Source organism: Simochromis diagramma, unplaced genomic scaffold, assembly GCF_900408965.1.
Source record: "Simochromis diagramma unplaced genomic scaffold, fSimDia1.1 OVJJ01000107.1, whole genome shotgun sequence".
Lineage (NCBI taxonomy): Eukaryota > Metazoa > Chordata > Actinopteri > Cichliformes > Cichlidae > Simochromis > Simochromis diagramma.
In genome coordinates, this window is record NW_024387209.1 from 3213209 (window position 1) to 3285297 (window position 72089).

Below are 72089 nucleotides of genomic sequence, written 5' to 3' on the forward strand. Positions count from 1 at the left end.
CCTATTGCGTACTTACCTATTACTTACTTAGCTACTGCTGGCATATTATTTACCTACGTATTACTTACCTAGTACTTTCTTATCTAGTATTTACTTACCTATTATTGGCCTAGAACAGTCTTACCTATTATTTACCTGTTCCTTACTTACCTATTATTTTCCCATGTATTCGAATAATAATGTTTTGCTGTATAACTATTATTTATTTATTATTCAAGTGCCCCCTGGGGTGATTGTATCCATTTCCGGGATGGCCTCTTACATAAAGAACTGCCTCTGTATACAGACTGAAGCACATAGCACATCAGTGATCCCATATTTGTCTCTATAAATGTAGAATTTATCCAGAGTTTGTGTTTTTTTTAATAATTCCATGGGGAGGAATTTAAGTAACTGACCTTGGTGGGGATCACTTTGCACACAGGGGCAGATACTGTGGCGTGTTAGGCCTATAAGCTGGTGACCATCCCAGACACATTACCGGCTTTCTCCCCACTGCTTTTCCATCCATGGTTTTTGTAAAATGACATATGAGGTTCTATGTGCAAACAGCCTTTTGGGCATCCCCCTAACTCACACCCCCGAGATATAAAGCAGCTTCAAATGTGCCCTTTCTCCCTCCCCATACCTCCAAGGTGAGCCAGGGATGCCGATCTTGAATGGGGCTAAATAGCATGAAATCAGTGGGTACCCACAAAACAAAATAATCTGCATTTATATCTGTGGAGTAAGGTTACACATGCCGTTTCTATTTCTGGGCCCTTGGATAAACACCTATTAGTCTGGTGCACTGGACGGGGTTAATATGGCGCTTGTTTAGCGGGCGAGCGCGACACCTCAAGGCTTGGCCTTGCCAATCAATAGGAAACACTGCTGTGTAACACACACAGTAGCATCACTGTACACAGGTATATAGGCTGGTAGCAGCTGGCAAATTTTAATTGAGTGTCAATTGACATGTCAGCCACTGTGGGGATGTCTTTCCATGTAAGGAATACTCTGCACATAGTCCTTTTGTTTGTTTGTTTGTTTATACATTCTTGGGAGTTGAGGGGAGAAGGTGCTGATTGAAACAAACAGGCTAATGTAAAGTAGTCTTTGAATATGCAAGCTGTCTTTTTTTCTCTCTTTTTTGAGCTCAACTTCAAGCCTCACATCGCTTTTGGTAAAAAACAAACAAACATGTTTTTCATTTGTGAATAGTTTGCCAGTAATCGCCTATAGGAGGTTAATTTTGCCTTGATACGGCCATAAAAAAGGTCTGATGTAACTGGTTCAGCTGGGGAGCAGCAGTGCAGGTCATTTAAAGATAATGATGATGATTTGATCTTTCCAATAAAACACGCCATCGAGAAATATAATGAGAAAGTGTCACAACTGCTCTTCCCCGTGAAGGAAATCCCACAATCTTCCTATTTCCCTCCTAATGAACACAAGTTTTCTTTGGCCCCGAGAGCAAACCTGGGAATGTGTAGGACCCAGCAGACCTCCCAGCCCCCCGGCTTCACCTGTTCGCGTGCACATTTCTGCTCCTTCTCTCCCCCCCACACACCCCCCACACTTGTGATTGCCTTCCACTGCCCCATGATAATTCCCCCAAACCTCATGCCTGTAACGATGCTGTTGTACGCGGGCTGCAGCTTGCTGATCCTCTCCGTGTCTCTGGCCGGTGCCTCTCTGGCCGAGATGGTGTTCCGCTGCCCGGGCTGTACCGCGGAGCGCCAGGCGCTGTGCCCAAAGCTCACCGAGACATGCGCAGAGATAGTGCGCGAACCGGGCTGCGGGTGCTGCCCCGTGTGCGCCCGGCAAGAGGGCGAGCTGTGCGGCGTGTACACCCCGAGGTGCTCCACCGGTCTGCGATGCTACCCGACGCCCGACTCGGAGCTTCCCCTGGAGCAACTGGTGCAGGGCCAGGGGCAATGTCGGCGCAAAGTGGACACCGAGGCAAGCGCCCACAGACAGGAGCAGCGGGAGCAAACCAGCGGTCAGTCAGTTTACCGGAAACCTGCTTTTCTTCTATCAATTTTTAATGACACTGTCTAGACTGCAGGCTGAGAAACAGTGCAGAAATATTGCATTGTCATGAAGGCTAAGCCCTAATCTGGCTGAAAAGGGGACTCAGCAGGGAAGTTGTCCATATTCCTCTTCACTGCATATTTATGATACTAAACCATGTTTCCCCTCTTTTAAACACCTTTAAATAAACTGCTAGTTTGTATTTCACGCAGATTTCAGCATCTCATAGTTGCTAGATTGCTACATTCATACATGGCCTTTGCATTGCCACGCATTTGAGGGGTGTTATTTTATAATTTGTGCTACAGCAAATGACTAGTTTTTAAAGCATTTTGCAAGGCAGGGGATGTAATGTGCATTGGGTCATTCTAGTGTGCACGCAGAGAAATAAACACAAGAGATAAAGGAACAGCCACTCTGCACAGCTCATCTCAGCTGTGCACCACACAGCTGGCCCTCCTGAAAAAGCTGCCTTTAAAACACTGCAGCAGAGTTAGTCACCTGCAAAAGCCCCAGAAGTTGTACTCAGTGGGATGGACACAGAAAACAGTGTAGTATTGATGTTGACATTTCCCCCAGGGGAGTGGAGAGAAAGAAATATATAAGTAGAGAGGGAGAACACTGAAGGAATGCCGCATTGATTGGAAAAGTGGACTTTAGGCTTTGACTAGACCTAACTATAGACTGGCTTTGACACTGACTCCATTAACTGTAGGCCGTCTACCTGGATGTATACGCTGGAGGATCACAATGAAGCCTGGAGCCAGCGAGGCTTATGTGGTTTGTGTTTGAACAAGGGCAGGTCACAGTGAGGAAGAAAAGCAAACAGCCTCATTAACTGGCTGAATTTGAGGCCGCAAAACACAGTCAATGAATGTAGAGTGGAGCCAACCGGGGTTTGATTTTTACTCATTTCCAAAATCCATGCTTTGTCAGAGTTTACCTTCAGACTGACACATGTTTACTTTGGGCACTGGAGTCCTGGAACATAGAGAAACTACCAAAAACAGGACTCGTGTGTAACCCCCACTCCCTGAGCACAAGAGGTCAAAAAAAGCTTTGTGATGCATTTTATGATTTAATCATCAGCCTCAATAATTGCTTGGTTATGCTCACGTGAATAGTGCATGTAAAGGAATGAACTGAGAGTTACACAAGAGCAAAACCAGAGAGCAGACTACATGGGCACATCGTGTAAAGGCTTGTTAGACATCACTATTTCTTTGCGTTCTCTGAGGTTTTCGGCGCCTGGTTCCACGGGTTGAAGGTTTCAAGATTTAGTTCGACGTGTCCAAAAAACTGGTAAAAGCTTAGAAATAAGCTCTAAAAGCTGAACCTGGAGATGTTGTGGATAAAAGCTTTGGTGCTAATGCTGCTGCAGATGGAAGAGTGAAGTCTGAAACTCATGCAGCATTACAGTGAGTGGTCTAAGTGACATGCAGAGCTTTCTTGGGGTCAGAAGATAAAAGAAAGTTAGATTTGTTTGTTTTTTGTTTTTTTACCGAAGTGAGGCTGGAAACACTTTTCTGAGGCTAATTTCAAGAGTCACAAAAGAATAAATTGCTGCTCATCCCATCATTTTTTAAAAGATACTACACTAATAGGTGCTAGGTTGATTTGTTGTGGAGTCTGAGCTTTTGCGATACATAAGTCATCTGCAAAAAGCAAAAACACAAAGCAGCTCACAGAGGTCTCTGGATGATGAAGAGCAGCCTTTAAATGTTCTGGTTAATATCCATTGCATTCACTTTATTCCAGGAATTAATCTGGGGAAAAAAAAGATTAATATAATAATTAAGTAGTTTTATTTATTTGATCCCTGAGGAGGTGATTCTTGAGCTGATTTGGCATCTGGGCAAGGAATCAAATGACGAAATAGTACAGCTGCTTTATTTGGATGTTTATATAAATACACATCATCCTGACATCATCTTCTTCTTTGTCCATTTAGCATGTCAGCTTTTAAAAAGGAACAAAGACAAGGAACAGCAAGCTGTGTCTACTTAGAGGTGGCATTTTTACAGTTTTTTTTCTTCAAAAGAATTTATCTGATCATAGGTATACAAGAGTGCACTGAGAGCAGCTGCAGAGTCCCTATAATCTCTCTAATCAACACTACAAGTGACCCGCAGCAAAGCGGCCAAAGGTCAGAGCACCTATTTCTTTGATCCAAGAATAATCATGTAGGGAAAAAAGGAAAGAAAAGAAAAGAAGAAAAAAAAGTAATGCACAGCTTTTTGTTAAAAGTTAGAATAGGAAGATATAGGAGATTGGGTGATATTAAATTATTGTTTGCAATCAAAACCAAAAGTCTGATTAGGCTTATGACAAGAGACGAATGAAAAATATCAGTGAAAATACTCAAAACAAGATAGCAAATAGGAAAGGAACACATTACTGTGAGATAAAGACTGCAGTGATGCTTTCGGCATATGTGTCTGTGGTTGAGGTTACAGTGCTTTGTTCAGACCAAAGCACCTATTTAATAGCATAACTTGGTAACAGATATTGCTTCATCACTGAAAATTCCTTTCAGTGTCATGTTAGATTCGTATTAAAACTCTTTGTACAAATAATGAAGGTTTTTGACTGAGAGTGAAAGAAAACTGACTCATTTATAATTAGGTGTGTAAAGAATACGTTTGTCTACAGCCTGATCGAGATAGGATTTTTAAGATTAAGCTCATGCATGTTGGTCAGATCTACTGCACAAACTACACAATTCAGCTCTGTTCTCGGGATTATTGAGTTCCTGGTTTAAATGATAGTTGTCTGCATCAGTGTATTATTATAACCATCTCATGATAAGTAAAGTATAATACACTGAAAGTGTATGTGCTAATTGTACATTCAAAGACATATAGTTTTTGCTTTAACACCCCCCCCCCCCCCCCCCCAAAAAAAAAAAAAAAGAAATCGTCTAGCATATGCTAGTAAAAAGGCTCCCCTTTATGAGATGAAATACATAAAGGAAATACAAATTTTCAAGTTCTTGAGTTGCGTTAGTCAGACCACTTGAAGTCAAAATCTGATTTAAAATCTGCTATATGTATGCTATATATATATGACAGTGTGGATATGCTTTTAGACAATATTTAGCTCTCAGACTTTATACTGAAACCATTCAGATCAACATGTTGGTGCATCTTTCCCACTCTGGTTTTCATATAAGAAATTTATACACTGTAATGACATTTCTTTGAAGCCTACTTTGATAAACCTAATATCCAACTGTTTTTGTGGAGTCTTGAATATCCTGGATTGGATTCAACAGGATCAAAATGTGAGGATAGAGATCCTGAGATGATTGCTGGCACTTGACACAGACCGTGAAGATTAACAGATCTGAAATGTCAAAGTGGTCACTGTAATATAGTGAAAAGGGAGAAAGAAATGGGATACTCCCTTGCAAAATAATGTTCCATAAATGAACCCGTGACCTGGTTAGAAAATTGGATTCTAAGAATATAATGATATAAAATATCAGAGCGTACGTTTTTTCAGACACAACAAAATGGCAACAAAGTTATCCTATTTACTTGATTTTGAGCTGAAATGTCTTCCTATTTAAAATTAACACCCACATTTTTCCCACTACCCTGTGTTTATGCACAGTATCACTTGATATTCCATTCCCACAGAAACCTGGATCCAAATAAAGGTTCCTTTAAACAGATTGGATGGGCGTTTAATTGTTTTGACTGGAATCATACATATACAACCTCGAAAGAGAACATGTTGATAAAAAAAAGCTCCAAATAGAGCCAGTTCCTGCACACAAGATTTCAAAAGAGTGAAGCAAATGCTGTTGTCCCCTTAACAACACCTCACTAAACGTACTGTTAATCAACCAACCACTCAAAACAACCGTCTTCCAGTGTTACTTTTGCTGTTATGGAGATGGGAAATGAGGTGGAAAGAACGGGGGGGACTCCTGTGACATCTGGTTGCTGAAATAACACTGTTAGCTGACAGGGGGCATTCCTGTGTACCTGCAGGGGCATTCAGACGGAGCCTGCAGGACTGAAATAGCTCCGAGATAATCTCGCCCAAAATGGGTATTTATGCCATCTCCCCCTGAGGCGTCAACTTCACGCATATCCGTGCCAAGAATCTCCTCTTGCCTATTGAGAACCAGAATAACTTCCCAGCCTCCAGATTGGTCAAGGGTGATTTAAGACAATACAAACATTGTCTGAAATGCAACTGAAACTGGGAGTGTAAATGGGGGCAGTTTCTGAGCTTGTTTTAATAAAGGACAAATTCTTAAAAAGTATGAGAAAGACCTACAGTTGTCGTAAGAAGATCATCAGCTCAAAGGCACAAGTTTGGCCTTTTAATGCTTTCTTTGATCTGTTCTTTTTCCAGAGTGTAAGTTTTTATTTGACCACTCTTCCTGGTAGAATTGATTGAGTTCATTTAAATTGGCATCCAACCTTTAAGCATAGTCTACAAACTTTCAATAGGGTTGAGGTTGGGGCTTTGTGAAGGCTATTCCAGAAGCTTAATGTTAGCCTGCTTTCCATTCCAAAGCCAGTTTTGATGTGTGCTTGGGATTATTGTCCTGTTGGAGCACCCAGATGTGTCCAAGTTTCAACCATATGGCTCATGATTTGAGGTGAAGTTAAAGGATTTGAAGGTAGTTCTTCTTCACTCAATTATATCCAATGTACCAGTACCAGTGGTAGCAAAACAGCTCCAAGAACATGATACTACCACAGCCATTCTTGACAGTTGGTATAGTCTTCTTTGCTTTGAAAGTCTTACTTTGACGGCTCCAAAAACACTTCTTACCACTGTGGCCAGATAGCTCAATCTTTGTCTCATCTGACCATAAAACTTTCCTAGAAGACATTTGACCTGTCAATATGGGGAACTGCAAATTTCAGCCAAGTTGGAAGGTGCCAATTTTTAAGGAGGGGCTTTTTTCTTGTTCAGCACCCTCTAACTGTCAACACTGATGCAGTTTCCAGGTCATGGTAGACCTGACCGTACACATCCAAACCAATTTCCTCTCATCTAAGGGTCTTCTTTCAGACCATTACAAAGCGGTGACACGTTCAAATAAGTTGTAGTTAGGTACAATTGTTTGAATGGGTGATCTTGGAATCTGTAATTGTTAATCTTCTATAATCTCTTCTGGAGCTCCAAAGCTTAGAACTCAACCCTATTGAAAATTTGTGGACTACATTTAAATATCAGGTCCATTCCAGGAAACCAACGAAATTAATGAACACCGATAGTTTTGCCAAGAAGAGTGGTCAAATATCCACCCAGAATTATGGCAGAAGCTTGTTGATGAGCACCAAAATATGTGCAACCTTTTTTTTATTAAAAAAATGGTACAGTAATAGATAATTAGAAGTTTGTGAACTGACACTTTTGATTAACATCTAACTCTGTAGTGTAGTGGTTAACACATGCATTATACATGGAAGGTTGATGGCTAGTGTACTCCCAAGCACAAATAAGTGGGAGGATTCTTAGAAAAAGGGAAAAAGGGAGCAGCTGAAAGTACCAACCCTAGTAACTTGTAGTTAGCAAACAGTGAAAACTAAATATTGTTTAAAAACAAATTAATGATTAACTCATGTTTCTAAATAATAGATAAACAATAGCTAATTCTGATAAAACTGTGTAGAGAATCGGGGAAGATTCTTTGATTTACAAGCCTAATCTATTATAGTCTAGTGGCAGTAGTTAATAATACAAGTCTAATAATATTTTTGTTATAATCGAAGTCATGTCCTAGCCAAAGAAAAAACTGTTTTTGTTGTCATTGTTTAAAGAAATCTATTTAATGGTGCCTTATTTAGTTTTTTTCTAAACAGATAAAAGTCAAGTTTACAATCATTGTTACTGACCAAAACACGCAGAGTGTATTTCAGGGCTTGCAAACATCATGACTCTATCTAAATGTTTGTCAAAAAGTGCAAAATGTGCATTCTTTTAGATTTTTTTGTACCATCCCACAGCCTTTTTTTATTCCTTTGCTTGTTTCAGCACTTTTCCACTTGCTATAGTCCATAAACATTATAGTTAAAAAATGCTAAAAAGTTATTATAATGTAAATGTTTATTGTGACTTTAGTTGAAAGATTAATAGGATAAGAATGACATCACCACGAAAACCATGATCAGTTCCTAAAAAGTAGACCTTTGAGGTACAAGGTTTGTAGCAGAGTATTATTGCCAGCGTGATGCACTCTAAGCGTTGTCGTGTTACAGCTTGCCTCTGTTTAGGCCGTGTAAAATCTGCCCAAAGTTCACCCAGGGCTGCCGGTAGTGATGCCTAGTCTTGGATACCACAGAGCATACATACATGCTGGAGCCTGTGCAACAGCCTGCTTTCAGATGGCTGTTGCAGGCCAAAAAGCCTGCAAGGTAAACATATCTAAACTCTGCTGAGTTTGTGTTTCCAGAAAACAGCTCCACTAGGTCTTGTAATGGATTATAGTCTGTAATAAATCTACTCATTGACATATGACCTATTTATTTCACACCTTAGAGCGATGTTTAAGAAGTTAACAGAGAAAAGCTGTGCCTTTTAAAGCCTCTAAAATTTAAAGAGATAAATTTTGGGTAACTGTTGTTTCCACTTACTGAGAGTCAGAGAGATGCTTCATTTGTTCTTAATTTTTTTCCCCTTTTACCTTTGTGTGCAAACACACAAAATATGCACACTTCTAATTGAGTAAGTGGTAGCCAAAAGTAACGCATATAGTATATCTGTGTATGAAGCTTGACCTAGTTAGTGGATGTCTCTGGAGTTACACTTAAGCAAAGATTTAAACAGACAGAATTGTCAGAGAGGATTGTTTGAGTTAATTACAGTGATTTCCAGTCTTGGAACCTTTCAAAACTTACTTGATTTAAAGTTCAAGGTGGGCATTTCTAGTACAACATTCAGAAAGTTTCCTTGTATTGAGTCAGTCCTTGGAAGTCTCAATTTTGACCACGGGCACTGTCCTGACATGCCTTGATGGGGAGTCATTTGTTGGAAATTACTTTAACCACTGCTCATGCCATTGTGATTGTTATTTGGCCACATGGTCACATTCTGTGCTTAATACCAACCCTACTTCCCAGATTTGGATCCCTCAGACTTTTCTGAAATTGAAATCAACAAGGCGTGCGATTTTGAAAATTGAAGGAGCCTTCAAGAACCTAGAGTTGCAAAAGCAGAAGTGCAAGATCTGCCAAATATAAATCAAATATTGTTTTTGACCGCTCGTATCTTCATACACAGATATACATTTTTTCTAAAGCTGGGCTTAGGTTAGGCTAGCAGTTAATCAGTTAGAAGTTCAATATAGATGTCTGCAGCTCCCTAACATTATTATAAGTTTAGAGCCCCATTTTTAATGGACAGTAGCTCCAGTAGTCCAAAAGTCTCGAGCCACCCCTCATTTCCTTATATTTTGTAAGGAGCCAGACTTTGTTGTTATTTTTTCTTGAGCAATATTTCTCCAGGCTTTCTGGAAGTCTTTCAAAGCCACTTAACACTGACATATGAATCATTCAAGCATGAAAAAAGACATCTAATTCAAAAAATGGTTAGTGTTGTGTCGATATGTAGCAGACAACTTAGCAAAGAACCTATTTTAAATTGTATCTTTAGGCATTTTGTTACTGGTGGCCTGTTGGAAAAACCCTGAATTTGTTCCAATTTCTTTAATCAACAAAATATGCCAAAGATAGAGCAGTTTGACTGACAAAAAAATAGCATTTTTGCACTAACATGGTGCTCCCTAAAAAGCTGTTAGCTGAACATTTGGTTTTTCTCAGCCTGGTGTGCAATGTGTTATTAAAAAAAATGAGGAAACTGGACGACTGGCGGACAAACGAAGAAGTGTCAGCCGTGACAAAATAGCTACAGCAGATGAACAATACCTAAAATTCATGTTTTAAGAAATTGAAAAAAATCCTGAAAGGCCCTGAAAGATACATCTGGCCAATATACTTTTCATTAAAGCTTATTAGAAATATTCTCAGTGGAAGGCTGGCTGTCAAGAAGCCATTCATAAGGAAGGGAAACAGGAAGAAAAGGCTGACGTCTGAAAATTACACAAGAACTCAACAGAAAATCAGTGGCAACAGGTCAGATGGAGGTATGAGGCATTTGAATGTCCTTCAAGAAGCCTGGAGAACTATTCCTGAAGACTACTTAAAGAAAGGACAAGAAAGCTGCCTGAGAGAGTTTGGACTGTGTTCGAAGAATAAAGGTGGTCTCACCAAATATTTACCTCCAAGCTGGAAAGAATGGAACAAACTGTGTTCGTGGTTTATATACTGCATTTCCATGTATGTTTGCATATTTTATTGAATTGTTGCGCCTATTTCCAAATTTTCCCAGCAAAACGTAAACAAATGAAGGGTGCCACAAGACTTTTGCACAGTACTCAGTTATAATATGTATACGATGGAGCAAGAATGCTTGGTGCTTGGAGATTTCCTTTCTGAACCTTTCCATTCTCTATGGCTTGGCCAAGTCTGTCATTTGCTCAGTTGACCAAAATCTGGACAATCAGACATGACACTTCTGGCCTACGTGCCACCTGGGAATTCAACATGGATCAGATATAGAAAGGAAGCCTCTCAGGCTATTGTGTAGGGATTAATTCAAGCAGTAGACTGGACAGTAGGCCTGCTGCTCTGTTGATGCTGCTGATCTCCAGCCCACTGCTATGGAGTGGCTTGTACTGCAGAGGCCTAGTGCCCCCTAAAAGTGGGGTCCTGACCCTTTGTATTTGTGTGTGCGTATGTGCATTGAAGAGGAAGCGCACTGCTATAGATTGTGTATTCATGTGTGTGTCTGTGTGTGCCCAGACCTTTAGTGAACATCTCATCTGAACATCTGACTTTTGCCCCTTTTAGGAAAGAAATGCTTTCCTCAAAGAAAATCCAGAGAGAGCACAGTGCAGCATCGTAGGGGGAACTCAAGTCCAACAACACTAGATCTATCTGATGGCAACAGGCGCCAGCACCTTGTTATTGTTTCGTTTGAAATTTCCCTTCTCCTGCTCTTTCTTAGGCCTTTTGTAATCATATTCTATAACCGGATGTCAAATTTACCTCTTGCAGGGTACAGGGAATGCCTCCTCAGTCCACCATTGCCGCTTTCATTTAAATACATTTCCACAAGTCTGCATTGTAAAGCTTGGTCTGCATAGCTGCGAACTATCCACTTGATTGGCCAACTATTTGACCTTCTTTACTGTCTCTGCTTATTTCCCTTCTTTCGTTCAGGTGTCAAGTGAAGCCCTGCATAAGCGAAATACACGATTTCCACCAAAAGTTCAGCAAAAAGACACAGTGTCCTGGCTCATAAATTCACCTTGTGAAATATTACTTGTAGCAGCAAGAATGCGCATCATGTAACATCTTTTCATCGAAAATCTGCTGGTTTGGAAAGACGCTCCTCTTCCACTCCCTGCCAACCCTCAACTCCAAAGTATGCTCTGTTGTCAGAGACAACAAGTTGGGCTGGACCTGATGGCCTCTTTCTTTGTTTGCTCCATCTGTCTGGAGAGCTTTTTTGTGCTTTTAGGTTAATGTTTAACAAGACTCCTAGCCGAGGAGAGACGGGTGAAGTAAATGAAAGCTGCCTGGAGGAATTTCTACAGGGACTTGAAGAGGCAGTTGTCCCTAAATTTAAATTTAAGGTTCCTGTTTTAACGCCAGTGTCACTGAGGGCATTGTTTTCTCCTCTGGTAATGTGTATTTCTGCTTTAAAAGGATTAAAATCGACACACAGGATTAATCCTACCGAATATGGTGATTTTTCTTTTGATCCTTTTTTTTTCATATGATTCGCCCACACAGCTTTTCTCATGTTTATTTGTGTTCATTTGGGCACAATGGAAGAATTCTCACCTGCCACACAGGGGGCCTGGGTTTAATTCCTCGCCAATGTAGAGTTTTTATGGATTGGAACATAACTACTGGGCTCCTTTCTTAAGATGGCCTTCAAAGAAACTTTGGCCAAGTTGCCCCTGATTAGTGTGTATTTAAAATGTTAGACAAGGTGCTAACATGATAGGTAAAAGAGGACTTCTATGGAAGTGTGTGCAATACGCTGAGGCTTGTAGTAAGAAAGTGCTTTGAGTTCACAGTTAGAGTAGAAGAGTGTTATATAAGTACCAGTCCATATACATTTTAAATGGGATCTGATCTATTTTTAGCTTACCATTTATTAGCTAGGGTTAGTAATTTTAGGTGCTGCTCCATTTATTCTACTTTATTTAATGACCCACTTTCTCATTTACTTGGATATTTAAATGTTCATCAGTAAACACTATTAGCTAAGCACTTAACTACTAGTTATATATTTGGACTGGTACTTACATAGAACTTTTCAACTCTATTTGTGCACTGAAAGTGCTCTCTTACTACAAGCCCATTCATACGAGCACTTTTAGGTTAACTTTCACTTCAATGGGCAAAACTCAGGTTTTAGTACCTTGCCCACGGATACTTCAACATGCGGACTAGAGGAGCTGGGCATTAAACCACCAACTTTTCAGTTGGCAGCTGATTTGCTCTGCCTCCTGAGCAACAGTCACCCCAAATTAAAAACAAAAGAAAAAAACGTTGTTGAACTTTGGCTTGATTCTTCTCAGGAATTAAGCCACTCATTTTCTTTGGGAGGGAAAAGCAAACAGCAGTTCTTCCTCCTGTAGATGATCACATTTTTATTCAAGTAGCATGCTTGGTGATTTCATTTAGAAAGAAAACTGAAAATCTGTATTTTGGAGTTCATTTTAAAGACACCACAATTAAATCAATGTAGTGGCATAAAATAGACTTCTATGTATTATATGTTTGGGCTGCCAACTCAAATCAAGGCTTTAAAAAACATATGTATTTACCGATTAGCTCCACTGTTAAACTCACCTGCTTAATATTGTGTAGGTCTCTTGTGCACAACCAAAAAAAAAGCTTGACGTGTATGGACGCAGGGGTAAGTGGTTTTACTAGGATCTTCTAATTTCAGTCAAAATCACCATGATAAATCCTTGGCAAAGTAGAAGTAATACAAGTAGCACCAGTACAACTAGTAGCATTAGTAGTAGAATATCAAGGGTGTCAAATCCATTTAAATCACTGGCCATGTAAAGCCCACTTGAATCCTAAGTGGGTTGGAGCAGTAAAGCTTAAAAAATGTTTCCCTTACTTTACGTAAGGGAAATCCCTGAGATGTCTAAACCTCTGAACGCTTCGTGAATCACATTTGATACAAGAGTTTTCATGAGTTTTCGAGACTTCTCAAACATCAATGTGATTTTTTTCATAGAAAAACCTAAAAAGAAAATTGCACAATAAAATGTTTTTAAGCAATAAAAGTAAAAACAAAAAATGAATGTGGGAGATGTGACACAAACAAAAACTCAGGTATTTGAGTTAATATTCAATTAGTTATTTTTTAATTTGCTATAACATCTGATTAAAAAACATTTTAAGAAAGAATTTTCTGTCAATTATTTCACCGTTCAGCCTTTAAATGGGTTAGAAAAAATATTGCAGTTCTGGCGATACATTTCAGTTTCTCCAAATTGAAAAAAGAAATGCTGCTGTAGTAAGTCAAAGACCCATCAGCAAGACTTTCTGGGCTTACACCGTTATGGAAATGAAAAATAAATTACTTTATTGTGTAAATTAAATGTATCTTAATGCACAGAAAATATTCCATTTTCAATAAAAAAAAAAGAAAATGATTTTGTAAAGATTAAAAAAAAGAAACATTTCAGTCTTAAATTGAACACTAACAATAAAAAAAAGTTTTCTCTCAATGAATGTTTCATCTGTTAATCAATCTGCTGTATGACAGGCTGTAGGTTAAATCTTTGTCAGCAAGAAAACAGTTAAACTTGTGAAAATACTGTTAGAGGTCCAATTTTTATGGTGTCCTTCTTTAAAATTTCCACATTTTTCCAAAGCCATCCACTGGGCCACTTTTGGCCAATGGGCCATATGTTTGACACCCCTTCACTACATGGACAAAAGCACTGGTTTTCCTACACATCACACCTACAGGAAGCTGCTCAGCCATGGAAACCATGCCATGAAGCTGTCCGCTCACAGTTTTTGTGCTGATGTTAATGTCAGTGGAGGTTTGAAGCCATGCAGTTACTGACAGAAAAGAGTGTTGTTGATTTTTACGCACTCAGCGACCCCGCTCTGTAACTTTGCTTGGTCTGCTACTTCATGACTGAGTTGCTATGTGTCCCAAATGCTTCCTCTTTGCAGTAATACCACTAACAGCTGATCTTGGAATAACAAGGAGGGAAAAACTTTCATAGTATCACACTCGAATTCAGTGAGATCTTTAGAACGACCCATTCTGTCACAAATGTATACTGCATGGTTGATTTTATGCACCTGTGACAAGTGCGGCCCATCTCTTTTGTCCATACAGTGTAACTTTACATGTTTGATTATATCCATTGTATTTTTTTTATCAGCACCATTAACATTTGCTCGTGGGACTGATTCACACTATAAAGCCACCATGGAAACTTCATCATGACGCAAGTTCAGTAGTGGCCAACATTTCTCAGCTCATAAGCTGGTCAAGAATGTGGGGTTTCTTCTCTCTTAAGAGAAAGGAAATATTTCCAGTGACTCACTGATTGTGCTGATACATTTCACAGTGGTTTGGACACATTTTGTGGAAAAGTCAAATGCGTTAAATAAACTATCACAAGCTCAGGAGACGTGCTTGTAAAAATGCAACAAAAAGTAAAACAAGCAATAAAAAAACAGCCACAAACACAGATGTGTAAAATACAGTATGTTCTGTGTTTATATCAAAATTAAGTGGAAAAAAAGCATTTAAAACATTTTAATGCTTTTAAACACCAAACAGATTATGTTGAACCTTGTGCTTCATAGTTTCATGATTTATACAAGGGTAGATTTGCATGAGTCACACTTTACAGTTTTTATCATATATCGTCTGAAACAAGCTGTTTTACATCTTCAACATTGCCAGCCTACCTTTAAGAGCATTTCTTTCCCTGATTGGCTCAACTGAGCCGTGTGCCTTAGATGACCATATTATGCACTGAAGAAAACAGTGAAAGATTTGGAGGAGTCTGAAGCTTTAACTCCACAATGATACATTGTGTTTATTGTTTATCTAACTATGTCTTACACACACAATGAATAACATTATTAATCTGGTTTTTGCGAATATATGTCTTTTATTTCCTATTTAGTCTATAAATTCTGAAATGAGTTACTTTACATGGATATTAGGCTAATTTATGTCACCAAGACACTGTTTGAGATGACATTGTATCTTACAACCGTTTTTAGCTTTGAAATCTTGTTTCAACACCTCCTAGTAACAATTCACAATTTAGACTTTTGTTAATACATGGGTCCTGGGTGTAACTCCAACATCTGGCTAGGAATTATTGCTGTTACTCCAAAGGACATGCTGTTATTATTTATTCCTGATGGAGCTCAGTCTCGGAGGTCAATCTCACCTCTGCCCTGTAAAAAGGCTATCAGTGGTTTTCTAAGCACCTCTTTTGTTGCTCTGAAAAATGATCTGTGCAATCTGGAGTGTGTCTCCTGTCACTTCCAGCAGCTGAAAATTCCGTTTCATTACCAAGAGAATGACAGTTAATGGGAAACAGAGTGGTTGAGAGTGCAAAGACACTCTAGGTTGTCAGCAACGTGTCCCCGAACAATAGCCATAAGAACTTTCCTGGCTAAACCGCACAATGTTACTGAGCCGTTAAAAAAAAAAACAACCAAAAAAACAAAAATTCTTTATAGCTTTTTGATCTTTTTAGCATTAGAATGAAATCTTAATCTGCTGCTTTTGTGTCATTACCCATCATCCACAGAAGAGGCTGTGGAGCTGCAGCCGGAGCATGGCGCGAGCGAGATTCCCGGTATCCGAAAGCCCAATAAAGAGGCCGCCTGGCTGGGGCCCAAGGAAAGCGCTGTACGCCAACACAGACAGGAGATGAAGACCAAGATGAAAACCAATAAGGTGGAAGAGGTGAAACCTACTCGGCCCAAACAGGCAAGGCGAAGTGGCGTGTCTGTTTAATTTCTGTAGAGGTTTAACAAAGTCACACTCATGTGATCTTACCCCTGATTTTAGCAGCTGTATTTACACTGATGTGTTACATTTTAATAACACATGGGATCATTACAATACTCGGTTATTTTAAAGTCTGGTAAGATTTTGCTTTGAGACACTGGGATCACATGAAGCTTGCGCCACATATCAGATGTAGACGCTGAGGTGAAATCGCCTGAATTATGCCCTGCAACAGAGCTTAGTGTTGATATAAGATTGTATAAACTGAGTACATCTACTGTAGTCCCTTTGAGTGTGGAGGAACAGCTGCACTCAGACTTCACAGTCATGTGCTGCCCCCCTCTGGTGCTGCAGGTGCTGATCTTTTAGACGGCATTGAAGATATTTAAACGGACGAACCTTCAACCTTTAATACCCCTGACCTGCTCTGAGTGAGATTTTTGGGAAAACCTCATAATTTTTATCCATCATCTGTCCACTAAAGCAATCAGGTAAAGGTTAAATTGCTTTGCTGGGAACTTTAGAACTTCTCAACAAGATTTCTGGGGGTTACCGATGAGTCATTATTCACAAGTGGCTTTCATAAACAGAAAGACCTTTAGCTGTAGCTGAACCGAGTCAAAAATGTGCCAATAGCTTTGAAAACCTGTTGTTGATGTGCATTGGAGAAATTGGTTTTAATTGATTTTAAAATAAATTTTTAAAATATGAAAATTAAGAAGACACATGAATGAACAGATGTTTGATTTTCAGAGGGAGCCTTGAAACTCCAGCACACCTAAATGCCACTATGGATGCCCATGGGTTACACTTGCTACAGCTTTGCAGTTGAATTGAATTAAATTCCTTTCTTTCCAGTACAACAAGAGTCAAGGTCAACTTCTCCTTTCATACAGTAAAACTGAAAAAAAAAACTCCCTAACGGTAAAAAGCGATTGAATAATATTATAAAAGACAATACAAATATACGATGTAAGTATAAAAGTATGAATACAACTCAAGTCTCTTCAAGTCATTGTTTGTATTGTTTGTACATGTATTACTTGTAGTGTCTCTCTAGTGTTTTCGAATCCTGGTTTTATTTATTAGTTTTATTTTATTTCTTCTTCTTATTATTATTATTATTTGTATTATTTAACTTTATTTATAATAATTTAGTATTTTTATTTATTTATTGTATTCAAATCTTTCTATGACTGCTATCTGAAACGAGTCTAAGAAAATAAGGATTGCACTCTACAGAATAAACACCCTGTCTATATTAATATGTGCATATAACAATAAACTACTCTTACGTCTATATAAATGAAACAAGGTGCAGTATTCATATAGTGCAAATTGTTTAAAATATGTCTGTAGAGCCAATTTTGCAGTAGCGAGCTGTACATTTTTGTGATTTGGCTTCACAGTTTCAGTTTTGTTTGGTTATTTTATTTGAAAATTAAATTTTACTGATACACTGTCAAATCCTAACAACAGTCACCTCATCGCCATCTAAAGCACACGTACACACTGCAATAGTTTATTTTCACATCCTCGAGAGACAAAATAACAAAGTGCAGTATGACAAGAGGGACACCTCAATGTCAACCATATGTATTTAATTTGTGTAACGTACTGGGATATTTATAATTTGAGCTATTTTGTTGTGTTTTGTAACTTTGCAATATATTGTATTATTTAATTTAGTTTAGCTACTTACTTTTCTTACTGTCTCAGAGCAACTGTGACCACATAATTTCCTCAGATATTAATAAAGTATTCTGATTTTGATTCTCAAGGTGCTTTTTATTGCAGGGTATAATGTAAAGACCTTACAATAACACAAAAATGTTAGTTTCAGTTTTTCTGAATATTATTCTGTGAATAGCCAAGATTTAGGAAAATCCGAATTGTTATTACGAGAAGAAAGAGAAAAAAACGGCCCTTTGTAAACGCAGGTGACTCACATGTGGTTATAGTTAATTATAACAGCCTTGCTGTGGACGTGACAGGCTTGTTGTTCTTATGTTTGCTTTTTTCTAAAGACTCAGTGTCAGCAGGAACTCGACCAGGTCCTCGAGCGGATATCCAAGATGCCCTTCAGAGATAACAGAGGTCCTCTGGAAGACCTGTATGCCCTGCATATCCCCAACTGCGACAAGAGGGGGCAGTATAACTTAAAACAGGTGACTCTGGGCTTTTTGGGAAAGAGGGCGGTAAGCCCAGAGGTTATACCCAACTGATAATATGCAGGTATGGAGAGGGGAGGTGGGCATCACAACCACCATCTCTAACAAAATAATCGGTTGCACTGACATATCAAACCCTACAGTCATTTTCTCATCATAATACTGATAATAATAATAGTAATAATAATAACAGTATTAATAATTATTACAATGATAATAACAATTCAACTAATTGAACACGAATTACTAAAAAGGGGGGATTGCACATTGTGAACTGATAAGCTTCTTTTTGTGCATGCACTTTATAAAACATGTATAGTAAGACTGCTAGCTTAGCATGAAACGTGCAGGTAACAAAACTACAACATAAATTCTGTTTTTCAGTGCAAGATGTCTCTCCATGGTCAGAGGGGGGAGTGCTGGTGTGTCGACCCACACACTGGCCGACCCATCCCATCAGCTCCGACTGTGAGGGGTGACCCCAACTGCAGCCAGTACCTCACAGAGCTGGAGCTCCCTGACATGGCCCAGATCTAAAGTGGCATCAAACATCCCAAAACATAAAAGGAAAAAGAAAAACTGTAAAGAGGTTGGGAACAAAGAACATCAGAGTAAGCTATGTACTATCTGTCTGTGCGTATGTGTCTTTAGTTCGTACAATGACACTGACATTTGAAGTCTTAACCACCAAAAAGGATTAAATGATAGAATCCAGCTTGCTGCGTAAGATGTAGCTGCAGATTACTTTTAGAGGGGAGTGAGTGGAGATAAGACTCCCTTTTCCCACTTAGATATTCAGTAGGCGTCATCTGGAGCGTCGGTGACTATGCTTTAGTGATTTTGACTTTGCTCGGATTGCTTTGTTATCAGTGTTTTGTACTGTATGCATTGAAAAATGAAAAGCCTTCAACATATGTGATGTTTCGAGGTGTGTTTTAATGCTCTAGCTTATAGACTACTGTTGGTTTAATACTATACACTAGGCTTTGAGTACACCTGGCTATTAATACAAAGTATTAAAGATGAAATGTAGTACCTGTTGGAAGTAGCGTGCATTAAATGTTCAGCCGAAGGACATGACCGTAAGTGATAAACAGATAATGCCATTAAAACTACGATACAATCAATCTGTGCACGTCATCATTCATGTGATGTGAATGACTTGAAAGCTTTTCAGAATGAATGAGTGAACTTGACAATGTTCAAACCTTGGAGATTTAGACTGTCTTTGCAAAAGTCTCAAGCCATTCCTCATTTCTTTATTTTTCTAGCTTCTAAAGTTTTAACCCACTTAACAATGGCCTATGAATCATTAAAGCACATAGCAAACAATTTAACAAGGAAGCAGTTTGAAGTTTTAGGTATTTTGTTAATAGCAGGCCTTTCCAAAAACTAGCTATTAGTGCTATTAGCTAAAAACTTGGCCTACCTGGGCATAGCGTCAAGTGTAGCAACAGCTCTTATGGAGTGATGAATCCAAGTTTGATATTTTTGGTACAAATCATCATCTGTATGTATGATAGACAGTTAAGAGAGAGGTACAACAGTGAGTGTCTAAGAGGGTGGAGGCTCTGTCATCGTTTGTGGCTGCTTTTCAGCCATTAGTGCTGGAGATCACAGAAAAGTAAAATCAGACTTTGATCCACCATGAAGTACTATCTGGAACTTCACCTGATTGGCACCGGCATCATTTTTCAGCATGACAATGATCCCAAACACACTGCCAATGCAGTAAAATCATACCTGGATAGAAAAACACACAGTGGAGCACTATCAGCCATGGATTGGCCACCACAGAGCCCGGATCTCAACATTATTGAAGCAGTGTGGGATCATGTTGACAGAGAACAGAACAGAAGGCAGAAACATCCAAAGAAGAGCTTTGAATGTCCTTCAAGAAGCCTGGAGAACTATTCCTGAAGAAGACTTCAAGAAATGTTGTTCAGACTGTGCTGAATAATAAAGGTGGTCACACCAAATATTGACTTTTAAGTTTGTTTCTATAAGTTCTATAAACTCTACTCTTTATACTGTATTTCCATGAATGTTTGCACATTTCAGAAAACTTGCTGCACCCATTCCCCATTCTCCTAGCAGAATATAAAGAAATGATGGGTCAAGACTTTTGCACATTACTGTATGAATAGACAGTTTTATAATACCATAGCCTGCATTTCCCCAAGTGAAAACATTAAATATAGTCATACCGTTTTGAATTAAAATAATCTATATTTTGGTGCATACTTTATTGACTTTGCAGTTGTAGCTTGTTCATACTGACCCCAGCAAGCAAAACTGCAGGTCTGAAAGTGTGAAGAAAACATGGTCTTTGGATTTTATCACATTCTGCAGAAAACCTGATTTACCCTGTCCTCTATTATCAAATCTCACAATAACAGTGATCTCCAAGCATTTTATTTTATAAGGTCAAGAGCCAGCAACAGGGAAAAATCACCTGTGGGCAAGCGCAAAGCAACAATGAGAAGGAGAAAAAGTCCTTCCTACACTCAAAAAAATGAAATTGGGTGGTTGTTACATGTACAAGATTCAAACTTGTAATTTGAACTAAATAATTTCATGTTTCTATGGTGAACGTAATTAAAACATGTAGCATCTGCATGAAATTCAGCAACTTAATTTGTTCTTCTTGAGATGACATGATACAATCTAGTAAGAGTGGTTAGTTGCCTGGACTCGAGAAATTCACAAGATCACATTAGATGTCAAACTACAGGAAAATCGCTGGAGTTGTAAGAGGCAGACAACTACACCCACACCACGTGTATGCTATTGCTATTTATTGTGGTTTAACCTGTCAAGGACAAAAACGTACAGAAAATTCTGCATCAAGCCTTGTAATCATAGCTTTCCTACTTTTGTTAAGCCTGGTTTGACAGCTTGGTGGTGTGATGGTTAGTGCTGTTACCTCACAGCCAGAAGGGCCTGCGTTCAAATCCACAATCTGGCTGGTTTGCAGTGTGTATTTAGAGTTAGGTTAACTGGTGATTATAAATTACCCATGAATATAAGTGCAAATGGTTGTTTGCCTCTATGAAATCAACAACCCCCATATTGGTTCATTAAGCAAGACTAGCAGTAATTGCCTTGATTAACAAAGTAGTTGTTCAAACAACAAGTTTTCATTGTGTTTTCCTAAAGTTTTTCACTTGTGTAGAATGAATTAAAACAAATTTCACTTTACGTACTTCAATAAATCACTTCAAGTCAATGTAAGTATACTACGTTGATACGTAATCTGGTTACATTAAACCACCAAATGCCAAATGTGTTGGTTTGACATGGTCAAAAATGGGTTATTGTACTTGGTTAAATCACGTGGAAAAAGGTGCCATGATCAAATTGTGTTCATCCAACAACAGAGTGTAGGAAGAAGAAATGTTAGGACAGGCAGGCGTTCACTCTGAGTGGTTGGGGAATGAAGGTAATAAGATGAATGGGGAGTGAAAGACAGGGGAGTGAAGAAAGAGTCCTAATGGCATCATGTGAGGTCCTCTAGCTGCCAAAAAGAAAAAATAACGAAAGGTTGGTTTAGGGTTATGTGATCCAGCCCTAACTATATGATTGATCGAAAAGGAAAGTTTTAAGCTTAATCTTAAAAGTAGAGAGGGTGTCTGTCTCCTGACAGGAGAGGGGCCTAGTAGCTGAAGTCTTAAACTCCCATCCTACTTTTGGAACCACGAGTAAGCCTGCAGTCTAAGAGTGAAGTACTTTATTGGGATAAAATGGTAGCGTGAGGTCTTTAAGACATGACAGAGAATAATTGTTCAGGGTCTCAGAATTCTAGATCTCGCAGAGAGCCGATGAAGACAAGGTAACTTCTCTTTGTCATCTCATAAGTGCTCTCGCTGCAACAGAGAGCAGCCAAAACCACTCAGTGATGTCACAGAGAGCCGTTCTGCTTTGACAGCAGATGGAAGCCACCTGCGTGAAGACTCACACGGCTGTCTTTAACAGCGTCAAGGTCACAGAGATAGCAAAACGCAAAACACACAACCACTGACTCAACATGTTAACCATGGAGGCCCCTCATTAAATACTCGTGACAAAAGTGCAGACGTACAGTTTTTGTGAGTACATGAACTTTATTTAAATAGTGATTAGCCTTTACAAAAAACAAAAAAACGAGTACATCAATTACACACCTGATAAATATTTCACCATAATGTTCACATTAAAGTGTTCAGAGTGTTACTGTGTTGTTGTGTTTACACGTGTGCCTGAATCAACAGCATGACAGAGGTTTGCACTGAGAAAAACAGGCTGATGTGCCGCTATCAGTGTTCCCCAACCATCGTGATAAAGCGAGGAGACATTTCTATATTTCATTGACTGAATATTAGGATTACACAACAAAATAAACAGCAAATTAGGCAAATGCTTGACAATAGAATAAATCTTTTCCTCTGTCGTCATAGCAGCACTTTGACTGGAAGATCACGATAGTCTTTGTCAGCAACCGACTGAAGAGTGAAAACCACATCCACACCTAAAATTGTTTTCCTCTTTTGGGCTTGATCTGTCCCTCATCCAACAGCTCTGTGGAGCCACATGCAAATCAAAATTCAAACTGGCGTGGGGCAGAAGGCACTTGAATTTACATAAAAACTCAGCGACCTTGCTCTTCGCAAAATGAAGTACTTGATGAACCCTGAGAGCAAGTCACCATTGGCCAGCACATTTGCCTGTGTGGTGGCAGTGAAGACCCTTCACATGGAAAAAATAATCAATGCGGGGCCTTTGCATATGATTTGTGTGCGAGCTGTGAAGGGAAATGCACAGCACCGAGTCTGGCAGACAGTAGTTTGAGCAGACTATGCTCATGTGAACTGAAATCAGAGCTTTTGAGAAGCTGAGAACTACAAGGGTATGGTACGCTTAGCACACACACTCATACACACACACGTACAGTCACACTCAGGAACATGCACACATACTTTATACATACATTTACAAACAGTGGAAACAGCTGTCTGGAAAGTGAAAGTTCTATGGGTCTGTCTCAGCTTACACCAACATCAATAACAGAAAATTAAGAATGTGCATAAATCTGACAATAAGAAAACTCACGGGTTAAGATGGCAGGACCTAATGTCCTTCCTCATAAGGGCTTATTTATCAAAAATGCAACCTGCTTGGAACATCTTGTTTCACAAGCACACAAAGCTCGGCTGAGAATGGCACCAGCCACAAATAAGTTTAGTCCAAGTGCACTGGAGGACAAAAAAAAAAGATATAGACTTAGCTGATTAGGATGGAATTTTATAGGTTTCTTTTTCTTAGTTTGAGACAACCAGTTGAGATGAGGAAATTACTAGTCCCAGCGCAATAACAATCTGGCACATAACCCACCTCTGCTAAATTGCAAACCCTTGTTTTTGTACAAATTAAGCAATCAACAAACATAACTTGTTTAATTAGAAAGCGTTGCAGACACTGGTTTACTTCCTTTTTTTTTCTTTTTTCGATCCGCCAAGCTAACCAGCTGCTACCTTTAGCATCATATACAAAACAATGATCCGAGTCTATGCTACTAATCTTCTCATATAACTTTCATTGTCTCAGCCAAATAAATGTGCTGTGTTACTAAAATGCCAAACTTCATTAATGCTTGTCAGCTTCTCATAGCAAACCTTTTCATTTCTGAATCTATGTTGATCATAAAATTAGCTGCATGACCATAATGAAAAAAAGTCGCTGTTAGCTAATTTTGAGCTACAAAAATGCCTAACAAGTACCAGTAGACTGAAGAAGTTACTTGGAAGTGATGAAACGTTTCTCCCACTGAAAACGCTACGTCCAGATGAACAGAATCAACCTTTTGGGAAGTGACAGTGGACACCTACAGCCAACTTAGTCACTGTGTCACAATGTGTATACATCCTTTAAGACACTTCCATGTTGTACATTATCTGCACTTACACTCTGCATTCATTTAGACAGTGTAGAATTTGTGAAAATGTACAAGTTATCGGTCATTAGACCACAAAATAATAAATTCTTCAACACTGAAGATATTCTTCTACATTAAATGCAGATAAATTAGTGTGTGGCGGATATAAGTCTTAAGACTGATCTCCATACCAATATTTGGCCAACGTATAGGGTGATATTTTGGCCTCAGACTCTCCCATCTCTGCTTCACCTATTTAAATTTAAATGTATTTTTATGCCATAAATTTTGATTTTATCCGGTCATTAAGTGATGACGTGATGAATCCTACTTCCGGGCCTAAAGTAGTCTGCGTTTAATATGGCTTTTGTGTTGTTAACATGTTTAATGTTATGTATTTTATTCTATTTAATCTCAAAAAGCTCCTAAAACAGTCAGTGATCACTGTTGACCTCCTTCGGCTTTTATTACCGCTAATCATTTATTTACGCTCAGTTTTTAAAACCTTAGGATGTAACTACAGCCCAGCCAATGCAGCAATATATGAATGACTAACCTCGTATTGTGGATGGATTATCTCAGTTGTTCTCCTGGCTGAAGTCCTTTTACAACATCCTGCCATGCGATTACATTTGTTCCTGACCACCGAGAACACTCACGTTAACTTTTATCGAGTGGAAAAAAAGTTAGCTTGTTTATATTATGCTAACATAATTGTGTCGCTAGCGGTCACCTAGCACATCATTATATACCAGCTAGCCAAACTTCAGTAACCCTACAAACGTCACTGCTGTTTAGTTTTCTGTCTTCATTTATGTTGGAAGTGATAACAGAGCTGTACGTTTTAATTTGTTTCCAAAACCCCGCAGTCAGGACATGCTATATTGTATTTAGATCGAAGCTAGCGAGCTAACTTCCTGCTAACTTCTAACTCCGTTAAATGTCATAAATTCTGTTTTCATGGATGCCTGGATGTTAAACTGAATTGTTACACCTGGTAGAGCAGAATGCTGATCATTTTATTAAAGATGAAAGACTTTAGACAGTTTTTCAACTCTCAGTAATGCCATAGTGATCGTTTGATATATGGACCTGCAGCGGAGTTTAGGCCCAGACACGGCCAGTGACGACAGACTTAACGACCGGATAGGCAAATAGCTCATATAAATTAGTGCCTGAAAAAAAAGCAAAAAAATTGCCTGTGTTAGCAACCTAACTAGCATTAGTTATTTGTATTTCCCCCTGTATGCTCAAATTTTTAAGCATGATCAGACATTAACCATTGGGTACTTGTAGAACCCTTAATTTAGCACTCAAAATAACAATGGAAGTTATGGAAGTACTTGATTTGTGACACAGTGAGTACTAGACGATATTCCCACTTAGTCACCTAGCATATTTATCATCACCATTGCAAATATATAGATATAAAAAATATTGATATTTAGCCACATTTAAAATATGTCTTGTCTTTTTTTGGAATAAATTCTATAATAGTCGTAGCACACAACATACTGTCTCTATATGATCTATGGTTATGAAGAGATGAGGTGTTAGCTAACCTCAAAAATAGTACACAGTCAGTGGGAAGCCAGAATAGAGCTTTACACGTGCAGATTCATTTAAGCAAGCTTTTTGATTTGGCTCCCTTTACAAAATTAAAAAAAAAAAAAAAAATTAAAGATGATAGAATCCATCACACCTGAACATATACAGTATAAAACCATTTGTGCCATATTTTCCTGATTGTCAGTCATAAAGTGTACTAGCTTGATTGGCAGGCTTTACGAAAAAAATAGGGCTCAATGAGTACAACCGGTTTGCCCTCATTCATTGCTGTTGTTGTCGAGATCTTTGCACTGCAGTTCTCCTCCAGCGTAGTTGATGCCGGGGATCTTGACGCCAAACCGGTCTACGCACCAGCAGATCCCCCTTTTGCGACCGCGAGATGGCTTGCACTGTGGGTAAAGAAAGCAAGACTGGAATAAAGAACTTGTTTTCCAATCATTTGTTGTGGCATTTTGACTTTATTAGACTGTCAGATATCAAAGTAGCAGTGCACTCTAACTTTTTGATACATTTGTACCTGTTTGCGCTTGAAGAAGCCCTTCTTGTCACAGTTGGGAACATACAGTGAGAGAGCAAAGACCTGAGAAGTGTCCTTCATGGCCTGGATGAGATTATCTAGTTTTCTTCTGCAGGGGCCCTAGAGTCACACAGAACATAAATCTAAATGTCTGCTTGATTACAATGCATATACATGCAAAATAGTTCAATTCTGGTTAAGAATTATCTGGAAAATTTGAGAAGCCAGATGCAGTGGTATGCAATATCTGATTTTGTAGAGCCAAAGTTTGTTCATTCAGAGGAAAAAAAAACTAAAAGTAAAAAATTGCTCAAAATCTTGCAAAAAACCAACAGTCAGTGTTTTTTTTTTCTTTTCTAATTTTATTTACCTTGGTATGCATCTTTGTAATCTCTACATCACTTACAAAATGAGGATCCAGTTTATCTATGCTGAGTGGAGCCAAGTTGCTGGCAGGCCCAAGCTTGGCCAGCTGCTTCTTACGGTCCTTGGCCTGCTTCATGGCCTGGGCCTTGCGACTGCTAATGTGATCTCCATATAAGGGCACCTTTGTTTGTGGTGGGACTGGGACACGTAGCATGTCATCATGAGGCTGTCCACCTATTTGGGAGGCAACAAGACACAAAAGAGGTAGATCACTTATTAGTTTTCTGAAAAAAAAGTGTTATTTACACCAAAATGCATTGCGGCTATGGCCCCATGTGTTCCTTTGGTATAAAACATTTGCTATTTTTGGAAAATTTCGAAAGCCTTAAAAACCGGTTGCTGCTGGATTTCAGAGTCTGTTGGAGCATTATTACTGCCAACAACATAACACTGAAGAATGTAATTTAGCACAATAAAACTAACAGTTTTTGCACTGAACCAAAAAGTGTATTGCACCATGCTTGGGCATGTACAGATGCGTGTTTCTCCAAGGGCTAATAAAGCAGAAATACTCAATCTTTTTCTGGCATGTCCTGCTTTAGGACCTGAAAAAAGTTCTGAGTTTCCCAACTCACTTTTAGTATAGTAACTGGTAGAGTCCCACCAGTATACAGGATTTTAAGACAGGTAACAATATCAATATTTGGTGATGTAAATATCCTATATGTCGGCCAATATTTTTTTTCTTTCAGGTACAGAAAGCATGCACAATTTCCCTAAAAAATGCTAAGTGAGTCATCAATAAGATAATGACACAATGTAGTTTAAAAATAATCTTATCATGGCAAGTTGAGGATGACTGTTTTTAGACTTTGTTCTACTCAGATCAGCTGGTTGTTGTGTTTCAAAAACACATTATGCCAATCGGGAAGTTGCATAGTGCCCTCTGGTGGACACACTGCACAACATCAACACTCATAACATAGTTGAAGGGTGTTTCTTCCATCTCTTCTTTACTTTCATTAATCTACTTTTATAAATACAGATATAGTTAGATTGGCAAAGAGTGAATATATATCACAAACATCAAACAATGTTCTTACACATGTAACATATCTGCCTGTGTCAGAAACCTAGCAAGCATTAATCATTTGTATTTGCTATTGATGTTCAAATTTTTCACCATGAGCAGACATTAATCATTTGGTTACTCGTTGAACCCTTGAGTATGAACACATTTATGCACTCAAAATAAAAAGTCTTTTTATGATTTATTGGTATGAATAGATGAGGTGTTAGCTAACGTGAAAAACAGTACACAGTCAGTGGAAAGTGACTTATAAAGTGGTTGAATGGCAATTCTCGTGTTTCTTCTTTACACTTTAATTTTTAATTTTATCAGCCGTTATAAATGTCAGTAAGTGTCAAATAAATGCCAGCATGATGCTTTCAATAACAAAAAGTTTAACTAAATCTTTTTAATGCTGATCCTCTACACTAGGGCTGCACGATTTTGCATAAAATGAGAATCACGATTTTTTTGCTTAGAATTGAGATCACGATTCTCTCACGATTTTCTTTTCCAATATAAATATTTATTGCACTTATTAACTGCACATCAACTTCATAACAGTTGAGACTGAACATAAAAACAATAAATTAACATAAAAACAACAAATGTCTCACATTTTGTCGTTAAATGTTGTACTGCTTGAAATTCCGTCTCCACCGTTGCTCGACACTGCATGTATAGAGCAGGTAGAATAGAAAAATATTTGCGGGACGGCACTGTGTAGCGTTTGTCTAGGGTGTTGATCATTTTCCTAAATCCCTCGTTTTGCACAGTGTTGATGGGAGCCATATCTTTGGTCAGGTGATAAGTAATAGCCTCCGTAATTTCTTTGTGCCTGCGGGAGTTCGACGGGTATAGGGAAGCGCTCTATAAGGTTCCCGTTATTGATGTTTGGGTGGTTGGCCGGGACGGATTTTCTCCTGTCACGTTCTTGTCAAACCTGACGTGCTCTCCGTTGTTTTTTCCCTGCTAATTTTAGCAGCCAGCTTCTGTATCACGTGGTATAAGGCTCCGCCCTTGTCATTTGTTGAGCAGGAAGAGTGAGCGCTTGTTTTCATGCAGATTACGTCCCGGATCAAAATGCGGTACAATCGTCGTCGTCGTCTTTTTTTTAAAAATCATTGTCATTTGGAAATGAGATCGCACATAAATATGAATTGAGATCGCGATTTTCTAACGATTAATCGTGCAGCCCTACTCTACACCCCACAGTTTGGGAACCAAACAAACAGATTTGCAGCCCAACAACTGTAAAGCATGTCTCTGTTAAACATGGCTTCCTTTACTGCAAAAGTTTGAGTCACATAGGACTACTGTTCAACATTTCATCTGCAGTCAGTAATGGTGGGCCATTTCCACTGGATGCTTACACGTTAAAGATGAAAAACAAAACAAAAACAGCAGTAGTAATCATTCCAACATGTCAACAGCTGTAATATTAGTCCTGTGTGAACATGGCTTGACATGATGGGTCAAAATGAAGAGCATCATGACTTCCAACCTGGATTTGCAACTTCTTGAACTGCCAAATTAAAAAGCTCAAGAGGGCACAAGGCAGCAGATTCCAATTTGGAAATGTCACAACACAACGTGATGATTTCACTTGCCCCAGCTAAATGCTTATTTAGCACAGTTAGTGGCTACAAGCCAGATTCAGATTGGATGTGTTGACATACGGGACAACATAAGCTACATTTATGGCAAGTCAGGCTGCCAGTTTGGGGTATACGTAGACCAGGGGTTTTAAAACTTTTATAGCAAGTGACCTAAATGAGATATTTAGTCTCACCCTGGCACCCATGGCCATGAAAACATGCTATTACCCTTGTCATGTGGCAAGCCACCAAAAAACAGCCGCAACCCATTTTGGGTACCAACCCCCACAGAAAGCTTCATGTACAAGTATCTTTCATCTGTGCAAAAACACTGCTCTGTGCTAAATTTTGGGGAGTCGCACAAACCTCAGCACTCGCCCCTCTCCCTTGTCCCCACCCTCAGCCACAGTGACTGCACTGAGGCCAGAGTGAGTGACTGTGGCTATTTCCCCCCCTAAACAGCACTATAAACTGATATTTCATCGGCTTTCTATCCTGAAACATGCATTAACTGTGCATGTGTCCTAAGCCCTCGTTGGCCCATTTCCACTGCTGTGTCACGCACTTGTTTCCGCTTTCGTTTTGGCAGATTGAAAACTCCACGTATAAACCTCTGTAGTTCTGCCAGTGACATGGTCGCTAAGCTACTAAGCTAACTGCGTGGTGAACTGAGGTCACTGTGTAGCTGCAAATGATGCTTAAAACCTCGATGACTGACGATGATGAAGCTCATGATGATGATGTCATCCATCCATTCCCCTTAATGACAGGTTCTTGGAAAAAAGAGATTCCCTCTAGTTTCCTGCTGACAATGTTTTTTTTCTCTCTTTCCCCAGGGAAATCTGAGGCAGCTCAGCGCCAGTATGTCCAATCAAGTCTTCACTTGCTAATCCCCAAGCTTGTCTAATCTGACGTGTGCTGACTGATCACATCTTTTACTTTTTCCCCCTTTCTTCCTGCCTCTTTTCCTCTTCGTGATCCTGGAGAGCTATGCAGCTCCCTGCAGGAATTAATGACTTAAAAAAATATTTTCTTCATCTTCATCTATCCAATCTTTCCATGTATTCTCCCTTGCCACATCTGTCCAGATGTTACTGTTACACATCCTTTCAAATGTAAAAACTAGATTCTACCTATTTTTAGCTGTTGTTACAACTTAAATGCCAGCTTATGTCACAGGTTTTCTGCTCTCTGACACACAGCAAATATGGAAAATATGGTCAGACTGCACACACAAACACTTGTGCATTAATATAGCTGTACATGCCTATTATGAATGCATATATGCGCGCATATCCACAGCCCAGGGTTGTCAGGTGTCTGCAAAGCGTTTTTACTCTATGGGGCATGTGCTCATGGGTGTGCATGTGGGTTTTTTTGTTTAATTTATGTGTCAACAGAACGCCCAGCAGGAGATGGGGAGTTCATGATGAAGCTGACTGCCGGACAGACAGACGGGGGATCAGAAACCCACGCTCAGCCTGCATTCTGCTGAATCACTGCACAGCCGGGGCCTGCCTGCAGCGCTGAGCCGGAGAGAGGGGGAGGGAGTGGAGGGAGAAGACTGTGTATAGATGTGAAGAAGAGGAGACCAGGACGGGACTAACAAAGAGTGATGAGAGGGAGCAAATAAGTAAAGGTGAACGGATCAATCCAAATATCCATAGTATCGATACCGACGCTGGTATTGGTATTGGATTGATACTAGTGATAGGATCGATGCTTTGTTTATATCCTCTATCTTCAGTATGTCTTTCACTGAATTGTATTAAATTAATTATTGACAAATGTCACATGTATTTTATTTATAGCTTATGACACATTTAAAATAACAGGCAGATTTAGATAAAAAAAAAAACAATATCAAAATACATAAAAAGCTGAAAGGTGTGTTTTATTGTGGGAAGTAAAAATCACAGCTCTCTCTCTCTCAATGCACTCTTCTACATAAGCTGCTATTACAAATTAAATGTATCGGTATTAGTATCAGCAATATTGGCCCAGTCTTTGCTTGGTATCGATCGTATATCGTACTGCACAACTCTAATTGAAAGACAGCACTCACTGTAAGCAAATAACACATTTCTGGCTGGGGATCAAAGCTGACCTTCAGTTCAAAAGTAAGATTTTGATTCACGCTCTTTTCCCATTTTCCACCTCTTGTTACTGGACTTTATGCCATTAACACAAAGCAAGAAAATAGTTCAAGTTCTTCTTTTTTTTCCCTTGCTCAGCCCGCTGGCGTTTAAAACAAAGTAGGAATATTTATGTTTCCATTGAAACTCTGCAGGAAAAACGGAGCAAGAGATAGAATGGAAACGGTGATTCGTGGAGATGGTGGGATAGTGAATGAGGTGGCGGAGAGAAGGAGAAGAAGAAGAATAGGCTGGAAAAGATGAAGAGGGACAGCAGCCAGGCAGGGAAAGAGGAGAAGAAGGCTGTGTGTTGGGACAAAAACAAAGGTGGGTCAGGTGTGTGAGAAAAGGCACAGGTGGTAGACGAACTGACAAAAGAAAGGAAGAAAGGTCTAAAGAAAAAAAAAGAGACAGGTAACCATAGAGGAAGGTATGTGGGCAAAACATGATTTCACACCTTGAAGACAGTGAGTGCAAGCTAAGGCAGCTCTGCTGGAGCCACAGAGGAGCCCCGCTGAGAACCACCTGTAATCTTCTCCCTTTTTATGTCGTCTGACTTGAAGAGGGAGGGGAGGAGAAACGGGACTCCGCTGATTTAAGGCTTGCAGACCCACAAGGGCCCTATAGTTGATCACCACGGGACACACCAACTGCTGAAAGAGTTCACAGGGGTCAGCTCAAGTGCTGAGGAGACTCCCATCAGCCCCTCAGAAGCAAACTGAGTAGAAACAAAGTTGCAGGAGAGCGGAGAGCGCAGTGAGATTATTCATCCTTCTCGCTCTCTGAAAGGGAGTTTGTGCATCTCTTGTGGGCTTCATCAAAATTCCTGCACTGACAAGGGAGGAGTAACATCTCTCTCCAGCTGTTTACTATTTCTTTGCACCGTCAGATCTTTGGGTGAAGCAGGAATTGCGCGTGATGTCACTATCAGAGCTGTCACGGAGAACATGGAAGTGTTACTGCTGCGTAACCCACATTTCCCATTTGTCCCTTTATCTTTAAACTAACACACACAGCACTAAGAGTAACCGCCTCTCCATGTTCCCTTCACAGGTAACCCTCCACAAGCCTACCTTTTGACGGATGCAGCAGTTTGTACAACTTCTCGTTCCTGCACACCCCGCGGCCGTGCAGGAGCGCGTGCAGCGGCTTCTCCTCTCCGTTCTTGGGCAGGCAGCGGAGCCCGCGCGTGCATGGCCCTGTGTACACACCGCACGGCTGGCCCTCTTCGAGCGCGCAAGTCATGCAGCACCCGCAGCCGGGCTCCTTCACCGGCTGGCAGCCCACAGGCACCGTCGGGCACATGGACAGCACCTTCTGATCGCATGGCTCGCACGGCACGTAGGACGAGTGGCAGCCGGCGATGGTCAGCAGCGGAACCAGCAGGAGGGAGAGGCGCATAGGCATGGTGGGTGCGGGTCTGGAGTGAAACTGCGTGGATTGGAATGGAGTGGTGACGGGTCGGTGGAGACGAGTATCAGCTAAGCGTTGCGGAGAATCCTTTCTATGTCTCTGGTCTCAGTCCGAACATCAGGCGGGTGCGAGTCGCATCCACAGGTGCCTCTGCGCGCTCACTTGTGAGTGGCAGCGTATCCGATGCTCGCGTGCTCTCTCACTCTGCCGTCCTCCTTAAAACCCCGCAGAGTTACCAAGAGTTGAAAAAAGAGGCAAACAAACAAATGAAATTATCCAGACACCACGTAAATCTCCCTTAAGTGATGCCCGGTTCCGTTTACGCGCAGGCTGCTCCTCTTCAAATAAAAAAAGGAAAAAAAGAAAGCCCGCTGATTCTCTCTCTCTCTCTCTCTCTCTCTCTCTCTCTCTCTCTCTCTCTCTGTGTGTGTGTCTCTCTCTGTCACTGTAGGTTACTTCGCCCGCGCAGATTGCGAGCAGAATGTATAATCTGCGGCTTTGAGCTTGCCTTTTAAAAAAGAAACTGCCGGAGGCGAAGCCTGTAACGACGGGTATGTCAAACAACGCGTGGAGGGGAGGAGGGGGGAGATCAGAGGGAGGCGCACTTGTCAAGTCCGTGCGCTGAGATGCTGATTTCACAGGGCGGGTGCTGGCATGCCTCCAGATCTGCCAGACACTAGACGATGCTCCCGTAGGCGACTGAATGAGACCTTATCTTTCTCACTGCACAGTTGCCATTTAGGTATGGTCAGTTTGAAAAAATGAATAAGTCCGTTTAAAATCTAAAGCAGAGGTGTTAAACATAAGGCCTGGGGGCCTGAAGCAGCCTGGCAAAGACTTGACAGGTTTAGTGGACCTATTTTGAACTTTTAACTCTATTTTCAGTCACGGTCAAGTGTGTGGAAAACAGAGAGATAGGATCCAAAAGCAGGACTCAGCAGGCCAGCTTGGAATATGCACAGTTTTGTTGCTAGAGGTCCTTGGCATGAAGGCAAATGACTGAATAGACAGGGTGCGTGTACACACAGGAGGAGATGATGACAATGACATGACAGAGACAAACTGAGGGCTTAAATAGACAGGATAATGGAAGGATAGGAAACAGGCAGGAATAACTCTAACTAATAAAATGGAGGAAGTAAAATACACATAATGGATATGTGACAGAAGACTATCACAATAAAACAGGAAACATACATGGGAAAACTAAACACTGACAAAAGTCCATACTCAAAACGTTGGGTCAACAACAGCTTTGACCCGACTGCCACCCACACTACACCAAAGCAAGACATTTTCTTTGAATTAATGAAAGCTTTCTGTTCTAAAATTTTAAAATTAGAGGACAGTCTGTGCAACGATCTACCAGAACCTTATGTGTAACCTTTTCTATAGGTTTATCGTGTAGTTTCACCAGTCTGGCCCGGTCCACATCAAAGTGGGCTGTGTGTGTCATGAATTTGACATCCGTGATCTAAAGGAATTTCTCTGTTTTAGCATTTTACACCTGCTTTGCTTTCATAAACTGGTGAATTTGGCCTTTGAAGGATCCCAAACACTCTTCTATTCTCAGAGAAAACTCAGACTTGTCCAAAAGTTAAGGGTGGACTCTTGCATGTGAAACGGGAACACATTTATAATTCCCCTGAGATATCGAGTCGGCCTCTGTTTTTGTGGCCAAGGCACTGTATCTTTAAATATTTGCGAGATGCCTGTCTTAACAATAACAAACGAATTCTCCAGCAATGTGTGCTGCAAAGTGTCCAGATCAAGGCGAGCTGCACTCACGGTGACCTTATTTTATGTCTCAGAGAGGTCAGTGTCCACAGTGAGATAAGTAGTCAGCTCTCGCGGAGTGCAGAGCGGTCGTAATTCACTGGATGTTTTGGCAGATAGCAATATATGCCTGAGGATTTCAGATGATGAGCATGTTTGTGTTGTAAGTAAACAGATTATCTGCACACACCAAGATGAATTCATTTAATGCTTCTGACCCCGGTCATGTTCTTCCTCTTGTTCCTCTTCTTATTACTGCATGTACTTTCTGGATTATTTAGCTTTATTTTTCCTCTTTGTTTACATCCTGTTAGATCTTAGTGTTTAAATTGAGGTTATGTGTCCCATAGTTGTATTAATCCAGATGTTTTTAGCTGAAACTGCCCTTTGAAACACCTTTATTCTTCCTCTTTCCCCCTCCTCCCCTTACCCCTCTTTGTGAAACTTTGTCTGCAAATTCTGCTCAGGTCTCCAGACCCCCTGTTTGTCTTTTCCCTTGACCTTTATGCTGTATCGGGTGACGAATGGCGTCACCTGTGGCGAAAAGTCATCTTGGTGTTGCCCACACTGTCTACCTGTGCAGACATGGAAAGAAAGAGCACCATTCAGATTGTGAAGCTGTAAAGGCACGTCTGTGCTTCGCAGGTTCCAACTGCAAAGATCTTCCTCACAAAGCTCACTCTCAGGCTCAGCTGCACATCTATGATTCATAAATTGATGATTTATGATCCAGAGACACATTGGCAGTGCTAATATGTCTGCACTACGTTTTCTTTTGTTTCCAGATGTGAGACGGAGAGGATTTGTGGTCCAAGTGCATCTAGGGTTTGTGAACCAGAGCGCAGTGTCTGTTAAGGTTAGACTTTCTATATAAATTAGCTCTGAGTCAGCTGATGTATATTGGCCATGTGATGCACAGATGGTGACTTTAACGGCTCTGCAGAGAAGGTAAAGGTTTAGATTTCCAGTGCTGTTAATGTTTAGGCCAAATTGCTGTATGTGCTGAGGATTCAGTCCCAAATCTTTAGGAGTCTAAGTTCCGTTAGCTACATGCTTTGCTTGTGGGGGTTAATTGGCACAGATAAGCCATGCTTTAGTACTTACAACTTTAGTCTTAATTCAGTTTGGTATGCTCGGTTCTGACTTAGTGAAATTTTTATCCACACCGGCACTCTTAGGGCAGGCACACACAGGAAGAGACTGGCAGGATTGTGGAAATCAGAAAATAGTGAAATTTAACAACTTGTGGCTGTAACAGGGAAAATAACTTCTGGTCAGTAAGTTGGTGGGTGCAGAGTTACAGTAAACAGCTCTCAACTTTGAGGTAGGGTGATTTAGGAGCAAAGAATTCAAAAACATAAACAAAAAAGACACCATTTATCCACGTGGACTCAATGCTTGACCCACTAAACATACTGCACTGTTTAGTTGTGTATTGTGCAGTCCAATAGATTGTGGACAGCTATCTAAACAACAGAAAAGTCATGCTAGGGAAAAGCATGGCTGCAGACCACAGTGTGACCAAAATTAATTTTACTGTGTGCAATAATCTACCAATCTCTTTCCCTTTGAAATGGTCTCTTTGAATTCGAGGATCAGATCTGCAATCAATCAAGGTCAGCTGTCATTTTCAAAGCAACTTTGGTGCATCAAGACATCAATGAAAAAAGGGGGTAAAATAGAGTCAGCTTACTATCGGTCAATCATTTTACAATTGTATGGTATCAAGCTGGCAATTGCATTCAATCTGTTTGTGATATAATGGCATTTAACTGTGATAAATTTGAAAAAAATCACAAATCTATTCCTAATCTGTTGCCATTTACACAGAAATGCACATCACAAGCTTACATTCAGGGTCCAACTTAGACTCAGAGATAGCTAAGACATTACAAGAGTAACCAAGTGTAAGACCATGACAATAATGAGAGTATAACCAGTTTACTGGAGAGAGACACGTTGCAGAATTGAGCTCAGCTGAACATGCTTCTGTATTGGCAGTATTTTGGTAGACCTTGTGGAGTTATGGAGCTTTGTCCGTTGCCAGATGGAGGTAGTGTCCAAAGTAAATGGTACACCTGGTCTGCATATTCCCTTCTCTGTTCTGGCTCACTTGTCAGCCCATCAGTATTTGACATATGCTTAGTTGAGCTTTGTGCTTTGAAAACCCCTATCTGTAGACTCTCTGTAGGCAAATAACTATGCAAAAAGAAACACTCATGACAGCGCAAAAAAAGCATGACCCAGACTGACTGCAGTGTGTTTGTAATTGTGCAACTAGTTGCAAATCTTCCCAATCTGTCTGAGAAGAACTGCACTCCTTCCAAGATGGTTGACTGGTTGCCTCTCAGACCTTTGCTGTAAACTTGTCACGGCTCAGCGGCCCAAGATGAGAGATTCAACCAGAGACTCAGGAAGTGATGAAAAAATAACTTTATTTATGACAAGGTTCACAAGGTAAACAGAGCTAAGGCTATGAAGTGAGCAGGGACTATAAACATGAACTATGAGAGGCTACATGTGGTTTAGCCCAGGAAACAAACAGCTGATCCGTCCTCCTGAAAGCCTTTGTTCTCTCTATATAGGTACATAAAGTCCTAACTGGACAGAGAGTATGTAGGCACTCCTTTTCAGAGAAGGAGAAAGGAGGAGGGAAAAAAGCTTCTAGTTCAAATGGGGTGCATTGGAGATAAGGATTTTTGGGCACAAAGGCCAGATTTAAGATAAGATAAGATAAGATAAGATAAGATAAAACTTTATTAATCCCTCGGGTGGGTTCCTCTGGGAAATTCGGTTTCCAAAAGCACAGCACCGACAGAAGTTACAGAGTTACAGAATATTATACAGTATATATACACACACACACACACACACACACACATATAAATACAGAGACAAATATAAATAAAATATACGAAGGGGATAAATAGAATAAATAGGAATAAAAATAAAAATACAAGTGAATTGCACATTTCAAGTATTGGCCAGAGTGTGACTCTAGAGTTATCTCGCGTGAATTGGGTGTACTGTTTGTATATTGACAGTGCATAAATATCGCTGACACACTTCGCAGAACTAGTGGCAACCGATTTATACGCCTTGTTAGCCAGGGAGGACTGCAGATGACCAGATGACAGGGAAAGTTTCTGGTTTGGGTGGAGATGAGAAGCCACCAGATTCTTCACTGTGGGAATTTGGTAGAGGCCCTTCTTCTACATTCCAGCACAGTCAAACGCCGCCGCTTCCTGCACGGGGTTGGGTGACAAAAATGGCTTTGCCCAGCAGCGTGTGACCTCGTCCACGCATTCGGAGAAAAGCGGCAGTACCTGCTTAGTAGCAAGCACTTTGCTTTGGGGAGCCTTTTACCCTGGTATCGTGAGGTGGAGGTCTCCGTTGTCACCGTGGTCCATGGGATTGCCAGCTTTTCAGCTGCCCGTTTTGCAATCTCAAATAGCTCCATGCTGCGGGACTGTGTCCCAGGGTTATCCTTGTGTCGCAGAATTCCAAGCAGAGGGGGCAAAGAAAACGTCATCATCCTTGTCCGAAACGTGATGTTCCGACGCTCCCTCAGAGGATTCGCTGAGTAGCTCGTCATTAGCCTCGAGGGAATCAGGCAGCTTCGCCTCAAGGCTTCGCAGCTGACCTCGGCATCGTCCACCAACAGGAGGACGATATCCATCTCGCCCCAGCTGGTGCCTGGTGTGGCTGACAGGCTAGCCTTCGACGAAGGCTTTTCAGGGTAAAGCCTTCGCACACCGGGTTCACATGAATCCAGTGTGGAAATAGCCGCATGGGTGTGTTTCAGCCCGAGGCCCATCACACAAGCATCATGTGTATCTGAAGCTGAAATTTTGCAACTGCATGGGCAAATTCTGGGCATTGGTTTGCAGTCTGCCATATTAAGGAAGCTTGGTGTAGGTAGCTTGGAATGGCTGGACAGCTAATGCTGATTTTTTTTTTTTTTTTTAAATCGGTCAGTTAGCTATGGTGAGCTAGTATGACCTAGCTAGTGTGGTGACTAGCGCTTGTGCTACTTGGCTTGGTGACCATGTGAAGCAAAGACAGTTAGCTTGGTCAGCTAGCTGTTGTGCTAGGTGCGTGGTGCCAGCTAACACACTCTCCACTCTGTGGTGAAGAGCAGGCGACTGGAAACCAATAGCCATGCTAGCGACCAAGGTGTTAGCTTGCTCATGTGGACAGTTAAGCTAGCACTCACGTTGACAGTCAGGAGAGATGAGGTTTCTAAGAAGTGAGAAGAGGAAATTGAATGACCGGTGACGCTGCGTCACAACCATTTATAGGGAGGAGGGTGGTCCCTCTCTGACGCAAGCATTACGACTGCCAGCCAATGCTGGCTGGAGTAATGATATAGAGGCTTCTGAGGACAACGCTGAGAGAGTGTTCCCCATAGTGAGAAACCGAAACAAATGTTTGAAAGACAAATATGAGACTCAGAGCTAAGAGGGAAGTGACAAATAACATGTGATGGGACACTATGATGGCTCGTTGCAGGAACTTGATGGGGGAAACTATGGCAGGTCAAGGGCATCGTTCGCAGGTGGAGAAGCAGGAGGGGAAGGCGAGAAACTGAGGTCTGGGTGAGTCCAAGGTTCCCAGCAGTTGGACAGGTAGGCAGGCAGGTGAGAGTGGTAGTAACTGAGAGGATTTTACCGGCAGCAGCAGGATGAAGGAGACCAGCGTCTAGGTGAGCAAGGCTATGGCGAGGTTGCAAGATGGCTTCCGTGAACTGACTAGGAGACAGGAGAATGAGGTAAGTACAAACAGCATGAATAGCAAGGTTAACAAGAAGCCACACACTAACATGGGAACACAAGGAACACAAACTGAAGAAGATGTACAGGAGTGACAGCAGACACAAAATTTTTGTTATTTTTTTACTATAATATTGTACTGCCAAATTGCCTTATATTTTGATGATCCTTTAAATCAGGGGTCTCAAACTTGCGGCCCTGCCATTTTTGAGGTCAAGAGTTGACTTTGACCCTCTTTTGATAGAGTTTGGTATTGTCATGCACGTTTCCAGAGGCTACTAGACAAAAAAAATGAAACTTATTTCCCTATAAGCTGATGCAAATTATTCCAGGTTGCCATTATTTTATCTAAACTCGAAGTTTAGCCTTATTTCTACTTTGTCTTTGATTTTAGGCCAACCTATAGCAATAAATATGTTTGACCTCAAATGCATTTAGTTTAGTTCAAGTCTCTGTGAGTCCAGATCATGTCATTTTGTGTGGAAGTAACGATTCATTTCCTGCTGCTCTGTTGTCTGAACTGGCTGCTATAACTGCACCAGTACTTTGACTTCCCTGAGAAAAAAATTTCCAACATTGGAAACTAATTTTAATAATTTGTTTGATTTAAACTTGTAGTCTCAGTTTCTGTGAATCAAGGGAATGTGTCATAACCTGAGGAGATGCTCGCTTGAATCACAGTCAGGAACAGAAAGGTAGTGTGCATTAAAAACACAACCTCCAGCCAAATGATGTCACCCTCCACATGCTTGGACACTCCCAACTCTGCAGTGCTGGTTTGCATCCAACTCCTATAACAGCAGTAAGAGAGAAAAATAGGTCATGTGTGCAGTAGAGAAAGAGATGTATGTACATGTCATACTCTTAAGAAACTCATGGCAGAACAACCGCCCACTACAGCCTGGGCCTCAGAACCTCCACCACTCACTTTTGCTTTTTTATGTCTTCATTTCTCAGACTTTTATTTCCCAATGGAAGAAGATTTTAGAGCATCAAAACATCCTTGCACTGAGCTTAGCATATTTATTTTGCATTCAGTAATGTTTTTGTTATAAATGTGTCACTTCCCTGTGACATCATCAGCTTTGGTTGTCTTGTGAAAAAGATTAGAGCAGTTACTAAAACTAACTTCCAGGTCTGTAACATCGATGCTAAATCACTGTGACAAATTATGTCATAGCTGAACAGCCATTGCTAATGATAATGATGTTTACAGTGACAGGCTCTGTCACTGATTGTTGAGCAAAAGGGACAAATCTGAACTACAATGTGTAAAATTTGCCACTGCAGACCTGGGGGGTGAGAGGGTGTGGGGGTAGTCTATGACAGGGATCTCCGTGGATTCCCGAAAACTTTGAAAGGTTTCTTTACCATTGTTCGTCTTCTGTCTGCAGTTTGGCTTTCATAGTCTGACCTAGTTTATTATCTGTTAAAAGACACTGCATGCACTTGTTCTGCATTAGACAATGGATCTTGAGCCAGCTTGAGCGATGTCTGAAGAAAGGAAATGATCAAAAGCAGAGAAAAGAAGCAACCTCAGCACAAAATAGTTTGGAGAGGCGATACAATCTATGGCTAAGTGTCTGATTTCTTTCTATCCCCAGGGAGAAACAAATATGCCAAAGAATCTTTGTGAAAGTGATACTTTCAGAGTCTGCACTGTAAGATATTTTGTGGTGCCAAAGCATAGACTGACATCAAGTCAATCATTTTTACATAAATGTATTAACCACAGACTGTACAAAGAAGATGTGCCATTCTGTGTCGTTATACAAGCACCAATGAAGTTTATTTGCAAAGCCTAAAGCTTAGCAGTTTTGAAACACAACATTACAAACATGTGAAACTAAAGGTCACTGCATGCTCGCCCCCTGGTTTGTCCTCTTTTGAGACTCAAATGAGAACATCAATTCAAAGAATGAACTTTTTGTTGGATTCAGAATGATATGGAATTATTAGCTGAGCTCATGAAGTCCTAAGGAAAGTGTTTAATGAAGTCTCACAGATTAGAACTGGAAGTCTTTTTTGCAATCAGAGTTACACCCTGCTGGCCATTAGAAAGAATGCCAATTTAAGGCAATTCCAGATTGGCTTTCTTTTCTTTTTTTTTTTTTTTTTTTTAGCTCTGGAAGCAACTTTCATCTGTTATATACAGTCATATTAACATTAAAAAATTATTGGACCTGGATGATTTTTTTCTCTCGAATCCATAGACAGTAAATAAGGCAGATGTATTTACTGTCATCTAATGCTTTTGGACTTTTGGTAGTGTTTTGGCTGCTTCCATGTTTGTTTTTAGCTTACATGGCGTATATGGATGAAAGGGTTGCATGCTCAGTTAGAAGGTAATGCTAGCAAACTTGGTTAGCTAGATGGGATGCAGGGATCCAACCTACAGACTCATATTGACTAATTAGTGCCAAATGATAAACTTATAAAACAGCAAAAACTGAAGCAAAAACTCATGAGACACAGCAAGCCCAAATTAGTTTTTGCACCAATCTCTAAATATGCTTTCTAATCCTGTAAAGTTGGCCATTTTAACAAGAGGATCTGTTATTGTCTCATGTCCTTAGCTACTCATGTTAAAATATCTAATGTGACAGCACAGTTGTTTTTTGTCACTATAGCTAGTGTCCATCTAGCTCAAAAACAACTTCAGGAGAATTTTTATTCATATTATTTACTTGATTAAATTTATTTAAGTCTACACTTTGCAGTATTATCATTAGGAGGCTGGCTGCTTTAACACATGATTGTTTGACAGCTATCTACTAGGCATGTACAATTCTAGCATTTGTGTGTTAATATTTGTTTGGATTTAGCAGGTATATGTGTCTGTCCTGTGTGCGTATATAGTCAGTGGATAAAGCCAGGGCAGCTAGCATTACCAAAAAACTTAGCACTCAGTTTCTTGACTAAATATTGTCACTTTTGGCTTCAGAAAAACCCAAGATGCCAAACTTGAACCAAACATACAATTTATAAATATTTTGAACTTTCACAGTCAAATTGTGAAACTGAACAAGGAGCACACGATAATCCGTGAAATTGACAGCAGGAATTGGTAGGGTTAATTAGTTAATTACTAATTGTTGTTGTTCAAACATCTTTACCAATGAAAAGATGAAAAATATGCAGTGTAAAACAAATATACATACAAACTTTTTGGATGCATTTAAGTGAAAATCCCCTATGTATGAAACCCATCTATAATCAATGCAAGACTAAAAAGCTTCTGCTGGTGTTAATCTGTATGGAGCTGACTGTGGCTTGAAAGATGACTAATATCCGTGACTTATGCATGCCACACCACACAGTCAGAGCTTACTGTAAGCGACAAAACCGAGTAAACAGCTGCAAATGTGCTGAGGCAGCTTGTAATCCAGAATCATTTCCCAGAAGAATTAAAAGAGTCAGAGTTAGATACACAAGGGCTAAATTTCCAAGAAATGCAAGTGCATTTGAGTGGATTGAAGATGAAGTACAGGTTGAGCTGATGGATGCAGAACTCTGTTTATATGCCACAGTAATCCAGATATACTTTATACCTTCAATATCCCTCATGGCTCTTTGATGACAAACAGATGAAACATTATTTAGTCTCTTCTTATCTCTTCCTGTTGACCAGGAAGTGTTTAGCAGCGGCTGTTTTTAATTAATGGGCAAGTACCTTGAGCGGTGATTAAGCTCAGTGTTACCTACAGAAGTTCAAGCATCACTGAATGAAATTCCCAGCAAAACCTGAGCCACACCACATCAATGGCTATGCAGCATTGGTGACAGTATCTGGACTGAAGAAAAAACAGCATAAAGTGCTGTTTACAGCCTACAGTAACGATAAAAGGAAAACAATTCTTCTGCCAATCCATATTTTTTTCTGCCTTTTACCGTAATGAGTCTGGCTGCGGTTTCTCTGATTCACAAACTTGTTAAGATGACAGTGCACATCTTTGCCCCCATGACACGGCAATTACAGTTGCCAATGCCAAATTACATGTCGCATATAGAGTGTGTTTGGGAAATGTAAGCCGCAAAATCGGCAGGGTGCTGTGATCTGCATGGAGAACTATAGAGCAAGGCAAAAGGTGGAAAAACAAGCACAAGTGAGACGTTTAAAGAGCTCCGTAGGCTGCAGGGTTTGGTGAGGGAGGATTATAGAAAGCAGTACGTGAGATGGAAGATTGGGTAAAACCCTGTCAGCACATCTGTGTGGCCCTGGCAACTGTGGATGGGACAAAGGAAGCTCATTGGATCCAGATGTTGGAAAAGCTTTGGTTCTCCTGTGCCCTGGCAACTCTGCTTAAAGAACAAGTGCCTTTTTTTTTTTTTTTTGTGAATTCATGGAACCCGAATATTCAGATCTGGCGGAAGATTGTTTCTTTTGTAACACGAGCTGCATCTAAACGGCTTGCAGCGAAGACAAATTGTGTCAGGTTGTCTTTCACTCAGAGGGAGGTAACTTGGATTTGGCTCACAACAACCAATGCTGACATGCCATAAGAGAATTTATACCAAACTCTCTTTAGGAATTTCTGCGTTTCCAGTATCCCGCGATGAAAAACTCCTAAATCTAATGTGTTTTCTCTGAAAGTGCACATTCTTATCAGTGTAATTTACAGCTAAATTCAGGGCTGGGTCACAATGCTCTGCAATTCCGCCCTAGCACCTGTTTAATCAGAAAATATAAAAACATTTCTTGGAATAAAATGATTTTTGGACCCCTTGTTAGAATCATTATTGAAATGAAAATGCTTTCTCAGAATTTGCGGGTTCTATTTGTCTGCAGTTTGGTATGCAGAAGTTCTCCCAGGAAAATATGGATGAGTTTGGCTGGAAGATGCTCTCCGAGGAACTGTTTTGATTTACAGCGCTGAGGTTTTAGCCCTTGTTGTGGGCCTGCACAGTTTGAAGCTGCGGTCACGCTGGCCTTTCCCACAGGCGTCCATGTACAACGCAATGAGTGATGGTTACGTTTTAGCAAAGGGTCTTTCCCAGAATAAGTCCCGCTGTGGTTTTCATGGTCAGTGTGATTTGGCGAGCCCAGGCTAACTCCTTCTGGTGTTGCTCACGTTTTGTACTTCATTTGAGTCAGTGTGTGCACATAACGAAGTGCTTCCTCCAGATGACCTCTTCATTTTAAGATGGCTTGTTTGCAGAAACAAATAAGTCTGTAGAGTGGCACACTGATAAAGCAGTCATCCATAGCTGTGGGGCCAATACTAAATTGCAATGAGCAACATGCAACTGCAACATCGATTTGCTGTATTGGAGGAATGTAAATTAAAACATAGTCCAAGTTTCAGTAATTATTGAAATCAATCAATTAAAGTCTCTCTCTCTCTCTCCCCATCTATCTATCTATCTATCTATCTATCTATCTATCTATCTATCTATCTATCTATCTATCTATCTATCTATCTATATATGTATATATTAGGGGTGCAACGATATTCGTATCGATATTGAACCGTTCGATACAGTGCTTTCGGTTCGGTACGCATATGTATCGAACAATGCAACATTTGTAATTTATTTTATCAACTTTCCTTCTGACGATGCTGTCTGTGTTGAGCGCTCAGTGAATCTGTGTTCGACTACTCCGCCTAGGCTGCACTGTCGAGCGCAGATCCACTGAGCGCTCAACACAGACAGCATAGTCAGAAGGAAGAGCGCAGGGCAAGCTAGCAAGACAGAAGTTAAGCTCTCCTTGCAACATTCAGATCTGGCGTTTGGAATTATTTTGGTTTTCATGTGACGTATGACCCTGAAGGTAAGCGAGTCATGGACTAAAGTAAAACAGTATGTTGGATGTGCCATGCAATGCTCAATTACATGGGTGGGAACTAGTGTGTTAGCGCAGTTAGCTCGTTAACGTGTTGGCCGTCTAGCCCCATGCACGGGGCGATCGGCGGTAGCTCGTTAACGGAGATTTGCCGTGTTGTGGCGTTAAGGTCATTTCAACGAGATCAACCTGAAAGCACTAGTGGGAACACAACGAATATGACTGCACATTTATGCCGACATCATCCTAGTGCAAAGACAAAAACAACAAGCATGCTACTAACTTTAGCCGAGTCATTTAGACAGCTGTTAGCACATGATTCTCCTTATGCTGCTGAGAATATAGCCCAGAAGAAGCGGATAGTATAGCTTTTATTTTGGAAAGAGACATTTCTCTGTAATAAACTCTCTTTTCCAAAGATGAGTGATTCCTCAATCAGATACAGGGCTTGCAATATCGCTAGCCCGACGTCCCGGGGCTAGCGATTTTTTCAGTCGGGCTACCAAAATCTCTCTCTGCCCTGCCCGTCGGGCTATTGTAGGAAGGAAAAATATATGTCAATGCTTTTGCATTCTTTCAGAAATGTAGCTGGGTAATTATGTCATTGGCATTGGTGAGCCACTGTCAATATGTGACATATTGAAATCGCGTTTGAATTTGCGCTTGTTTTTTTGCTTTCACTTTGCAATCATGCGAACTGTGTATAGAGAGCGACAGCACTGATCTGTGAGTGATGATAATTTGTGCACCAATTCCTCTGACATCGTCTTATTAATCGTTAGCTTACTATGCAAACATGACAAGTGAAATCTCCCGCAGCAAGCTTAAACATGTGAGAGGTTGATCGCGCAGAGAATCGCTGAGCTTATGTGAGTGCGTGTGTAAAAGCAGCACGATATATATTTTAGTTCTGCTGAGCCAAATAAGACAGGTCAGGGTGAAGAAGTGACAGCCAAAGAAAAGCTTACCACAAAACGGAGAAGTTATGACAAATCAGACTATAAGGCAAAAAGAAAGTGCAGCTTTATGGTTTCATGGACAAAATAATTTCTGTGGCTGCAATATGACGAGCTAAATAACCAGGGCTGCACATAAGTGGTCCGCAGGTGCGCATTCGCTGTCAAAATAAAAAACACGCACAAGGGTTAGGGTTAAATTTAAAAACTGTACTTTTGAGTTAAAATATATATTTATAATTTTAATAAATGACAAATTAAAAAGGCATGAACATTTTTTTTGTATCGAAAAAATATCGAACCGTGACACCAAAGTATCGAACCGAACCGAACCGTGAATTTTGTGTATCGTTGCACCCCTAGTATATATATGTATATATATATATATATATATATATATATATATATATATATCTCATTATGGAGAACTCGATTTCCGCTGAAATATTTGGTTGAATCTGATTTAAACAACATGAACGCATGGATCCATTCTGTGTTGGATCAAGAGTTCAGGTGTAAGCTTTACATGTAATGTGCTAATTCATTTGTAAATCAGATACTGGGGAAAGGCTGGTCATGGTCAATGCTAGGTTACATCTAGTGTACCAGTAACTGGTTGCATTTTACTTGGACTTTGCTATGCTGCCCAGCGTCTGTTTTGTACATGTTCCCATGTATAAAATTGTAAAATACCATATTGGTGAATTTAGATTACACTCACATAATCTTACTTGGACTTATAATAACTGTCTGTTTGTCTCTTCAACTAAAAACAACTAAAGCGCCTTGGACAATCTCCTTGTGTGCTTCATATCCTGTGTTCTACCTCCTCAGAGTCTCAGTTTTTGCACCAATAAAAACATAAATAACCCGAGGCTGTGTCTTCACAATGCAGGACTTTGTGTCTTCAAACTGGGGCAATAAAGCAACTGTGTAATCAGGTTAATCAGGTTGATTCCTGTCTCAATTAGGCCTGGGTAATTGCGAAAAATTCAAAATAGTTGAATCACCCTTTGAAACTTGCTGACGCGGGAATGGCAACACACCTAACTGCAACCTTCAATCAAGCAGTAAATATGTCAGATTAGAACGCTCATAAAGCAACACCCTTCATTTAATCTACTTTGACTATAGTATAATATTATATAGGCGGCGTAGTCTTAAGTTTGAGTCAAAGGAAAAAATGCGCCGCATGCTTTGGGGCAGATGTGAAATGAAGCCCTGATTTTGCTTTGACGCACAATTTACCTCTTACATAAACGTTTTTTGTTGTTTTTTTTAATCCTGCATACACACAAAACTGAGAAAACAGCAAAACGATTTCTTAGAAAACCATTATTTTTCTGTGTAGTTTCACGCTTTTTAAGGCTTGATATAAGATAATTTTTGCAGTCTTTCAAACTCAGCAATGTTCTATCAGCTCTCCTGTGAGTGCGGGCTTTCATAAACACTGGTACACTTGTTTTACACCCTCCGAGGTAAATTATCTCCAGCAATGTTGACTTGTGTATAATTATGTGTGGAGCACAATCCAGTGGTTTACTTTACAACCCTGGCACAGTTTGCGTCAGGTAAGTCATGTCAGCGATACAAGAAATCCTGCTTTTGCCAGTGTCCTTAGGAATCATGCACATAATGTCAAGGTGAGCGGCCAAGGAGACCAGCATGGCAATTGGCAAGAGGGAAAAAAAACGTTTTCTGTGAGCGTTGCAGATTTCTATCAGAGGTGCTGAGCTTGTCAGCTCAACATTTTGGGCTCCAAGGTATTGAGATAGTACACTGATGAGAATCATGGAAATGTGCATGATGAACACTGTCGCCCTGCACCGTCAAGTATCAGATATGTGCACTGCACCCGCTTCCAAAAATCATCAGGACTGAAACTCTTGTTCTCATGTCTGCTCTATGAGCTGCTGCCAAAGCCATGTCTATTCCAGGATACATGATACTGTAACAGACTTTGTTAGACTTGAATGAGGGAGTTATATTATCTAGACAGAAAGAGATGAATAAGAAGGGAATGAATTTCTTTAAATGAACATCTTAAAGAGCACACTTTCAAGAAAGGTGACTGCAGAATCTTGCCAAATCTATCTTGAACATCCATCCATCCATTCACTTATCCTTTTCAGGGTCACGGGGGGGACTGGGGCCTATCCCAGCTGTCATGGGGCGAGAGGCAGGGTACACCCTGGACAGGTCGCCAGTCTGTCGCAGGGCTAACACACAGAGACAGACAACCATTCGCACTCACATTCACACCTAGTGGCAATTTGGATTATCCAATTAACCTATCCCCACAAGCTGCATGTCTTTGGACTGTGGGACGAAGCTGGAGTACCCGGAGGGAACCCACGCAAACACGGGGAGAACATGCAAACTCCACACAGAAAGACCCCGGCCTGATGGTGGAATTGAACTCAGGACCTTCTTGCTGTGCGGCAACAGTGCTAACCACCTTGCCACCGTGCTGCCCATATCTTGAACATGTAGTTGAAAAATTATCTCTCGAAGCGTTGTGTGCAAAATAGAGAGAGTTCTCAAAGTTCTTTGCTACAAGTTTTAGTCACAGTCATCGTGCAGGTACAATGAATGGAGTGAAAGAGTGGGGCCCTGATGATTCTGTGTTAAGGTTTGGTTGAATTTTTGCATCAATTTTAGAATGATGCAAAGATTTGTACAGATGTGAAGGTGCAATAAAACCATTTTATCTCTAAAATCAGATGTAACAGATAACAGATAACAGATGTATGTTGGCTCTGAGAGATCACAATGCTGTGCAACCTAAGAAAACACCAGAAAATAAGAAATTGCTGAAAAAGCTCACAAAACAGAATGGAAGTGATTTAGGGGAGACAATAACGTAGCGAAACAGCTGTGGACTGCACCGGGACACGCTGAAAAGAAGGGCAGGATTCATCAAAGTTGCGAAGGAGAAAAACTTTATGTAATACTGTAGATAGATGCTTGCTATTAGTCACTTCTGCAGCTGTTAATTCACATTTTTGTCTGTCCTAAATCACTTCTGTTTTGTTTTGTGAGCCGTTTTCTTTTTAGTTCTGTTGAGTTTTATTAAACGTATGTTGAGATTTTTCTACTTCTGTTGTGTTTTGTGCGCCATATAGATGAGTATATGGCATTGTTTGTAAATGGTGTTTACAATCTACTAGTGCTAGTGTTACATGACATTGTTAGGCATAAGCTGATGAGAACTCTTTAGTGGTGTTAATGTCTTAAACGAACTGATAAAACGATTTCTGATCTTTTTTGTGGATTTAACAACAGGGACACACGGTTTCACACTTTCTTCTTGTGCACTTTTAAGTCGTAAATTTCTCTGGTCAACCTCTTTTTGTTTTTCTTCCTCAGTCAAGTGCTGACCTACAGCATGCTTCACTCGTCTGAAAAGAAAAACAATGCTAAACAAACCTTTCACTAAGCTGTCACTGACACGTCTTAATACCCTCTACAGCCGTGATTTAATGACATGTCATGAGAGCAGCCTGAGTCACTCTTCTTGGCCGAGACGAGCTTCTTACAATCACACTCTGGAGTTGATAGAAATGTGTCAGAGGGATGTGCCTTTTTCCTTGCTGCACACACAGAGCTGCTCTTGTTTTTTGCCGAAGCCGGATGTGTGTCATCTGCAGGTTGATAGCTTTGTGTTGCGTAAAGGAGTTACATGTAAGCTTTAAATAGGTTTAAATCTGTATGCTGCACTAGTAAAGCCATACATTGATAAAATGTATGAAACAGCTTCAAATGAGCCTGCAAATGCTTGTGAGATGTAGGCATTTAGGGCTAAACTTGAATCTTTTTGTTTTAGTGTATTTGCAAGTCGAGAGCCTTAAAGCCTTCCAGGATTATGGCATTTCACAGAGATTAGGCTGCATCTACGGCTTCTTGATGCCAATTTATGTTGCACTCAAGCCAAGTCTGTGAACCCGATGACATTAGATAAGACTGCAGACACGTATGCAAGAGTCATTTTCCATTCTTAACACTCTTCAAGCCTAAATCAGAATTCTTTTTTCACAGAGACTTTCTTCAATTAACCACATGAATCAAATTGGGCTTTACTTTTAAGGCCTTTTAGCTGCCAGGATCTGGACACTCTGTATAACAGTTTAGTAAAATTGAGAGCTGGTTTCCAAAGGATTACTGGAATTCATTATGTTTCCCTACAGGTAAGTGAGATTGCAGATCGGTCTTTTGCACAAGGGTATTCCAGCAGGACAAATCTTCACAACCAGTTCTTGCAGTCGAGAGAAGCTCTTCCATCCAGCTGATCCAAATCAACCACAACCGGCAAAGAAGCAAAGTTTCCGTCTCTCTCTGTTTGCAAACCAGCTTCCTTCCTCTGCCAAAAGACAGAACAGGCTGCTATTAATTACAAAGAAATATTATCCTCTTGCGGGAGGTTTGCAACAACACCAGTATCCAAAGCAAACAGATACGGTGTGCTTGGAAGCTTGGTGCCTTGTACAGTTGCCATGCCATATCCAGGCCCGCAGATCCTCTTACAGCAGATCAGAGGGATGGGGGGTGGGGGGTTGTTATCATGCATGCTGCAGCATCATAATGCCCATTTGAGCGTCAGTCCTTGAATTCTGAACCGATACGAAAGCAGGATGTAAAAGGGATTTTGCTGTTTTCCCTGTTGTAGTTTACAACTTTCACAGTCTGCTAAAAGAAAAGTTATCAGAACAAACTTCTGCCGGATCAGAGGAATCTGATTGCAAAAGTGCGTGATAAATACTTTCCAACACACAGCGTGATAGCAGATGGTTGTGTGGGAGGGCTGCGAGTTTCTTAACATGCATAACACCATATCAACCCTGCAAAACAGCGCGGGAGGACGAGGGAAATTGCATTCATTACACTCAAGATGTTACATTTTGTTGTAGGAAGCCCTTCCAAGGTCAAGAACCACAGAGATGTGATGATAAAATCTCAGGGGCTCCTTTGCTAATACTTGCTGAGAATATGATGCATGATTCGTGGTAGCAGAAGCATATTTTTGTGCTGAACAATAAAAGCTTTCAGACAGGTATTTAGTTCCTGAAGCCCTTCAAAACTGTCAGTTTACAACTGAACCTTGAAAGCTGGGGCCCCTGACAACATCCTATCGTATTGTACATAAATGCATCATAAATAGCCATTATTCCCTTGACACTACCCGCAAACTGTGAGGAAAGGACATTCTGTGCAGTCAAAAGAACACTCAGTGTCACAGTGATGGATGAGGCTAGACCGTGTTGTTTTGGTGGAAAGCTGTGGAGGCAGGTCTGCCTGCAGAGGTGTGTGAGAGAGATGTTACTCAGGGGTCTGCTTCAATGACAGCTACACACTGCTGCTGGTTTTGTCTGAATGTGTACTTCACAAAAGAGGTCAGGAGAAGCTGGTGGCTTGCTATTCAGTGAACTGAAATTCAGTAGTTTGATATTTTAGGTGACATTATAGTATATTTAATGTACAGTTCTCCGAAAAAGTCTGAGTTGGATCTATTTTCTTGATATTTTCTGGGAAGATGCAAAATAAGCACAGCAGTATATTGGAACATGCAAGCACATTGGAAATACAGTACCTAAGGTAAAATCAGAGTCTGTACAATTCTAACAAGTCTGAAAGTCAACACTTGGTATGTCCACCCTTTTTCTTCAGCTTAGCCTGAATGCTCAGCTTTCTTGTTTTTTCTTTAAGTAGTCTTTAGAAATAAGAGTTTGAAAAAAGAAAGAAAAACACAAGTTTGTGAAGATGTCTCACCCAAGAGGTTTTTTCAAAGTTTTGGTGGCCTGAAGTCTGGTTGCCTTCTTTATTCAAGCTCCTAAGGGTACCATGACATGGTTGACTGAGAACCTACACAGACAGACATTAGGAATAGTTCTCCAGGCTTCTTGAAGGAAATTTAAAGTTTCTCTTTGGATGTTTCTGCATTTTGTTCTGTTCTTTGTCAAGATAATCCCACACTGCTTCAATAATCTTGAGGTTTACTCTGGGGAGGCCAATCCATGACTGATAGTGCTCCACTGTGTCTTTTTCTATCCAGGTGTGCTTTTATTGGCAGTGTGTTTGAAATCGTTGTCATGCTGAAAAATGCGTGGTGGATCATGGTGGTACTTTACATTGTTTATAATTCATCAATTTTGACAAGATCTCCAATGCCACTGACTGAAATGCAGCCCAATCCATGACAGAGCCTCCACAGTACTTTACAGATGGCTGTAGCCACTCACAGCTGTACCTCTCTTATGACGTCCTCTGTACATACTGACAATGATTTGAACCAGAAATGTCTAATGTAGATTCATCACCCCATCAGGCCTGTTGTCACAGATTTCCTGTCCAGTTCTTGGGTAATTTAGCATACTTCATCCTTTTTCACTCACTATGTGTTAATAGACCTCTTTGCATTGAATCATACTTTTTATTTTTCTCTGTCTCTTTTCCACAGCATGTCTTTATCCTGTTTTCCTTCTCTCACCCCAACCGGTCGCAGCAGATGGCCACCCCTCCCTGAGCCTAGTTCTGCCGGTTTCTTCCTGTTAAAAGGGAGTTTTTCCTCCCTATTGTCACCAAAGTGCTTGCTCATAGGGGGTCATATGATTGTTGGGTTTTTCTCTGTATCTATTACTGTAGGTCTACCTTACAATATGAAGCACCTTGAGGCGACTGTTGTGATTTGTGATTTTCTTTCAAGAAAAAAAACCACACTTGTCGCTGTTGAAAACCACTAACCTTCTCTTAACAGCATGGCTTTCTCTCATTGCCTGGACAACATCTACCCCTCATCATCATCAAATCATAAAATCTGAGGAGATTCAGTGTTCGAATAGAATACCTTTATTGTCACTATACAGTTGTACAATGAGATACAGACACAGATTCATGCATTCACACAAAAGCCTAAACTTAAATAACTTGCTAAAATCACTAAAAGGCTCCCTCCAAAGTGTGTGTGTGTATGTGTGCGCACTGCCGCTGTCATCAAAAACTCATTCAACAGCTTCTTCATGCTAAAAGCTCAAGTGAAAACAAAACAGTAAAAACATGCTTATATCGTCAGGGAGTTAAGTCGAAGCCTGTGTGTTTCTGCCTTTGTTCACCTCACATGATGCTCAATAAGGAGACTGGTGACATTCCTCTTCAGTTCTTCACATTGGTTAAAAAATTGTAGTATTGGTACTGATAACAACAACAGATGACTTCCAAAACTGGAACTCTGAGATGCTCATGGTTTATGACCACCAGGTTTTTTACTATGAGGCATATCTAATTCCTCTATTTACACCGGAACCCTTTTGTTTACACTGTAAATAGCCTGCATACAGAACTGACTTCACAGATGTGGTCATAAACAGATATATAACCAACAGGGAGAAAGATCTGCGGGCCTCACAGCTAAACCAACAGTTACAATAAACAAGGAAGAAATAATCAGTCAAGCGCGTGATTTGCGGATACAGAAACCTGAAAGAATTATACAAAATCAGCATGCCGTTTTGTTTTAAGGTGAAATCGAAGAGGAGAGGTCTGACTGTGGTCTTTGCTCGTGTTCAGATTGTTTAGTGACATGCAGAGCCAGATACTCCGTACCTCAGCATCCAGGTTCTAGTATTTCTTTATTAACTTGACCAGAAATTGATCAGAAAACCAGTCCCAAAACCCCAAAATGTATCAGGATTAACATACAGAATACAAAAATAAACACACACAAAAAGAAAAAAAAAAGAGAAGGTACAGCCTGAGGTCATACGTGGAGGAATTAAGAATAAATATCAAAGGGAGGCTGGAATGGAACAACAGGTGGTACTCACCAGCAACTATATTAGGTACACGTGTTTAACTGTTAATGCAAATATCCAATCAGCCAGACTAACCAAGTCATGGCAGCAAGTCATCACATGTAGTCATGTTCAGTGATGGGAATAACGGCGTTACAAGTAACGGCGATACTAACGGTGTTACTTTTTTCAGTAACGAGTAATCTAACTAATTACTATTTCTATCGTTACAACGCCGTTACCGTTACTAACAAGAAAATGCGGTGTGGTCGCGTTACTATTTTTCAACAAACAGACGGCTGAAGCTGTGTTCAGTTTACCGCACCTTATATCAGTTGCACGGAAGTAGCTGTAAGTAATCTGCAGGGGTGCACATAAGTGGTCCACAGGTGCGCATCCCACTTGGAAAAGTGGGAAAAGTGAGCTGGCATTTGTATGAAGCCAGCTCACCTCCTGCAACCACTTTTCTGAGAATACGCGCTTCTTTTGCTGTTCGGACTCCTGACATTTCTTTGGAGGTGGAGGAACACCAAAGTAATTGCTTAAAGGAGCTTGCTTCTTCAACATCTTTAAGAGTTCTAAACAAATGTCTGTCCTCCTAAAGAAACGTGCGTTGCAACTTCTTATCTGGTGCGCGTCTTTTATTTTGACAGCGCCTGCGCACCTGCGGACCACTTACGTGCACCCCTGGTAATCTGGGCGCTAGCTTTAAGCACCTGCGCACACTCCCACGGGCGGCAATCACTTTCTAGCAGACAATCAGTTTCTGCGTGACGATCACTTTTTGGCACTTTTTTGCAGCTAGGGGGGCAAAACAATTGCATGAGTGCTGCTGTTTGACTGAGGAAGAATAAAGTAGTCGTGGTAAGCCAATCACATGACTCCTTCAAGATGACAAACCAACAAGGTGATATTTACCAGTTTTTAAATTGTGTTGATAGGCCGTGTAAAACCAGAGCCATGATAAACAATATATACGTGGTGTTTTTTCCTGAATTGTTTCGTCACGTTTACTGTCTAAGGACAGAGCTAGCAAGCACTCTCTGCTTATGACCAAAAAAAAAAGAAAAAACTAAACAAAAAAAACCACCCCTTTCGTGTTGGTGGAAAAATGCACCATGTCAACCAATCAAAAACGATATGGCAACATGACATTTGGATGTTTAGGAAAGGGGGGGAGTTTTAGGAGTGTGTGTGTGTGTGTGTGAGAGAGAGAGAGAGAGAGAGAGAGCAGAAAAAGAGAGAGAGCGAGTTTTGAGATGTGAGAGATTTGTGACGTTTAGCGTGTTTGGAGTGTGTAGTTAATGTGTAGTGTTGTGGATAGTTTTGTGTTGTGTGTAAGAACAATGAGGTGACTGCTGTCTCCGGGTAGAGAACAGGAGTGATACACCTGCTGCTGTCAGAGCTGCAGGTATCAGGCTCTGATGTTCTCCTTTATAGTGGACAGAAATTATTTTTTTGGAGTGGCACAAATAATTTTTTGTGGCATCTTATTGAATGCAGAACAGCTGATTGTTATGTGGTTGGTTAATTAATGTTTGTGGTTGTTACAGTAAAAATAACTTTTTCTACTCGGATTTTAAGTTTTTTGTCTAATTTTAGATCAATTGTGTAAATACAGTATGTCAAAATGAAAACATAACTGTAAATTCAGACATGTGAGGTTGTGCTGAAAAGAATGATACCAAACAAAGCAAACAAACAGTTTTTAAAGGTGAAATATAGAGGAAACATAAGTAGTAGTTAAAAATGGCCAATAATACCCTGGACCCCAGAGGGTTAAACTTTTTTTTTTTTTTAAGTAACGCAATAGTCACTTTTCAAGTAATTAATTACTTTTAGAATCTTGTAACTCAGTTACCAACTCAGTTACTTTTTTGAAGTAGTAACTAGTAACTATAATTAGTTACTGTTTTAAAATAACTTGCCCAACAGTGGTCATAATCAAGACAACCTGCTGAAGTTCAAACTGAGCATCAGAATCGGGAAAAAAGGCAAGTTAAATCACTTTGAATGTGGTAATATTATTGGCCCCAGACGGGCTGGTCTGAGTATTTCAAAAGCTGCTGATGTATTGCGCTACACATAACCATCTCTAGGCTTTACAGGTGATGATCTGAAAAGGACAGAATGCCTTGTTGATGCCCGAGGTCAGAGGAGAACAGCTTTGAGCTGAAAGAAAGGCAATAGTAACTTAAACAGCTGCTCAATGCAATTAAGTTATGCAGAATGTATCTCTGAACAAGCAAATGGGCTACAGCAGCAGAAGATGACGATATGTGTCAGTCCTGCTGGCCAAAAACAATAAACTGAGGCTACAATTCACACTGGCTCACCAAAATTGGACAAAAGAAAACTGAAAAAAATCTCAATTTTTGCTAGAATCTTTGGATAGTAGAGTCAGAATTTGGGGTAAACAAAATGAAAGCATGGAATTATCTCGCCTCATATCAAAAGTTCAGACTAGTGATGCTGGTTTTCTCACTTCGGACCCTTAGCACCAGGGAACCAGCGTCTGAACACTACCACCTACCTCAGTATTGTTCTTGACCATGTCCAACCCTTTATGGCAGCATCGCATCATAAATGAGTAGCCAAGAAACCTGCAGCAACTGTGTGATGCTGTCATGTGAATAATGACAAAAATCTGGAATCTTTCTAGCAATCTTTTCAGCACTTTGCTGAATCTGTGCCATGAAGAATTAAAGCAGTTGCAGAAGCTAAAGGGGGTCCAACTTAGTACTCGAAATGTGTAACTAATGAAATGGACAATGGGCATACATACTGGTGCGTGACTGGCCAAGTTAACATAGTGGGTGAATAAAAAAGGGCAAAAAAAAAAAACCCAAACGAAGACAGAGGGAAGTAAAATTAATTAAGGGAAAAATAAAGTTTCTGTTGGTAGTTCCTTTTTACTCTCCCTTTAATTGTAAGTTGTCTGCTTTGCCCTCGTTAGTGCAGACTGTGTTGTGATCTGACAGTTGCTCTCCTGAGTGTAACCTGAGTAACTCACCCCATTACATATAGTCTTCCAGGTTAGATATGTGATGTCGGGAACATGAATTTTTACTCACATGTTTTACAATAACAACTTCAAAACAGCTACCACTATTATTGATTTTTTTTCAGCTGACCGCAAGTGGCTAAAACATGCATTAATTTGGCAGGTTCCTTCATTGTCATATGAGCCTGAATGCGGTGTGCACGCACTGATTCAAACAAAGCACACGAGAAACATAAATATCCAAATTCAGGTCTTACGAAGCTATGGTCAAACACATGATGATGAGCAAGGGGCAAGCACAAAGGGGAAAAAAATCTCAAGGCCATTCAAGAGGGAAGCTGACAAAAATTCACGAAGAAAACAGAAACTAGAAACAAAAGAACACAAGTGAAACACTCACAGCTGGAATGCTTGACTAGACAGAGTAAACAGATAATTGGGCAGAGAACAAAGGGACGCAGAGGAGTACATAAACAAAAGAGACTGAACTGCTGAACACAGAAGATACTAGTTGGAGTACGGCAAATAATTATAAAAAAAGAGGGAAAGCAAACAAACAGTGGAAGCAAAACTGAGAAAAAGTTGAGCATTTTCAAAAAAAACCCAAAACAGGACGAATTCAAGAGGTGGCAGGCATGAATGGATTCAAGCTCCTGACTTAAATCACAGATCTTGACCACTTGACCTTGATTGCTTGATTCAAAGTAACTTTAAACAAAAACATCATCACATCTGGGTGCAGTGGCTAACATACTTGTCCAGTGATGGCCTCTTAACTGTTTTACTCAAAGGTAGAGAGAGAAAGAGAGAAAGACAATTATACTTTTTCACTTCCACTGCGCAGTTTTTCAGGAAGACTTGGGATCTGAAGTTGCTGAACCTAGCTGATGCAAGCCATGTGTGTTGTTTTTCCGTGCTCCAGTAGGAGTTTGTATCATGCATCTTGACAGAGACAGTCAGTGCCAGTGGTTTATCACTCACTCTGCCAGATGCTGAAATCATTGCCTTGCATAACCTGTGCAAGTGCTCTTTTCTGGAAACAAGCTAATTGCTCGAATCCAATTTGAATTTGCATGAAGAAATATTATCTCTTCATATTGCATCTCCATAATAAATTCAATATTCAAGATTGTTATTTCTATAAAAAGGACAGACAGAGAATAGAAGTGAGTCATGTTGTGTTTTCCAAAACAAGCAAATCAATGAATAAAACAAGATTCTATTGAAAAGGTTTATTACAACAGATAGCAAACCCTCTGTAACTATGAAAGCCAAAAACAAGAGAACGGAGGCAGCAAATCTTAAATGGTGGTGAAATAAAAACAGCTGAACTAGAGCATCACCCAACGAAAACACTTCTCACTTGCAGTAGAAGGCAGCTACTTCCTGGTAGCTCACAATACTTCTGAAGTTGGCCTAGCAGGGCTGGCCAGCACCTCTTCCCAACTTTTATAGCCATTGCTGATTGCTGAATGGAGTTAACTGCACATTGGCTCCATAGGAGAAAGTGGGTGGCACCTTAGCCAGCGAGAGAACAGCAGGAAACCACCCACGCAGCACCACAAAGTAGGCCTGTTGGGTCACACACTATAAAAATCCATAATTTAGCAGTGTTTTAATTTTTAATTTGATTAATTTGATAGAATTTTCCTGTTATTTAAAATACATGAATATAATTAATTTACAAACAGACTGAATTAACATGTCTAATGTAAAATATGATGAAAACCTTGTATCTGTGAGTAGCCACAATTTTCCTTTTGTTGTGAAAATGTCTTTTTTTTCACGTAAAAGACTAAAAAATACTATTGCAGATTTAACATAACTTTTGCAATGTTTATTTAACAGTTAAAAACTATTGAGTTCTATCAATGAAAATTAGTATTGGTTAGAGGTTAGTAAAATAGAGCTCTTATCATTAAAAACAGGTGTTCAGCATGTTTACATCCACCTATTTTCTTCCACTTAGTCAATTCAGAGTCGCTGTTGGGCTGGAGTATATGCTAGCATAGGGTGAAAGGCCGTGTACATCCTACAACACGGAGTGAAAGAGAACCTTCTACATTCTTTCACACCCATTAGCCTAATAGTCACTAAATAACTTATTGTGCATGTCTTTTTGCTGTGTAAGGAATCCAGGCTATCCCGAGAGAACCCAAGGAGGCACAAAGAGAACATGCAAACTTCAGGTAAAGAGACAGGCCCCAGTCAGTGGATTCTTGCTGTGACATCACTGTTTCTAATTTTTTGTTTTCCAATTTTGGTGAGCCAGTGCAAATGGTAGCCTCCTGTTCTTAGCTGACAGGAGTGGCACCTGCTGCTGAAGATCATCTGCTTCAAGGGTCCTTGTGCTGCGTTTTCAGTGATGCTCTTATGCATACCCTGTCACGATCCTGGGTCTTATGACCCAGTGTTTTGAGTTTTAGTTCATTTTGATGTTTATAGTATGTTTAAGCTCATTAGGTCTCCTATGTTCATTTGCTTATTAGTTCCCCCTTGTGTTTCCAACCCATGTTAAGTCTCCCCTGCTCTTCATGTGTTTCATGTCTGTGTCTTACGTTGTCAAGTTCTGGTTGTCATGTCTGCGTCTCATTATGTTTCCTATTTTATTTTGAAGAGATCTCGTGTTTTTATATTATGGATTATGTTTTGAGTCCTTTGTTGTACTGTTTCTTGTTTCCCTAGGTCTCAGTTATGGTTATCATAGGTTTAGTTCTTTGGCTTTGTAATATGGCTTCCCTGTGTTCCATGTTGTGTCTACTGTGACGTTTTTGTACCATGTTTCAGGTTCCTATGTTCTGTCTCCCCAGTTGCTGTTAAGTTTACATGTCTAGAGTTCAGTCAGTGTGTTTCCTGTTTTACTTTGAAGGTCCATGTCTCATGTCAGTGTTTCTAGTTTTGCTTCCCTTGTCTCGTCCAGCCTGATTACTCCCAGCTGTGCTCTCCTTCTGTGTCTTGTTCCCTCGTTATCCCTCTGTGTATTTGAGCCCTGTGTTTCTCTTTGTCAGTGTCGTAGTCTCCCTCATGGCTGTGTTTCCTTGCATTTCAGTTTGCCCATGTCCCAGTTTAGTTTTCCATGCCATTCTGCAATAAAGCAGCTTTTTGAGTTTAATTTTGTTGTCGTGAGTTTTGCGTTTGGGTCCTTCTCCTGCCTGCACACAGCCGAAACATGACATACCTTGGCTGTAATCAGTGGTTATTTGAGTTTTACCTTCATGTCAGTTCAAAGTAGTTGGGCGATAGTCATATAAATCACATTCCTTCCCCATTCTGATGCTCACTTTGAATTTCAGCATGCCACCTCGACCATGTCCACATGGCTAAATACATTGTGTTGTTGCCATGTGATTGGCTGAATAGATATTTGCATTAATTAATGTTTGAACAGGTGCACCTAATAAAGAGGTTGTGAGTATATATCAGAGTGTTCCACTGGCAGACTAGGGAATCATGCTAGCATAGCATGACTAACAAACAAGTAGTACCTTGAATCAAACAAACCGTCGTTTGGATATTTGTACTGTTGCATGATGTGTGCAGTGGTGGAAGTCAGTGGAATCTGCCAGTTTCTACAATGTACTTCACTGACACTACACGCCACAGTTGTTGACATTCCTGATCCCAGAAGTCTGCCTCGGGCTCCTTGCGCTTAATCACCTTTCCGCCTCATGTGCATCATGACGTCAAGACAGAAATCTAATATTGTTCTGCGTTCAGCGTGTACTGTAATCTGTCTTTTCAGGTTATGGCAGGAATTAATTTGCAACTGACATATCAAAACAATGTTCACAAGAGATAAAGGCAACAGTAGTAACAGGATCCAACTTCTATACATACTCCCTCAACTACTCAGATGATATTCACTGACCACTGATATTTGTAATATCAGACAGTAATTCAAGGTACATATGAGGATGTGCACATATGCAGATCTGCATATGTGCAGTACTGACTCAGTACACAGCAAAAAATGAGACACATACATCTTGCCATGTACAGTTTAAAAGTGAGGAAATTCGCAACCTGTGAAAGGAAACATATAATCCAAAAATGTAACCCCCCCAAAAAACATGCATGCCGCACTAAATATATCCATAATAATCTGCTCGATAGCCTATTAAAAGCAGAACTTCTACTGCACAGAAAGAATTCTTGCCATGTTGAACTAAAAGAGATTTACAAGGTGGTTGATATTTGTGGTTTACAGATTAAGGAATTTACCACACATACAATATGCAGGGCTTGTGGGCATGCATACTTGTCTCTTCAAACAAATCAATTTGAGATAGGAGGAAATGTTAAAGAAAATATGCTCAAAGAGGAGAGTGTGTGCTCATAGAGACACTTTTTGCAGTTTTGCCATTTTCTGGCAGCCTCATCTCTGAATGAATGTGTTGAGGGGTGTAAGTTCCATCGTGGAGGAGATCGTCTCGATTTTTATTGCCATTGGCAGAATTCATAGACTAAATAATGGTTGTGTAATGGAATCGGTGCTCCGTCAAACACAGGAAATAAATGGTGGTGGTCATGTTCATTCACGGTGGTAATTATCATTGCCATTTTGAGAAAAAAAAAAAGGTAAAACCCCCTCAAAGGAAAGAAATTATTAACTTTGGAAAGACACTGACTGCTTCACATTGATCCAGAATTTAAAACCGCCCATGTGTTCTGTCTGGTGCACTCAACATTTTGATACTGGGCAACTTTTGAGGAGAAATCAGTCCTGCTCTGCGAGGATGTGTTTGCCTCAAAAGACGTTTTCCAGCCAGCTGAATCTTCAAGCAAAAGGTTTCCTTTTCTTCTCTGTGCATTGGAAAGATTTAAGAAACATGATCTAAAAAAAAGAAGAAAAAAAAAGATCTGAACGCCTTATATACATTTCATATTAATAACATCACTTCTGATTCTTTTTTATAAGAAAAATAATCTTTTTAATAAGTTCATCTGAAACTAATTGTGCTGGTACAACTCCATACATAGTAAACTGGAAGAGCTTGGGTCCCAGGCGTTTTCCAAAGCCTCGAGGCTTCTCAGGGGCCACATCATAAAAAGAAACACTTACGCCCGAACATGACTCAAGTTTGGGAGTATTCACATATATGACACTGTGTGTGTTTTCTCTCTGTAATCATTTGGAGATGGTGCCCACCCCTACGCTGTCCTGTTTCTAGACTATCAGGCATTGTTCCTGCAATGGTTCCAATACTTTATCTTCTCAGTGTAAACATGGACAGGTTTTTAAAATTATTTTTCCATCCATCTTTTCTGAGTAGCACCAGTAGTCAGTAGTTCCAGTGGTAGCATGCTATCTAGTGTAATCTAGACATACTACAGCAACAACAACATTGACCAGTTTTTTTTCTAATAAATCCTCAGATGATCCATAAGCCAGGTGAGAAATATTAACCCTTTAGCAAATTTAGGGTATGATTTCAGCGAGGTATGCCTAAAAAAAGTTTTTAAAACCCCCCAACAATCTGAAGACATCCTGATTTGAAGCCAGAACCACCTCAAATGCCTTCTTCACTACAAATGGCTTTACCCAGATATCAGAGCTGCTCATGCTGTCTCAAAGACTACACTCAGCCATCTGAAGGCAGAAGCTCATTCTTGCTGTAATTTCATCTTTTGGTCACTAGACTCAAACTCCACCTTTGTGCCCTAAATTATTGGTAATAGATCTGCAAAATAGGTTGATAGACAATTAGAAAACCAATACTGTAAGCTTAGTCTGATATTTGTACCCTAAAAGCCATGTTAGACTGAACTGCTGCTGCTACTGTGAAAGGCTCAAAAAAGACTGATTTTAAAATAAAGGTTAAGACGTTGTATTTTCAGCAGAACACTTCAAGATGTTATATGAGAATTGCAGGCTACATGGAAAATTCTACAGAATTTCTTCAATGTTAAAAGATCATTATGCAGGCCAGGAGGTGAACAATCTAGTCTGGTTCTAACCCACTAGCATCCAAATCCTAGAAGATGCTAAGACAGCATCTTCAATTTATGTATTAACTGAAACATTATTTCAATTTCTGATCAATTTCTGACAAGTATGGTTAACACTTTTGAGGTAGACAAGATAGCTGATACCATCGTCGTAGCTATACAATTGACACGATGCTGGAGTCAGAAGGCTTTTTGCTATAAAACAGTATTGTTGTTATTTTCACAAAATGTCTATCAGTCTTACAAAGTTACAAGTCTCCATGCCTTGTTGAAACTCAAAGATTTAAAGCACAGAGTACTGCAAATAGTGCATGGACCTTTTCCTGATTCCGGCAGGTAAAATCCTGCTTATTTTCTTTCAAATCTAAATCTATGCATGACTGAGGTCAGTAGTCTCATAAAACAACCCTTTATCAGCTGAACTGGCTATGAACACTGATGTTCCCCCTGATACATAGTCATTGTTCCAGAGAGCTTCACACAAACGTGAAGCTAAAAGGGAGTCAGTGAGCTGTTGCGAGGGCATGACAAGAGCCCAGGCCTGTTCTGCTGCTTTGGCTCGAGAACAGCTGGCCTGTTTCAGAGCTGAGTGCTTGACGGCCTTTTCCTGACCAACATGTGGATGTAAGATGAAGCCCAGTGTAGGAGAAGCCCAGTTTCCACCCTTAATAAGCCTGAACCCAGTGCTGTTATCTTAAGGAAACCCTCAGGAGCTGTGAATCGGTCAAACTGCGGATATGACATGAGTTAGGAGTGTTTTTCTTTGCAAATGAGCTAAATCGAGGCTTCTCCAGAGAAGACTATCACTGGCATGAGCAGCTCACAAGCATCACTGATGAGCTTTTAATAATCTCTTGTAAGGCTGTGCATTAAGGATGACTAGCAGTTACCACCTGCCTCTCAAGTATGTGAACACCTCCTATCACAGTCATTTTCATTTAATCTCTTTTTGATTCAATAAACAATCAGACTCAATTCTCTATGCCAGGTTAGAAAAAAAAGTAAGTAAAACATGAAGGAGGTGGAGTGCAAACCAAAACAAGCAGGTTGATTTTTCCATATGATAAGACTGGAGAGGGAATTTTCCCTTGTTTGAATATTTACAGTTGAGTGATATCTGCATGTTCAGGGGTCAGATTTTTCCAAAACGACAGAGTTTCTTTGTGGGAAGGTCATACATGGTTGAGATGCCTCTCACAGGCTGTGCAGATTTCCATGCATATGCATGCATATTTTAGGCTCAGATTACCAGGGAGTGGAGTTGGTGTCATTACTCAAAAAAAGTGTTACGCTTTACTTGCTACTTTTTTTTTTTTTTTTAAAGTAATGAAGTAGGTTAATTACTTGCCAGAGAAGATAATTTGTTACACTACTTGAAACATAAATTTTGTGTTACTCTGTAAAATGATCTAAAAACAGATTACCAGATATCAGTATAAACCTGATGCTACAGTTCTACAAAGCAACACAAATCACATTTTTTTCTATGTATGAAAACAAAAAGAGCAACACAGAGCAAAGCTAAAAATCAGCCCATAAGGAGTTTCAGGTGTTTCCTGCAGTGATTCTATGGTAGAAACAGGCAGAAATGGAGGCTATAATGCTGCCAGACTGACTGAAACTGACTACTTATCACTACCTTTGTTACCTTTTGAAGCTTAGGCTCTGGCTGCTGGACTGAGGTTAGCATGCACTCAACTTCAAAATCACTCTGGGTTCTTGGCTAGCTTTGCATTAGCATGCTATCTGTGCAGATGTTTGCAAAGAGCTGAAGAAACATGCATCCAGGACAGCATGTTTCTGTAGTGTGCATTTCACATGTTACTTTAACACGTTACTTTGGAATGCATTACAACCAACACTGCTGGTGAGAGGCTGAGAAGTTCATGTTCATATTTTAGTTAGGCATGAAATTGTGTGCTTTGCATTTTCTTACCTGAGAATACTTTGCCATACAGAGTGGAAGAGCCAGGGATTGAACCACCAACTTTTTTGATTAGTAGAAAAAGAGCTGGGCCCCAACATAGTTTCCAGATAAGATTCAATCACTAGTTCAGTCATGACCCTTTAAAACAGGACATCAGGGTGGCTACATGTCTTCTATTCATTCTGTAGAAAAATATCTTGGCCTGATGAATTGGTACAAAATTGTATGTATTGTGTTTCAGAGATGATGTAATGGGTGCATCAACCTGCTGCTTAGGGGATCCAGTGCTGCCATCTGGTTAAAAATGGCTTTGTCCGCATTACTGCATAATATAAATGTTAAGCCCTGAACTGGATTACACTTACCTTCAAAATTCAGCCTTGGTTTCAAGACAATTGTTTAATTCAATCAATCTTTAAAGGTAAATTTAATAAACCACCACTCTAGTATATGCCTAGACCTAATCTATATTCAATTTCTTAAAACTGGAGGTTTTATCACTCAAACCCCAAGGAGATGGAGAAATGCTTACACTAAATGCTTTAATAATGCTTTGTCAGATGTGTTTGATGTGAAACATGGTGAGTCCCAGGCCAAAAACCTTTAATAGATCTTTCTCTTAATCTTTGATCTTTGGCATAGAAAACCTTCATTGTAATAACCTTGAAATATCTTTCCTCAACAGCGGTTTACCTCCCAGCTTTCAAAGTCACTTCTAAAGACCTAACAGAAAAGCATTTGGTTTTGATTTTAAGTCAATGACTTGGTCATTGATCAAACCCAGATCAATAGTATCAAAGTGGAAGCTGAACACGGAGCAATTGATCTGCTGTCTGAACTCAAATAGAGTTTTATTGCCTTGATTTCAGTTGTGTTTGTTTTGTGTCTGTTACAATTGACTGAAACGCAAAACTCTTCTGTTGCTCAGGGGATCTCTTTAAAAAGGAGACATTGCTGTCAGTGGAAGTTTCCCTGTTCAAATAAATGTGTCAAATCAAATCAATTATGTGAACAGGACTAAGAACAGGATTACTATCTGCAGCCTGTTACCTTAACCTCTGTCCGCATTAAGACTGAATGGAAAGTGTATATGAACTCAGCCAGAACCCAGCCAAGAGTCCCACGATTTACTCAGTGGGAGTGTGTGCTTTACTTCCAGCTCATAATGCGCTGTGGTGAAGCACGGAGTGACACTGCCTATGTAATTTGTCAGGGAGGAATGTGTCATGCATATTTTTGAGTTTGAACACCGTCTGAAGCCATGAGAACCTCACAGGGTTCTGATCACGTTACTTCATTGCTCGCCTTCGTTTCTCATGCCTCTAACTCTAGTTAGTGAGGTGGGGCCTTAGACTTGTGGCAAACAAACAGACTGGGCTACTGCTCAGAGCTGCATCACTGACTCTTTAGAATTACCCTGGTAATACAGCTGCTGGTGCCCAGTCCATGTGCTCACTCGAGATAATGTTTGTGATTCCACCAGATGTGCCAAGGTGTGCTTGAGAGGCACCCCAGAAATGTAGAAGCAGCTCCACAATAAAAACTAGAGTAAGGTGTATTTTCTTATGGCACAGGGACGCGGTAAGTCAGATGCTAGAATGGCCAAATTTCAAAGACCTTGTTGGTTTCAGAATGAGAACATGACTATATTTGCACATTATTTGTTAGATAATTGCAGTAAAGGTCCTTCAAAAATAAAACTAACAGCACTAATAGCACTAACACCACAAAGTGAATTAAAAAGGCCAATTCAGTGACTTCTAGAAGCAATAGTAACCAGTAATGATGTATAACTTTAAGCCTTTTTACAATTTAACAAAGCCCTAAAATTCACCTGTCACTGTTATTGCAACAGGAAGTCTTCTAAACAGAGCAAAACTTTTATTTTGTGAACATTAATATTTCTGCTGTAAAGCTGCTGAATAACTCACTTTTAGACCTTTTTCAACTATCTGTTGGAAAAACTGCAGATTTTAACATTCACAATTTAATTTTTGACAGCAAACATGTTGCAGTATGAAACACACATGTGTAACAAACCAACTATGACTCTAGCAGATTGCACAAATAGGACAGCACAGCCATTGCCAGCAAGTTTGAGGTTTATAATGTTGCTCTTTTAACTCAACTTGTTGCACCCGATCACCTCTGTTCTTACCTTCACCAGCCTCTCTGCTCAATAAGTAATATGCGGTAAAATGCAAATAATTAGCAAGAATGGAGAGCGATAGATGACTGTCCCTGTCACAGAAGGAATAAAGTGAGGCAGCAGTAAAATTACGTAGCAGGAAATAAAGGTAACAAGGGCCTTCAAATCTTAAACACTTATTGAAAGAGGTTACATGTGAGTGTACGTGTTTTGACAGGTTATCAAATTTAACTATGACCTAAAGTTTTCTTTGTTATCTTGATCCAACAGCCTCAAAGAATAACGCCCACAAGTTATCTGTACCCAGTCTGCACCCATTTATCAGATAACAATCACAAAATAAGCACCCATGCAGCTTTTTTCCTCTTTAGGTGCAATGGAGCCACCACAGTACAATATGAATGATGAGTACAAACAAAACTGATAATCTTTTGACAACACACAGCACATTCATTCAGCATACAAGCCTGTTGGTCAGAGAATGTTGTTTTTTCATGGAAACAGAGCTAACAGGTAAATAAACACTCACTGGCTATTGAATTCGGCACACCAGTTCAGTTTCTCATTAGCATAATTCTCTAACCAGGTAGCCTTTGCCACCAAATCAGTGTATTTAGGTGTTCAAAGTTCAAACTGAGCATCAGAATCAGGAAGAAAGGTCACTGATGGTGGTGTGGTATGGTTGTTGGTGCTGGATGGGCTGGTTCAGAAACAGATCTACTGGGATATTCTCTCACAACTATCTCTAGAGTTTACAGAGAATGGTCTAAAAAAGACGAGATATCCAGTAAGCATTCGTTTTCTGAACACTGAAAACACATCAACCCTTCGAGCAGATGGGGTGTAGAAGCAGAAGACCACAACTGTCAAATAAGAACAGGAAGTTTACGCTCGCAATAGAAGATTGGAAAAATGTTGCCTGCTCTGATCTTGATTGGTGCTGCCACATTCAGATGATAGGGTCAGAATTTGGAATAAAAAACATGAAAGCATAGAATCATCCTACCTGATTTCAACAGTTTGGGCTGCTGGTGGTGTGATGGTGTCTTGGATATTTTCTTGGTACACTCTGGGCTACTTAGTACCAAATGCGCAGTCTTTGAATGCTTACCCAAGTATTGTTGCTGACCATGTTCATCCCTTCATTAGTCTACCTATTAGTCTACCAGTCTACCTATCTTCCGATGGCTGCCTCCAGCAAGATAATGCATCATGTCACAAAGCTCAAAAAAATCTCGAACAGTTTTTTTGAACATAACAAGGAGCTCTTTGTACTCAAATGGCCTCCACTGTCACCAGATCTCAAGGCAATAAAGCACCTTTGGGAGATTCACGTCATGGATGTGATGCTATCACGCCAATATGAATCAAAATCCCTGAGGAATGATTCCAGCACCTTGTGGAATGTGTGCCAGGAGGAATTAAGGCAGTTCTGAAGGTAAAAGGAGGTCCAACCCAATTCTAGCAAGGCTTACTGCGTGGGCAATGAGTGCAAATTTTTATTTCAGAAACAGAGTACTTTCATAATCCCTAAGGAAATTATGTATTTCGACAATCTTTCATTTTCTTTTGGTAGCACTTTAGAATAGAGCCACATATTATTTATGTATAAAGTAGTAACTATAAATACTTGTTATACTTCATGGTTCCCATTATGGTAGTATGAAGTGGTCCCTATTTTCCTCTCCAAATAACATCAACATACTTGAAGTGCACTGTACCTATTTGCTTTAAATAAAGCTTCAATGCACAGCCTGTATAAATTGCAATAATGTGACAATGAAATATGGAAATTTGTAAAGAAATGACAGAATAAATAAGAACAAATAAATCACTGACTCTCAAGGAGGAGCTGAGGAGTCTTGGCAGTCTGACAAGCCTGCAGCTGTAGAGCATTAGCATCACATGTCTGCTTTTATTTACCTCCAGGGTTGACACATATATGAAATATATGTCAATCATATTTCGGCAATGTGAATATACCTCCTTTGTTTACTTGGTTTTCTTGGTACCGTCGATCTGCTCACTCTTGAACAGACCCTGGGGTTGGACACATTTGTGGACAACTGAGACAGCAGTAAAAGCAAAGAAACATGTTTGTCTTCTGAAGCTCAGTGTCTCACTGTGCAAATGCAAGTGCTGCTTGGTTATGCATACGTATATCCTGCAATAAGCCCTAAGGTAAAAAAAAAATAGCTGCTAAAGCTGGACTAGACTGTTTAAAACACAAAAATGGGAGCTGAAAAGCAACATTTGGCACAAATGTTTTGAATCTTTGACAAAATTGGATTTATAACCTTCATAAACAGTTTCCTTGCGAATGCATGAGTCCAGCTACTCATTTTGGGTTGTATTGAACAAAACATTGAGCTGCATTCTTAGCAAAGAAGAAGGAAAGGAAGAGTATCCAGGATGTGCTTGTTGACTAATGACTTGACAATGAGCTTGAAGTTTTACAGTCGGGTGCACCCCTCACTTTTCACAGCTGCTTGGGTCTTCACAACAGGACTTCACAAACCAACTTGTGACCATATTTTATGCTGTCTGTGGACCTTACAGTTCTGCTGTTATACAATTTCCATTGCCAAACATATCAACATCCCAGAAAGTAAAGTCTAAAACTTTAATTCAGAAACATAAAAGCAAGCAAACCCAGTAAATGGCAGGCAGGAGGCAGAGTCCATACATGAGAAAGTTGAACAGGAAAAAGACTGGCCAGTGGGCAGTCACCAACTGGAGGTACATGCACACTGAGGAGACTCACTGACAGGAAAAAAGAAAATCAGCTGAAAGCACAACTAACTGGCGTGTAAGAAGTAAGGCAGGTGGTGACTAGACAGAAACCAAACATTGTAATGCTATGGTCCAAAATAAAATACATAACAAAGGAAAAAGAGAAACATAAATAAATAGAAACACCAGACAAACCAACAAAAACAAAACTTCACAAATCCAATGGGTAGGACTCAGCATGAAATTAGAGGAAGTAGGTGCATTTTGGGACATTGTGCATGCAACAGTGCATAGGTCCAGGTCACTGGGAAAGTGCTTGCTCATTTCCAGTGTGTTATCAACAGATACATTACTGAGAACAGTTGGTGATAAGGAAATCTATGTGACTCCTTGAAGAAAGAGTCCCAGCATGAATCAGTGGCTCCATCTTGTGGGCAAATAGTCTCTCTCTCTCTCTCTCTCTCTAGCTTTCAAAATAAATAAATAAATAAATAAATAATGATAATAAAATAAAATAAAAGATTATCTGCCCAAAATACTGACTTTAATTTCTAATTTAATTTCAAATTTCCATGACATTTTCTTACACAAGTACAATGTAAAGTGTTACATTTAGTGGAATCTGGTCAAATGAAATTTGAAGAGAATGGAAGAAGACAGTGGAGGCAGGGTGGAGTGGGTGGAGACAAGTGCCAGGAATAATTTGTGACAGAAGAATAGTGGCAAGAGTGAAGGCAAAGGTCCACAAGATAATAGTGAAACCTGCTAAAATGCAGGTTTCACTATTATTGAAGATGGATTAGAAATGAACTTGAGAGAGGGACATCTCAGGTTTGGCAGTTTGGAGACAATGTCAGAGAGACAAGGCTGAGGTGGTGTGGACATGTGCAGAAGAGGAATAGTGGATACATGGTACAAAGGATGCTGAATATGGAACTGCCCGACAGAAGGAAAAGAGGAAGGCCACAGAGAAGATTTACAGTGCAGAGGGTCGGTGTGACAGAGGATGATGATGATGATGATAGGGTGTCATGAAGGTGATCTGCTGCGGGGATCCCTAAATGGAGCAGCAGAAAATGTGATGAGTAAAAGTAAAGTGTTTTCAGAAAAATACATTAAAAAAATCATACTTTGCTATTTTCCAACTCAGCCAACGGACTCCACATTTCTCACATGCACAGCTGCCCACTACACTTCATCTCGCACTGGTTTAGATCCACACCAGCTGTTTTTTTTAAAAGAAGCCACAAAGTCAATGGTACGTACAGAGGGAATGAAGGTTTGGAAAGCATAACCCCCTTAGTTTTCAAACAGGTCTGTGGAATCATCAGAGGACCACTATCAGTGAATATAAGGATCCAGTTTGGATGCTAATGCTCTAAATAAGCCCCAAAGCAGGCTCATTTGTGTCCAAAGCAAATGCTAAGAGGTTTTATTCTTGAGGTTAGATTAGAGAGGACGCGTTTCCAGGAACAATTCTGAGCACCAGAGGGCACCAGAGACTAAAATGTTCAGAACCAAGATTAATTATATGTCTGCAATGTCTTATCATACACCAGTGATTCGCATATACTGAACATAATTTCATTTATAGCTTGTTAAGGATCTAGCCAGGAATTATTTAAAATCTTTAATCCTGAAATGTTCTTTCAGTTCTTTACACAGAACACTGCACTGGAAGGATTCAGTAAAGGTTCAATAGCTGCTATTTAACTAGGATATGTTTAGGCATGGTGGTTAACACTGTTACCTCATAGCAAGAAGGTCCTGAGTTCAATTCCACTATCAGGCTGGGGTCTTTCTGTGTGGAGTTTGCATGTTCTTCCTGTGTTTGCGTGGGTTCACTTCAGGTACTCCAGCTTTCTCCCACAGTCCAAAGACATGCAGTTAGTGGGGATAGGTTCATTGGAAACTCTGCCCATAGGTGTCAATGTGTGCGAATGGTTGTCTGTGTCTATGTGCTAGCCCTGCGACAGACCGGCGAACCGTCCAGGGTGTACCCTGCCTCTCATCCTAAAACACCTGGGATAGGCTCCAGCCTCCCCGTGAACCTGAAAAGGATAAGTGGCAGAGAATGAATGAATGAACATTTAAAGCTTTTTAAAATAATCTACTTATGAATGATTTGAAACCTTTAATCCTGAAATGTCTTTTCACTTCTTATATGGAATAAATTAAGCTGAGGATATCTGATGCTGGTAAACTTACCCAATCCTCCTGATGAGGTTTCAGTTCCAACACTGACAAAGGAGTCTTGGCCAGTCCTGGAGGAGAGCGAGATTCAGAAATACAAGCATAAAGAGAGATTTACCTAATATGTACCTAACAAGTAAAGTCTTCAACTTCCTCTTCCTCTGTCATTAGAAGAACACCAAAGATAAGCTGACAGACATAAAATAATATTTTTGCGTGTTTTCTTAGTGGAAGG

At 40.2% G+C, this 72089-nt stretch overlaps 2 protein-coding genes across 3 annotated transcripts; one reads left to right on the forward strand and one right to left on the reverse strand.

The window, feature by feature from the left end:
- The first annotated feature begins 1428 nt into the window (after nt 1-1428).
- Nucleotides 1429-19375, forward strand: igfbp2a (insulin-like growth factor binding protein 2a). Its single transcript, XM_040051631.1, has 4 exons — nt 1429-1984; nt 15875-16056; nt 18105-18245; nt 18633-19375. Exons 1-4 carry the CDS (start codon nt 1468-1470, stop codon nt 18783-18785), a joined length of 993 nt encoding a protein of 330 aa, XP_039907565.1. The 5' UTR covers nt 1429-1467; the 3' UTR covers nt 18786-19375.
- A 6263-nt stretch (nt 19376-25638) lies between these two features.
- On the reverse strand, nt 25639-33410 carry igfbp5a (insulin-like growth factor binding protein 5a). 2 transcript variants are annotated; one of them, XM_040051629.1, is made up of 4 exons: nt 32487-33410; nt 26616-26845; nt 26246-26365; nt 25639-26117 (listed from the first exon to the last, which is right to left on the reverse strand). In XM_040051629.1, the coding sequence occupies exons 1-4, from the start codon at nt 32818-32820 to the stop codon at nt 25986-25988; spliced, it is 816 nt and encodes a 271-aa protein (XP_039907563.1). In that variant the 5' UTR covers nt 32821-33410; the 3' UTR covers nt 25639-25985. The 2 variants fall into 2 exon arrangements, with proteins under 2 accessions (XP_039907563.1, XP_039907564.1); XM_040051630.1 differs by having other exon boundaries at nt 26652-26845; nt 32487-33409.
- Nucleotides 33411-72089: the final 38679 nt, after the last annotated feature.

Excerpts from the sequence above, each read along its gene's own strand:
- igfbp2a (XM_040051631.1), top strand. The coding sequence starts at position 1,468 with ATGTGTAGGACCCAGCAGACCTCCCAGCCCCCCGGCTTCACCTGTTCG. Across the intron at positions 1,985-15,874 it reads GCAGCGGGAGCAAACCAGCG|AAGAGGCTGTGGAGCTGCAG; the intron begins GTCAGTCAGTTT and ends CATCATCCACAG. Across the intron at positions 16,057-18,104 it reads AACCTACTCGGCCCAAACAG|ACTCAGTGTCAGCAGGAACT; the intron begins GCAAGGCGAAGT and ends TTTTTTCTAAAG.
- igfbp5a (XM_040051629.1), bottom strand. The coding sequence starts at position 32,820 with ATGCCTATGCGCCTCTCCCTCCTGCTGGTTCCGCTGCTGACCATCGCC. Across the intron at positions 26,366-26,615 it reads TTACAAAGATGCATACCAAG|GGCCCCTGCAGAAGAAAACT; the intron begins GTAAATAAAATT and ends GTGTGACTCTAG. Across the intron at positions 26,118-26,245 it reads GCTTCTTCAAGCGCAAACAG|TGCAAGCCATCTCGCGGTCG; the intron begins GTACAAATGTAT and ends CTTTACCCACAG.